This window comes from Leucopleurus acutus, assembly GCF_964270905.1.
Source record: "Leucopleurus acutus genome assembly, chromosome: 8".
Classification (NCBI taxonomy): Eukaryota; Metazoa; Chordata; class Mammalia; order Artiodactyla; family Delphinidae; genus Leucopleurus; species Leucopleurus acutus.
This window is the reverse complement of record NC_139151.1, coordinates 108,800,168-108,869,207: the sequence shown is the minus strand read 5'-3', so window position 1 is coordinate 108,869,207 and position 69,040 is coordinate 108,800,168. Positions and strand designations below refer to the sequence as shown.

General features: G+C 62.3%; 2 protein-coding genes across 2 annotated transcripts in view; both read left to right on the top strand.

Moving 5' to 3' along the window:
* LOC309965539 (mucin-5AC-like) overlaps window positions 1-13,082 on the top strand; it is a gene marked incomplete at both ends in the record, with an annotated part of 28,028 nt that extends 14,946 nt beyond the window's left edge. The window contains 30 exon segments of the mRNA XM_082845048.1: window positions 140-595; window positions 824-1,687; window positions 1,783-1,975; window positions 2,021-2,263; window positions 2,322-3,103; window positions 3,199-3,391; window positions 3,437-3,967; window positions 4,013-4,447; window positions 4,506-5,297; window positions 5,394-5,455; window positions 5,741-5,814; window positions 6,460-6,634; window positions 6,754-6,921; window positions 7,011-7,261; window positions 7,369-7,552; window positions 7,979-8,186; window positions 8,652-8,830; window positions 9,190-9,277; window positions 9,386-9,489; window positions 9,672-9,703; window positions 10,055-10,226; window positions 10,578-10,679; window positions 10,834-10,871; window positions 11,257-11,379; window positions 11,501-11,599; window positions 11,685-11,774; window positions 11,897-12,016; window positions 12,153-12,216; window positions 12,322-12,436; window positions 12,812-13,082. Of these exon segments, the coding sequence (XP_082701174.1) occupies window positions 140-595; window positions 824-1,687; window positions 1,783-1,975; window positions 2,021-2,263; window positions 2,322-3,103; window positions 3,199-3,391; window positions 3,437-3,967; window positions 4,013-4,447; window positions 4,506-5,297; window positions 5,394-5,455; window positions 5,741-5,814; window positions 6,460-6,634; window positions 6,754-6,921; window positions 7,011-7,261; window positions 7,369-7,552; window positions 7,979-8,186; window positions 8,652-8,830; window positions 9,190-9,277; window positions 9,386-9,489; window positions 9,672-9,703; window positions 10,055-10,226; window positions 10,578-10,679; window positions 10,834-10,871; window positions 11,257-11,379; window positions 11,501-11,599; window positions 11,685-11,774; window positions 11,897-12,016; window positions 12,153-12,216; window positions 12,322-12,436; window positions 12,812-13,082 (7,208 nt within the window).
* Window positions 13,083-33,181: 20,099 nt separating this feature from the next.
* MUC5B (mucin 5B, oligomeric mucus/gel-forming) lies at window positions 33,182-66,653 on the top strand (the record flags this gene model as incomplete). The annotated part of the gene is made up of 59 exons (XM_082845047.1): window positions 33,182-33,251; window positions 33,294-33,464; window positions 35,500-35,646; window positions 36,214-36,267; window positions 36,802-36,852; window positions 37,167-37,428; window positions 37,533-37,647; window positions 37,768-37,858; window positions 38,078-38,184; window positions 38,896-39,097; window positions 39,533-39,658; window positions 39,788-39,905; window positions 39,993-40,131; window positions 40,428-40,538; window positions 40,635-40,704; window positions 41,063-41,200; window positions 41,561-41,725; window positions 42,093-42,187; window positions 43,153-43,279; window positions 43,507-43,762; window positions 44,244-44,296; window positions 44,415-44,515; window positions 44,640-44,791; window positions 45,275-45,413; window positions 45,518-45,631; window positions 46,515-46,694; window positions 47,499-47,738; window positions 48,626-48,782; window positions 49,061-49,189; window positions 49,378-49,525; window positions 49,639-49,682; window positions 49,757-49,954; window positions 50,181-50,988; window positions 51,081-52,114; window positions 52,215-53,475; window positions 54,132-54,602; window positions 54,744-54,977; window positions 55,239-55,783; window positions 56,115-56,496; window positions 56,583-56,869; window positions 57,444-59,156; window positions 59,275-59,456; window positions 59,694-59,865; window positions 60,622-60,869; window positions 61,258-61,444; window positions 61,702-61,927; window positions 62,009-62,196; window positions 62,267-62,336; window positions 62,571-62,671; window positions 62,962-62,993; window positions 63,250-63,430; window positions 63,828-63,932; window positions 64,023-64,060; window positions 64,477-64,593; window positions 64,988-65,074; window positions 65,186-65,308; window positions 65,445-65,490; window positions 65,649-65,757; window positions 66,431-66,653. 59 exons carry the CDS (start codon window positions 33,182-33,184, stop codon window positions 66,651-66,653), a joined length of 13,440 nt encoding a protein of 4,479 aa, XP_082701173.1.
* Between the last annotated feature and the right edge of the window lie 2,387 nt (window positions 66,654-69,040).

Sequence of the window (69,040 nt, the reverse complement as noted above, 5' to 3'; positions counted from 1 at the left end):
GACTGCCCTGTCTCCCAAGTTCCCGTCATGGGTGGAGACAGACAGGCAGCTGACACTGACAGAGGGGGCGGGGGGGCTGTCCTTAAGGAGTGTGGGGAGCCCTGGCCCCTGACGCTCGCCCTTTCTCTCCTGCCCTCAGTCGTGAGCTCGATGCTTCCACCCAGCACACACCCCAGCCCGTCCGAAGAGACAGCACACGCTCTGAGCTCGGCCCCGGCCACCACCCCGGGCACATCCCCTGGACCAACCCCTCCCACAGCCTCCGCCCCGCCCTCGTCCCGGCCCCGCTGTGGGGAGGAATGCCAGTGGTCGCCATGGCTGGATGTCAGCCGCCCGGGATGGGGCACAGACAGCGGTGACTTCGACACGCTGGAGAACCTCCGCGCCTATGGGTACCGGGTTTGCCGAGCACCGAGGGCGGTGGAGTGCCGAGCCGAGAGTGCCCCCGAGGTGCCTCTGGAAGCCCTGGGGCAGCGCGTGGAGTGCAGCCCGACGGTGGGGCTGACCTGCTACAACAGGGCCCAGGCCTCTGGGCGCTGTGACAACTACCAGATCAGGATCCTGTGCTGCTTCTCCCGGGCCTGCCCCCCTAGCAGTACAGAGACCACCCTGCACGCAACCCTCAGCACAACTGAAACTGGGCCCACGCCAGGACCCAGCAGGGTTACATCTGTGCCGACAGGGAGCGCAGGTGCCTCAGCCCCTGTCACCACACTTGGCCCAACCACTGCCTCTACGACTAGCAAAACACCTGGCCCAGGTACATCAACAACTGGGAAAATAACCCCCTTGACTCCTAGCCCAAAGCCGGTTTCAACAACAGTTTCCACCACAACCTCTGTGTCAACCACAACACCCGGGCCCTCGAAGGGGACCTCATCTGAGCCAACCCAGGTCACCTGTTTACAAGAAACGTGCACCTGGACCAAGTGGATTGACGGCAGCTACCCTGGGGCAGGGAGGAACAGTGGAGATTTTGACAGTTTTCAGAATCTGAGATCCAAAGGTTATAAATTCTGTGCAAACCCCAAGAACGTGGAATGCCGGGCGGAAGTCTTCCCCAACACCTCGCTGCAGGCACTGGGGCAGAACCTGATCTGTGACAAAAACGTGGGGCTGATTTGCTGGAACAGAGACCAGCTGCCCCTCATCTGCTACAACTACCAAATCCGGATCCTGTGCTGTGAGATGGTGGACGTTTGCAGAACAAACGCCACACCCCCTACCACACCTGGGCCCACACAGACGACCACAGGTGAAACCAGCACTGCCTGGACCACCGCAACTTTCTCGTCTTCCACACAACACAGCACTGCCAGCTCGGCACATGTGCCCACAAGAACGAGGGTCACAACAAGAACAACTGAGCAGTCCCCTCCGGGGACCACCTCCTGCCAGCCACAGTGCACATGGACCAAGTGGTTCGATGAGGACTTCCCATCTCCTGGGCCCCACGGAGGAGACTTTGAAACCTACAGCAACATCGTCAGAAGAGGAGAGAAGATCTGCCGCCGACCCGAATACATCAGCGCCCTGGAGTGCCGAGCCGAGAACCACCCAGACGTCGGCATCCAGACGCTGGGCCAGGTGGTGCAGTGCAGCCCGGAAGTGGGCTTGGTGTGTCGGAACCGGAACCAGAAGGGCAAGTTCAGGATGTGCCTCAACTACGAGGTGCGCGTGCTGTGCTGTGAGCCAGAGAAAGGCTGCCCTGCCACACGTGTCACAGTTCCCAGCACCTCAAGTGTGAGTGTCAACAGCCAGACAGGGACCACCTCCCATGAGGCCACATCCAGTGCAACCACGGTGCAGACAACCAGTTCAACCGCAGTGCCTATAAGCAGCACCACCACTGTGGAGACAACTGGCCCAACCACAGCTCCTACAACCAGCACCAGCACTGTGGAGTCAACCGGCCCAACCACAGCTCCTACAACCAGCACCACCACTGTGGAGACAACGAGTCCAACCACAGCTCGTAGAACCAGCACCACCACTGTGGAGACAACCGGCCCCACCACAGCTTCTACAACCAGCACCACCACTGTGGAGACAACCAGCCCAACCACAGCTCCTACAACCAGCACCACCACTGTGGAGACAACCAGCCCAACCACAGCTCCTACAACCAGCACCACCACTGTGCAGACAACCGGCCCAACCACAGCTCCTACAAGCAGCACCACCACTGTGGAGACAACCAGCCCAACCACAGCTCCTACAACCAGCACCACCACTGTGGAGACAACCACTCCAACCACAGCTCGTAGAACCAGCACCACCACTGTGGAGACAACTGGCCCAACCACAGCTCCTACATCCAGCACCACCACTGTGGAGACAACCAGTCCAACCACAGCTCGTAGAACCAGCACCACCACTGTGGAGACAATCAGTCCAACCACAGCTCCTACAACCAGCACCACCACTGTGGAGACACCCAGCCCAACCACAGCTCCTACAACCAGCACCACCACAGTGGAGACAACCAGTCCTACCACAGCCCCTACAACCAGCACCACCACTGTGGAGACAACCAGTCCAACCACAGCTCGTAGAACCAGCACCACCACTGTGGAGAAAACCAGCCCAACCACAGCTCCTACAACCAGCACCACCACTGTGGAGACAACTAGTCCAACCACAGCTCCTACAACCAGCACCACCACTGTGGAGACAACCGGCCCAACCACAGCTCCTACAGCCAGCACCACCACTGTGGAGACAACCAGCCCAACCACCGCTCCTACAACCAGCACAACTTTTGTCTCTATACCTGAAACAACCCACTCCCAACCCTGGACCACCTCCTGCCAGCCACAGTGCACATGGACCAAGTGGTTCGATGAGGACTTCCCATCTCCTGAGCCCCACGGAGGAGACTTTGAAACCTACAGCAACATAGTCAGAAGGGGAGAGAAGATCTGCCGCCAACCTGAATACATCGGTGCCCTGGAGTGCCGAGCCGAGAACCACCCAGACGTCGGCATCCAGACGCTGGGCCAGGTGGTGCAGTGCAGCCCGGAAGTGGGCTTGGTGTGTCGGAACCGGAACCAGAAGGGCAAGTTCAGGATGTGCCTCAACTACGAGGTGCGCGTGCTGTGCTGTGAGCACCAGAAAGGCTGCCCTGTCACACGTGTCACAGTTCCCAGCACCTCAAGTGTGAGTGTCATCAGCCAGACAGGGACCACCTCCCATGAGGCCACATCCAGTGCAACCGCGGTGCAGACAACCAGTTCAACCGCAGTGCCTATAAGCAGCACCACCACTGTGGAGACAACTGGCCCAACCACAGCTCCTACAACCAGCACCACCACTGTGGAGACAACTGGCCCAACCACAGCTTCTACAACCAGCACCACCACTGTGGAGACAACGAGTCCAACCACAGCTCGTAGAACCAGCACCACCACTGTGGAGACAACCAGCCCAACCACAGCTCCTACAACCAGCACCACCACTGTGGAGACAACCAGTCCTACCACAGCTCCTACAACCAGCACCACCACTGTGGAGACAACCAGCCCAACCATAGCTCCTACAACCAGCACCACCACTGTGGAGACAACCAGTCCAACCACAGCTCCTACAACCAGCACCACCACTGTGCAGACAACCGGCCCAACCACAGCTCCTACAACCAGCACCACTACTGTGGAGACAACTGGCCCAACCACAGCTCCTACAACCAGCACCACCACTGTGGAGACAACTGGCCCAACCACAGCTCTTACAGCCAGCACCACCACTGTGGAGACAACTGGCCCAACCACAGCTCCTACAACCAGCACCACCACTGTGGAGACAACGGGCCCAACCACAGCTCCTACAACCAGCACCACCACTGTGGAGACAACCGGCCCAACCACAGCTCCTACAACCAGCACCACCACTGTGGAGTCAACCGGTCCAACCACAGCTCCTACAACCAGCACCACCACTGTGGAGACAACCAGTCCAACCACAGCTCGTAGAACCAGCACCACCACTGTGGAGACAATCAGTCCAACCACAGCTCCTACAACCAGCACCACCACTGTGGAGACACCCAGCCCAACCACAGCTCCTACAACCAGCACCACCACTGTGGAGACACCCAGCCCAACCACAGCTCCTACAACCAGCACCACCACTGTGGAGACACCCAGCCCAACCACAGCTCCTACAACCAGCACCACCACTGTGGAGACACCCAGCCCAACCACAGCTTCTACAACCAGCACCACCACTGTGGAGACAACCAGCCCAACCACAGCTCCTACAACCAGCACCGCCACTGTGGAGACAACCAGCCCAACCACAGCTCCTACAACCAGCACCACCACTGTGCAGACAACCGGCCCAACCACAGCTCCTACAAGCAGCACCACCACTGTGGAGACAACCAGCCCAACCACAGCTCCTACAACCAGCACCACCACTGTGGAGACAACCACTCCAACCACAGCTCGTAGAACCAGCACCACCACTGTGGAGACAACTGGCCCAACCACAGCTCCTACATCCAGCACCACCACTGTGGAGACAACCAGTCCAACCACAGCTCGTAGAACCAGCACCACCACTGTGGAGACAATCAGTCCAACCACAGCTCCTACAACCAGCACCACCACTGTGGAGACACCCAGCCCAACCACAGCTCCTACAACCAGCACCACCACAGTGGAGACAACCAGTCCTACCACAGCTCCTACAACCAGCACCACCACTGTGGAGACAACCAGTCCAACCACAGCTCGTAGAACCAGCACCACCACTGTGGAGAAAACCAGCCCAACCACAGCTCCTACAACCAGCACCACCACTGTGGAGACAACTAGTCCAACCACAGCTCCTACAACCAGCACCACCACTGTGGAGACAACCGGCCCAACCACAGCTCCTACAGCCAGCACCACCACTGTGGAGACAACCAGCCCAACCACCGCTCCTACAACCAGCACAACTTTTGTCTCTATACCTGAAACAACCCACTCCCAACCCTGGACCACCTCCTGCCAGCCACAGTGCACATGGACCAAGTGGTTTGATGAGGACTTCCCATCTCCTGAGCCCCACGGAGGAGACTTTGAAACCTACAGCAACATAGTCAGAAGGGGAGAGAAGATCTGCCGCCAACCTGAATACATCGGTGCCCTGGAGTGCCGAGCCGAGAACCACCCAGACGTCGGCATCCAGACGCTGGGCCAGGTGGTGCAGTGCAGCCCGGAAGTGGGCTTGGTGTGTCGGAACCGGGACCAGAAGGGCAAGTTCAGGATGTGCCTCAACTACGAGGTGCGCGTGCTGTGCTGTGAGCCCCAGTAAGGCTGCCCTGTCAGCTCTGTGACTCCAAGTCCCCAGCCCTCACTCCCTCCAGAGTCCACCACCCCCACGTTTTCCCTGGTGACCTCCCCTAGCTCCGCAGCGCCCTCCACATCCACGTGCTACTGCAGTGTGGCGTCCAGGTTATACCCCGCAGGTATGTGTACTCTACCTGGGTGTGTGGTGTGTGCTGACCCTGGTCACTGTTGTCCTGTTCACAAAACTACGGTGTTAAGGGGACGGAGGGGTGCCTTGTCTTTGCGAAAGGGCTAGATCTTGTGTATAGGAAGGCAGTAAGCCGTCTCTGAGCATATGCCATCTACACCTGGGAAGGAAGGCCTTTTGCCAGCGCAGCACCCAGGTGGACCACCAGCCTGGTTAGAGTCCCTCCTGGTGATCGCTTCTTGGCTCTCCTAGTGCCCTCCCATTCCTTTTCTTGCAGGATCCATCATTTACCAGCAGACGGACCTCTCCGGGCACTGCTATTATGCCCTTTGCAGCCTGCACTGCCACGTGGTCAGGCGGACCGACCACACCTGTCCCACCAGCACACCACCTCCCGCCCCAGCCACCTCCACGCCAGTGTCCTCCCCTTCTGCCTCTGTGTCCGTTACTCAGCGAGGATGCCCAAATGCAGTCCCCCCAAGAACGGTAACCTCACCTTTTCTGCCCTTCTCGGGGGCTCGGGGCGGCCAGGGCAGGGACCCTCCGCATAATTCAAAGTAGGCTGTGGCGTCAAGGGTGCATGAAGGTTGGCGGCCCCTCGGCTGACGTAGGCTGACCATGGCGAGCGGCCATTTCTGGTCCTCCAGAACTTCTGGGAGGGGGCGCCAGGAGTGTGGGGCCCGAGGTTGAGACTCTGTTGCCTATAAAGGGGGCTAGAGCAGGTGACTGATGCTCCGGACAGGGTCAAACGGCCAAGGAGTGGAAACGGTGGGTGGGTGGAAATGGGCAGAGGGGGAAGGGGGCAACCTCCAACACCCGGAGCCCCTCCCAGTCGGCCGGGTGCTCGGGGGGGGTGCTGGGGGAGGAGAGGCCTGGTGTGAGTATTGGTCCCAATCCTGGTGGCTCTTCTCTCCCCGGAGACCCAGGCGAGCCCTGAGCCCCGAGGGGTGGGTGCCACGTCAGGGCAAGGCCCTGCAGCAGTCTTTGCTTCCACAGAAAGGCGAAACCTGGGCCATGCCCAACTGCTCTGAGGCCACTTGTGAGGGCAACGGGGTCATCACCGTGAGGGCGCGCCAGTGTCCAAAGAGGCAGAAGCCCACCTGCGCCAACGGCTACCCCGCTGTGATAGTGGCCCACCCGGAGGACTGCTGCCCATCCTACGAGTGCAAGTGTGAGTGGGCGGGGCCGGGGGTGGCGGCCATGGCAGAGAAGGCGGGATGGAATCGGTGGGACCAAGGAAGGACTTCCCAAGGTCAGGGCAGCGGTGGTGGCGCCCGGCCTCCTCCCCAGGTGCCCGGCGGAACCCTGCCCAAGCCCAGAGCAGCCGGGCCACGCAGGCGCGAGGGGGCGTCCGGAGTCTGGTCCCACCTCTCGGCCTCTTTGGGCACCTACTGGACAGAGTTCTGTGTGCTGTTGGCGTGTGGGTCCCGACAACAGGGCAGTCGCCTGCTCCGCTTGGTGCGGGACACACCTGCCCCTGCGGGAGCCCCGGGGCGGTGGGAGGAGGCCCGTAGTGCGGCCAGGTAAGGCGGCTCGTCCTCCCGCAGGCGTGTGTAGCCACTGGGGCAAACCCCACTACATCACTTTTGATGGTACATGCTACATGTTTCTGGACAACTGCACGTATGTGCTGGTACAGCAGATCGTGCCCGTGTTCGGACACTTCCGGGTGCTGATCGACACCTACTTCTGTGATGCTGAGGATGGGCTGCCCTGCCTACAGTCCATCATCATCGAGTACCAGCAGGACCGCATCGTGCTGACCCGCAAGCCCGTCGGAGGGGTGATGACCAATGAGGTGGGGACGCCCTCCGGGCAGCCCCCATTTGTGCCGGGTGGACTCGGGGCGCCAGGCACTGGCTGATCACCACCCGGTTCTCTTTCCCTCGCTGGGTCCCCATCTAGATCATCTTCAACGGTGAGGTGGTCAGACCCGGCTTCCAGAAAGACGGCATTGTCGTCTCCCAAATCAGCATCAAGATGTACGTGACCATCCCCGCCCTTGGTGTCCAGGTCATGTTCAGTGGCCTCATCTTCTCTGTGGAGCTGCCCTTCAGCAAATTCGCCAACAACACGGAGGGGCAGTGCGGTGAGCGCCCGGCCCAGCCCCGCTCTGGCCCTCCGGACTCTGGGCCCTTTCTCTGGCCGGGAGTGTCTGGTGTGCGAAGGGTCGGCCTCGGGTGTGTCCCTCCAGGAACTGCATTCTTGGCTGGGGGTGAGGCCGCCCGTGTGGCGCGGAGCCTCCAGGTGATTCTGCTTTCCAGCTGCACCAAGAATGTGCGGCACACGGCCCAGGGGCCTGGCCATGTGGCCCATACGTGAGGCCTCTTTGGGAACTGCCCCAGGGTCTGGCTTCTTGGAGGCAAAAGAAAGCACAGGGAGGTCAGGGGACAGGTCCCACAGCAACCCATCGAGTGCTGCGCGGAGACGCTGGGGCCCGGCCCCCAGCGCCCCAAGGGAGGGCGAGGGTGCCTCTGCTTTCCCCGGCTGACTGACCGCTGCTTCCACGCCCCAGGCACCTGTACCAATGACCAGAAGGACGAGTGCCGCCTGCCCGGGGGGGCGGTGGTACCCTCCTGCTCCGACATGCCCGGCCACTGGAATGTGGCACACCCCGGCCAGCCATCCTGCAGCAGGCCTCCCCTGACACCCACCACAGTTGAGCCCAAGAAAACGTCCACCTCGTGCCTACCTTCGCCAATCTGCCAGCTAATTCTGAGCAAGTGAGATTCCCTGGCAGGGCTGGGGTGTGGGGGGTGTCGAGTAGCCCTGCTAATCCCACGCTGCCTGGGAGATAGGAAGAAGTGGGCGGGCCTGCAGGGGGCTCCAAGGGAGAGGGGTCACGGCTGCTGGAACGCCAGGCGCAGGGCCCAGCGGGGCTCGTGGCGGGTCGGCCTCTGAGGCGCTGAGGCAGCTCATGGTGGCTCCGGGCATAAGTCCTCAGCCGGCGGCAGCACCCGGGCGTGCAGGGCACGGGGGGAGCCCAGCGGAGAATTTGCAGAAAGAAAAGCTGTGTTGCAGCCAGACACCCTCCCCACCGCACACAGATGGCCCCAGAGGCTGGGGTCCCTCGGCACACAGGTCGGCCTAGTGACACCTCTCCCTCGGGGCCCTTCGTTAGGGAAAGCCTACAGCCTGGCAACCCCACCACGGAGCTGCCCCATGACCCGTGTGTCTCTGTGCTGCAGGGTCTTCAAGCCGTGTCACTCGGTGATCCCCCCGTGGCCATACTACCAAGCCTGCGCCTTTGACCAGTGCCATGCGCCCACGGTGGACACGAGGTGCTCCAGCCTGGAGCTGTACGCCGCCCTCTGCGCGTCCCTCAGCGTGTGCATTGACTGGCGGGGCCTGACCGCCAACGAGTGCCGTGAGTGCCCCCTCCCCCCTCTGCCCCAGAGTGCCCCGTCCCGCTGGGCGGTGGCAATCAGCATGTTCGAGGGGACAGACACACTGGGCAATCCATGGGTGGGCTTGGGCGGTCAGGGTGGGCTTCCGGGAGGAGGAGGGCTGAGCCCAGGATGGAGTGCATTTGTTTCCTGGAGGGACAAGAGGGGCATCCAGGTCAGAGCACCTGGGCCCAGGGTGCAGGGGTCCAGGGCTCGGACAGGCTGGGCGGTGCAGGGCACACAGCAGCTGCCTGGGCCAAGAGCTCCAGCCAGCGGGGCCCAGGCCAGGCCTCGCTTCTCGTGCCCTCCGGCCTCAGGTGTGGCCTCACCCTTCGCACAGCTTTCACCTGCCCTGCTGACAAGGTGTACCGGCCCTGCGGCCCGTCCAATCCTTCCTACTGTTACATGAACAACAGTGCCAATACCCTGTAAGCACCTGCCTTCTCCCTCTGGGACACGCCCACCCCGCCCTGTGTCCCCAGGCCGCCTCTCCCCACCCTGGAGGTCACGGCCCGCTCACCCTCCGCTCCCCACAGGGCCCTCCCGGAAGCCATTCCCATCACAGAAGGCTGCTTCTGCCCGGAGGACATGACGCTGTTCAGCTCGAGCTCAGAGGTCTGCGTGCCAGCCAACTGCAGCAGTACGTCCCTGGGGCTGGGCTTGGGGCTTCCATGCACTGGGCCCTCAGGCTCTGCACTTCTCAGCCAGACCCCAGGGCTTTCCACCACAGCCTAGGTTTCCCCCAGCCCCCGACACCGGGTCTGCCCATGACGGGCTGGGGGCCATGGAATCCCAGCGATGACGTCCTCTCTTTTCCTCCAGGTTGCGTGGGGCCCGACGGGGAGCCTGTGGAGGTGAGTGTGGCACCCTCGGGGGACTCAGAGGAGGGGAAGGGAGGGGCCAGGTTTTCCTGAGCAAAGACTCAGGAGGCCTCCTTGCACGGCCCTGGAGGAGGGTGGGTGCTGGCCCCAAGGCTGGCCGCATCCCGCCCTCCCTGGAGACAACCCCCCACCCTGTTCCCACACAGTGAAGGTGGGGACGGTGGGGAGGGAGGCCGGTCGCCTGCACAACCCCCTCCCACCCCACCTCCTGGCCCCCATGGGCCTCCCAGAGCCCCAGCAGCCCTCAGCCCCGCCCACACTTTGGAAGACCCCTTGCAGGCCCTCAGCCGTGGGCCCGGGTGTCCCATGTCCTTCCCCTAACAGCCTGGCCACACTGTCAGCGTGGGCTGCCAGGAGTGCACCTGCAAGGACGGCACCTGGACTCTGAGCTGCCAGACTCGGCCCTGCGCCCCGCCCCCCGCCTGCCCCGAGCCCGGCTTCGTGCCAGTGCCCGCGGCCCTGCAGACCGGCCAGTGCTGTCCCCAGTACACCTGCGGTGAGCCCCAGGCCGGGCGGGGGCGCACATGCACAGGCTCAGGGCTAGCCAGCTTTGCCCCTGAAGGGTCCCGAGGTGCTGGCACCTGGCGGCACACCCCAGGAGGGTGGTGGGCATACCCTCCCTGTATGTGGCTTCAGCTGCTGACCCCCAGCAGGAAGGCTCAAGGGTGAGGGGTACCATGGAGGTCAGCGCCGAGCAGAAGCCTCGTCCCCCGTGGCGTGGGCACCCCCTGGGGAGCCTAACACCTGTCCACTGGGTAGTCAGTACTCCTGGAGACCCCCAGGGAGAGGCGACACTCAGGCCTGGGAGGGAGGCAGGTGCCCTGACGCCCCCTTCCGTCTGCTGCAGTCTGCAACACCACACACTGCCCCGCGCCCGTGGACTGCCCGGAAGGCTCGCGCTCCATCCTGGCCTATAAGGAAGGGGCGTGCTGCCCGACCCAAAACTGCAGTGAGTGTCCTGGCTCAGCGGCGGCCAGGCTGGGGGAACATGCGCCGTCGCCCGGGACTGGGATGCTGTAGTGGTGGCGTGGGCAGCTGCCACTCGGGAGGCTGGCGGGACAAGGGGACGGTGGGTCTGCAGGTCTGCCTTCTCCCCCGAGCAGGCCGGACCGTCTGCAGCATCAACGGCACCTTGTACCAGGTAAGAACCAGCCGAAGGTCAGGCCCCCTGGTGCACAGGGACCAGAGTCCCCCCGTCCTGCCAGCTTCTCCCCGAGGCTGCGTCCCTGCGGGCCTGGGTGGCCTTTGGAGCAGCAGTGGGTTCTTCTGGGACCACAACCCCTGTCCTGAACTTGAGAAGGTCCCCAGCCTCTCTCTCCCCATGCCGGGTCCTCCAGAGCATGTGACCTCCCTGGAGGAGCAGCCTTGGGGCTCTGTCCCCAAGACCGGGACCCCAACCAGGAGGCACTACTGAGGGTCACCTCAGGGGAAGAGTCTGCCTGGCGGGGGCAGGCCTGGAGGGGATGTCCGGGAGGGCGGGGGCACCAGGCCCAGCTGGGAAGACACTGTCGCCTTGACTCCCCCAGCCTGGTACCATAGTCTCCTCGAACCTGTGCGAAAAGTGTTGGTGTGAGTTGCCCGGCGGCCCCCAGTCGGACACGGTCGTGATCAGCTGTGAGACCCAGATCTGCAGTACCCATTGCCCCGTGGTGAGTGCCCCCCCTCACTCCCACCCCCACGCAGCGCCCAGCCGGGGCTCAGGCCACACCCACACTCCCACCCCCACGCAGCGTCCAGCCGCTCAGGTCACACATCCTGCCCCCCTCCCAGGGCTTCGAGTACCAGACACAGAGCGGCCAGTGCTGTGGCGAGTGCGTGCAGGTGGCCTGTGTCATGAACACCAGCAACAGCTCTGCTCACCTCTTCTACGTGAGTAGCGGTCACGGGGCCTTGGGGTGAGTTCCGGGCGGGGCCGGCCACAGGCTCCAGGGGGGCCAGCCCCACCCCTGCACAGGGGGGCCGCCAGGAGCGCACAGCGACAGCGGGGGTGCTGGATGGATGGCTTCCTGGTGCACTGGGGCCCCTGGGGAGCCGTCAGTGCAAGGTGGGCGCAGGGCAGAGGCCGCGGGAGCCTCGGGGCTGACAGACAGATGGATGCGGCACCCTCCCCTGCTGGAAGGGGGGCCTTGGGGGGGCCACTCACTTGCTGGCTGGGCCTCCCTGCAGCCCGGCGAGTCCTGGTCAGACCCCGGGATCCGCTGCGTGACACACAAGTGTGAGAAGCAGCAGGACGGGCTCGTGGTGGTGACCACGAAGAAGGCGTGTGCCCCCCTTGGCTGTCCAGCGGTGAGTCCGGGGAGCCCGCCCGCCCTGCCCTGCCCAGGGGCGTCGACAGTGGCCATGGGAGGATGGGGCCCTGCATGGGAGTGGGCGCCACCGTCTTGCGTCCCTGCCCTCGCCAACGGCATCTCTGTCCTCACAGGACAAGGCTCGGCTGAGCGAGGACGGCTGCTGCCTCTCCTGCCCCCAGCCCCCAGCCCAGAACAGTGAGTGGGCGTGTCTGCCAGGGCCGGGGGACGCAGGAGGTGGCGGGGGGCAGGGGGCGCCTGGCCAGGGCTGACCTCTGCGCCGCCTCCCGTGTCCCTCCCCAGGGTCGACCTGCGCCGTGTACCACGAGCTTCGGGTCCTCCGGCAGCGAGGCTGCAGCTCCGTGGGGCCCGTGCGCCTCACCTATTGCCGGGGCAACTGTGGGGACACCACCTCCATGTACGTGAGTCCCTGACTCGCCCAGGGTAGACCTGCAACTCCCCCACCCCCGGCCCACAGAGGGCTCCTGCAGGGCAGGGCCTGGGGCGGGCAGACAGGGGCAGGATGGGGGGGCCGGGGGTCAGCAGGGGGCTGGGCCGGGGGCCAAGGATGGCTCGCGGCCTGTGTGGACTCACACTCTTCTATTTACTGAGACCCCAGACTCGGGGTCCCCATTGGTGACCTGCTGGTCAAGTGGTTGCTGAGAGGCTGCTGGGCCCCCCCAGCCTTTGGGGGCTCAGAAGGAACCACAGGCCCTCAGCTGCCATAACTGGCTCGCGGGAGCCACTGCTAAGCGCCCCCGCGACCTCTGGCTCAGGCGGCCCCTGCCCGCAGGTACTCCCTGGAGGCCCGCGCCGTGGAGCACAGGTGCAGGTGTTGCCGGGAGCTGCGGGCCTCCGTGCGCTACGTGACCCTGCGCTGTGGGGACGGCTCCAGCCAGGCCTTCAGCTACACCGAGGTGCAGGAGTGCGGCTGCGTGGGCCTGCGCTGCGACTCCCACGGGGGCTCCAGCCGCTCAGGGGAGGCGCGGGGTGCTGAGCACAGCCAGGAGGCGGGGCTCAGGCGCTGGAGCAGAGGCGCCCTGGCTCCCCGGCTTTTGCAGTAGACGGGCTGGAGCCCCGCCCTGTCCCTCCAGGACAGTCCCACAAGAACGGTTGTATTCGCTGCAGTCAGCCTCCAGGGCCAGTGGAACCTGAGCCCCGGTCCAGGTGACCCAAGCCTAGGACGCACGGTCCACCCCTCTTGTCCCCCTCCGAGTCCAGCGGCCCCGGGTGTGCAGTGGCCCTGACGGGCTTGCAGCCGCCTGCTCGGGACCAGCCCGGGGGGCAGGGGGTGGGGGAGGCTCCTCTGTGGGTCCAGCCTGCTGGTCCCAACCTTCAGCATCACATAAGGGCCTGATCCACAGCGGTCCCTCAGATGCAGCAACTGACTGCTCGGCCGGCCACTGGGCGGCAGAGCCTCACCCCTGCCTCGGCCCTGGGCCTCAGGAAAGGGCCGTCGGTTTCGGAAATACACTTGGAGCATTTGCAAGTCGTGGGCTCCGTGTGATTTTTAAGCTTGTCCATAAAAGCTGGGAGCAGGTCGGAGGGCAGACGTGGGCCCGGGGCGGGGCAGGCCAGCTGCCTGGTCTTCTGTGCACTTGGCTGGACGGAGGGCGGGAGTCCCGCGGGTCCACCCAGCTGAGCCGTCAGACTGGGAAGGCTCCATCTTCTCTCTACAAATCTCTGGACTCTCCCGTCACACCGAAGTCAAGCTCGGTGTGCGGTGCACCTGTGTCTGTGCATGTGTGTGCACATGTGTGTGTGCACGCAGGCCCAAGGGAGACCAGTCCCCCAGCAGTGCTGTTGCCCTCCCCTCTGGGACCCCTGCCCCCTGCCCTGAGAACCTCCGCGTTTCGAAAACCCCGCCCCCTCTTCCTCAGAGGCCCCAGGGGAGTCCCCGACACCCCCGGTGACACACTGGCCTCAGGCTGGACCCAGCCCCACAGCAGCACTGGGAGGGTGGGCAAGGGCCGTGCGGATGTCCCTCTCCAGGCATGGAGGGAGGCTGCTGCCCAGACAGGGCAGTGGAGGAGGGCAGGGGGCAGGGTCCAGCACAGGAATGCACAGGGTGTCCCGAGCTCCCCAAGCCTGAGTGCCAGGAAGGGGCACGCAGAGCAGACAAGCCCACGGGGCCAGGTGGCAGCCCGCTGACCCCGGCCATTGCTGGGAGGCCAGCCTGGCCTGGACCCCGACGGGGCGGGCGCTGCCAGGCTGGACCGTGCCGGCCACCAGGGTCGCCTGGGGCTAACAGTCCTGCCGAGCTTCCCACCGCTCCGGCATCTTGGGGCCCCTTTGCTGGGCCAGAGAAGGCCTCGGGGACCTGAGGACACGGGGCAGTGGGCTCGAGTGGCCAGGCGTGGATGCAGGGCAGGGGCGGATGCCTCACCACCTGTCCTCCACGACAACATGGCGGGTGGGAGCAGGCTCTCAGTCCTGCTGGAATCTAGGCCTGGGGAGGGCAGCTTGCTGGAGGTCAACTGTGGAAACACAGGAAGCTGGACTCATGTCCTCATGTCCCTGCTGCGGTTCCTGGAATTAGATATGCCCACTGCGTCCACCTCACGCTGCCTTGGTCACAAGAACCGGGGCCAGGCTGAGTTGGGTCTCGGGGCCGGGTGGGTCCGGGGCTGGTGACACCAAAAGTCCCACCTCCAGGACCGGGCTGCAGTCCCTGAACTGCCACAAGGTGGCAGCACAGTGGTCTTGGCGCCTCCGGCTGGGCCAGGGGCTCAGGAAGCAGAGTCAGGGGTCTCAGGGGTCCAGGGAGGTGGCTTACGTCCTCTGAGGCTGGGCCGCCCCTTGAGGTCCGCAGGGCCTCCAGGACCCTGGATGAGGGCGAGGACCGCCCTTTACAGTTTACACCCCTCTGGCCGGCGTTGCCCACTCCCACCCCTGTCTGCCCCGTCCTGAGCGCCAAGTGCCTGGTGCCCTGGTCCAGGCCCCCATGGCCCGCCTGACCCGGCTGTTTGCTCCGGCCGGCCGTGTGGGCAGTGGAGCTGACCTCACAGCCTGACCTCCCCTGTCAGAGACCAGGTAGGGGCCGAGGCGCTCCCACAGCCATGACCCCACGACCCCTTGGGCCCAGGAGACAGCCTGAGTGGGAGGTGGATGGACGTGGCAACGAGGTCCGGGCAGGGAAGTCACTGCCACCCCCGTGGGACGCCCTCCTTGGGAGCAGGAAGTTCCCGGCCCTCTGGCTCTGGGAGCTGCTGCCCCAGAGACCGGCTGGCCCTGTAGCCGCAGGTGGCACCCTAATCAGCGCCACTGCCCCCGGGGGGGATCGGGTGTCAGAGGGAGCCCCCTCTTCCTCTCTGGCTGGGATGGACGCCAACACAGTGGCTAACCCTCCACCCCCGCAGGAGTGCACAACCCCTCCCCTGCCTGGAACTGTGACCAGGCAGCAAGAGTAACCAGATAACGGGTCGCTGCTGCCACCCCAGACCCGCAGCCCTGGCCAGGTGGTGTCAGGAAGAGCAACAGAGCCGGGTTCGGCCCCCCGAGGCGTCCACGGCTCTGCCTGCAGGGCGGCTCCTCCAGGCTGTGCTTGGGGCCCCCACCTGCTGGGTGCTGGGGGGGAGGGGGGATGATTTGTCACCACGGGGTGGGGACACATGGCCAGAAGAGGTCCCGGGGCCAGGGCTGGCCTCTGCGGCTCACACCCCACCCCTTTGGCCCCCGTGGAGTCTGGCCTTGGCAGGGACACCCCTTCATTTCTGGGTCCTGCCCCAGGCAGATGGGGAAGGGGCGTCCACCCTCATGCTGGGGGGACCTGACTGGGGGCAGCTTCTGCCCAGATAAAGGGCGCTGGGGGCTCCTGGATATGGGGAAGGAGATGGACAGGGACACAGGACACTGGGGAGCCTGTGACCGTGGTGGGCAGGTTGGGTTGCAGCCCTCTCCTGACCTCTGCCCCCAGCAAGCCCACCCCATCCAGGGACACTTGGACTCCCACCCAGGCCCGAACCACTGGGGAGGGCTGCTTGGTCTGAGGCCAGAGCCGGGCGCCAGCGGCCGGCCTGGTCCTGGGCACATGCAGGTCACAGCTCTGACCTATTTGACCTGGGCCCTGGGCAGCGGATTGGCGATTCACAGCCAACCCCGTGGGGACACGTGGGGCCTGGGCCATCACACAGGCGTCTCCGTGAGTGTGGCCCAGACAGCCTCGTGGCCCGGTCTTCAGAGGAAGTCAGCAAACACTGCAGAATCTGCATGGACGTCAAAGGTCCTCAGATATCCGGATCAACTGACAAAGAGTGAGGGCGCTGCCGCCGGCGCGGGAAGTACCGCGGCGATCTCGGGGCCAGGGCTGCGCCAGGAGCTGTGCCACGTGACAGCCCGGGACCCAGGGCGAGCCGCGTTCAGGGACCGGGCCATGCGCGGAGCCACGCACAGCGGGAGCCTGGCGACGGCGGGCAGAGTGGACAGGTCACTGGGAATGAGGCCACGCGTTAGTGCCACGGGGGAGTAAAGCAGAGAACCCCTTTCTGCTGGTGGGGTCCCGCTCAGTGGCCGTCATGGGAGGGAGGGAGGAAGGGAAGGAGGGAGCCTGGGCATGTCTGGGGGAGGTGCCCCGGCAGGGCCTGGCGGGGTCGGAGAGCGGAGCTGCAGGCACACGGCTGTGCCCGAGGCGGGCGGGGCGAGGGGCCTCAGGGTGAGCCAGAACCGGGCCTTAGCCCTGAGTGAAGGGCCCCGGGGGACCGGGCAGAGGTTGTAGAGCCCTGCCTTGCCCTTCAGGCCCCACTGCAGGGTGAGGACGGACACACGGGCTGAGGGAAGCAGGAGACTGAGCTGGGGGGTAGGTCAGTGGTGAAGGTGACTGTTTGGCAATGGACCGGCTGTGGAGTGTGGGTGAATAGACAGCACCCCCATCGGGGGGCCGGGGAAGGATGGGGGGGGCCGGGGAAGGGCATTGGGGTGGGTAGGAGCTTGACCATTAGATGCCCGGTGGAGAGGTCAGGGCGGTGGGTGGACATGTGAGTCGGGGGGGCCAGGGCTGGAGCCTGCCCTCACCGGGAGGCAAAGATGGGAGAGGTCGGAGCTTCAGCTCTTCCGCTCGGGAGATTGTCAAGGGAGTGAGTGCAGATAGAAAAGAAAGGGAGGGGAGGTGGGGGGAGGGACGCGGGAGGTAGGTCTCCTCTCCTCTGGACTCCAGGAGGCTCGAGACCTCGCAGGTGAGGACCCTGCAGCCCCAGGGAAGCTGTGGGAGAGGGTTCTGTGACGGGAGGTGGGGAGGGAGCCCTTCCGCGAGATGCGAAACAGCAGATGCCGGCAACAGCCCTGGGCTTCGCTGACATAAGCTCTGTGGCTCCCCTTCGCCGCGGCCCGTGGACAGGGTGACACACCTGGGGTCGCTGTCTGCACCCGCGGCTTTCTCGTGGCTCATAGAACCCGCCTATAGAGAGGCACGCCAGGTTTTCTTTCTTTACAGAACAGAATAAAAATAAAACATCATCGTGTTACCACTGTAAAGCCCCTGTGTCCCGGCTCCCAGAAGAAAATGTGTTTGTGACTGACGTTCCAAAGAGCATGGCTCCTGCAGCCAAGCAGGGATGGACAGAGGGATGTGGAAGATGCTAGAGCTGCAGACAAAAACAAAGATGGAGAGCCAGCCCGGAACTCGACGATGGGCGCGATTCGGTGCGTTTCTGACAGCAGCGGGGGGCTCTGCACGGCCAGCCTGGGACTCAGGGCACCCCACAACCCAGCGCCCACCCCAGGGGTGTCCAGCTGCCGAGCAGGGCGCTGCCTGGGGGCTGGGCAGGCCAGAGCTGACGCAGCTGAATGGGAACCGCCCCTCCACCAAGACAAACAGCCTGGGCGCCCCCAGCCCCCGCAGGGCTCAGGGAACTTGGTGTCCTCACTCCCAGATTGACAGGCCCTGAGGGGACCCCAGCACCCATGCCAAGCTCAGGGCCACCCTGTCCTGTGAGTGCCACAGCCCCCCACACCCATGAAACGAAGGAGCAGGTAGGGTGCCCTCTGGGGACACAGCCTGTCAGCAGGTGCTGCCCACTTCAGGAGACCTTCCAGAGCAAGGCACCCAGCCCACTGGAGGACGTGAGGGGCACGAAATCCCCGGGGGCATGAGGTGGCCCCCTTCCCGCCCAGCCCCTCCCGGGGGCCCCTCCCCGCCCTGGGCCCCGGCCCTTCCTGCTTCCACCAGGGTAGCCAGCCCTGGGGGCACACAGCGTCCACAGAGCCATCGGCCCCATGGCAGCCTGGGTGTCTGGAGACCGTCCCCCAGGTGGGAAGGGCGGCCTGGCCTCGTGGACCCTAGACTCAATCTCAGGCCACAGGCTGAGCCCTCGGGTGGAGGGACTTCGCGCCCTGTCTCCAGACCCGTCCTTTCCTGGACACCCTCCCGGCCCTTAGCCTCCAGCCCCAGGAAGTGGGCCTGGAGCTCCGTCCCTGGGGTGGGGTCTCTGCCTCCTGCCGGCTGCTTCCATGCTGTGTCCTCAGCTGACGGCCGAGCCTCCACGCTTCCACGAGGGGGCGGTTCAGCGTGTGTGGAACCAGCAGGGACCCTGTCCTGCTGCTCCAGGCTAAGCCATGCTTGGTGGGGCCCAGCGAGCTCCCCCCGGCCCCCGTCTCCTCCCAGGGCCCCTGCAGAAGCTTCCCCTGGGGCGGCGGCCACACCCCTAACCCTAGGCATCAGGGAGACGGCGTCTCTCCAGCCACAGCACCTACGTCTCTGCTCACGTGGCACCCGGGTGTGCGTGTCACTCACACAGTCCCTGGCCAGACCTGCAGACGTGGACACCAGAGCCCTGGGGACGGAGGGCAGGGACTACATGCTGGCAGAAACCCCTCTTGCAGAGGCCAGGCAGCCTCCCGGGGAAGGGGGCTGGGGCAGGGGGCTGTGGGCAAGGCGCTCCGGCCACTGCTGTCCCCTGCGGGTCCCACCATCCTGCTGGCCAGCAAGGTCCATCCCGAGTGGTCCTGAGCTCTGAGGGGCCTGGCAGCAGCTCTGCTGGGCAGATGTGGGGGCAGACGTGGCGAGGCGGCTCTAGCTCCTCCTCCCCCGGCTGGTGCTTCCAAGAAGCCTCCATCCAACCCTCCCCACAGCCCGCTAGTCCAGCTCGTGCCTCGAGGACTTTCCTGGCCACCAGGATCGCGGCTGTTAGCCATCCTCCCCGCCCTCCTGTTACAGTCCGGAGTTCAAACTCACCCATCGCTGGGGTGTACCCCACTTGCTGCATCGCCCACATCCCAGACGTGGGGCCAGGCGGGGGCCCTGACAGAACACGAACAAGATACCCAGACACGAGGGAACCCCTTCAGTCTCCCCAAGAAAATGCAGCAGAGTGAAGTCGGGGCCTCCAGAGGTCAGAGATCAAGCCTGGGCCTGTGACCCCCAGGAGGGCCGGGCCTCCCCCACCCCGGGGCCTGAGCCCAGACGAGGGCGGCGTGGCCCAGGACGGTGGTGTGTCCCCCAGCCGCCCTCTCCGGTCACTGGTCACTGCTGGGGCCTTGAGGCCGGTGGAGAGGGCAGCAGGCGGGGCTCCAGCCTGCGTAGCCTCAGGGCCAGGCGCCCCTCAGCACTGGCTGGGGGGTGTGGCCCCGGGCTGTGTGGGGCTGCGTCGGGCCCCTCTGCCAGGCTCTGGTGCTGAGTCAACACTGGGGTTCCTGGAGGGAGGAGGGCACACTGCCCACTGACACCTGGTCACCTCTGCTGGCGGCCAGGACACCCCACCCGCTACTGTTTATTCTCCCTCACGCTGTCTTAATCCTGAGCAAACGTGGGCCCAGAGGCCCAACCTTCTCCTCTGTCCACATCTGCCTGTCCATGCCGGGCCATGCCTGCCCCCTCACCCAGGCTCTGCCCCCTCGGGGGGTCCTGTGACCCTCCCCAAGACCTTGGCCCTGTATGGGGGTGCTGCTTCTCCAGGAGATTCACAACAGGGCTGGGGAAGAGGAGGGGGGAGGGGTGGAGAGGGAGCGGGGAGAAGGGGACAGGGAGGCACCTCTTGCACCTGCCTGGGGACCTGCCACGTCACGGGGCCCCTGCTCAGGCTGGCTCTGCCCAGAAGATAGGGTGCCTGCCCCTCCTCCGCTCTCCCTTATTTCCTCCCCCTCCCCCTTCCCCCCTTTCCCTTTGGCCCTCCCCCACCTCACCACTGTGTCCCTGCCATGTACAGGTGCAGTGGTCCCCCAATGGCCTCCCTCTAGTCCATTCCCCAAATCACAGCCAGCACGGAGCTTTCTGGAGAACTTTTGGATACAGTTTCCAATTTATGGATAAGTTACAGAAATAGTATAAAGAGCTCCTGTCTGCCCTTAGCCCAGCTTCTCCAGGGTTTGTATTTTGCTCCCTTTGCTGTACTGTGTGCTCTTGGGCTGTGCTGTGCCTGCCCTCCCCTCTCTCTGTGTCTACATATTTTCTCTGTTTCACTGGAGTTTAAGAAGATTGCCCCTTCAACCTAAATAGATGGGGGTGCGTCTCCCAGAAGTAGGGCGGGGTCTGTGAAGATGCATTACCACCTGCCGTCCTCAGGCTGCTACACCCCTCGCTTGTCCTGCTGGTCTCCATTCCTCCCAGTCTGGGGTCTGACCCAGGACCGCATGTCACATGAGTGCAGCCTCCTTGGTCATCTTTAACCTGGAATCTGTCCCCAGCCTTTCTCTGGGCTTCTTGACCAGCATCCCCCCAATCTGGTGCAGCATCCCCCAATCTGGGTCTGTCTGTGGCTTCCTTGTGTCGAGGTTGGAGTACACACTCAGCAGGAGTGGAGCTGTGTCCTTCTCGGTTCCTTATACCTGGAGGCACGTGATGTCGGTTGGATCCACCACTGGGAGTTCACTTTGGCTCAGGGTGGGTCTGTCAGGTTTTCCACTGGAAAGTAGCCATTTCCCCCCTTGGAATTAATAAGGGTCTTGTGGGAGAGGCTTGGGACCATGTCAGGATCCCACTCCCTTTAGTGTTAGCACCCAATGATGCTTTTCTAATCACATCCACTCTTCTTACCTGCATTCTGCAGTAGGAAGAGATATCTCTTTTCTTCCATTTATTTATTTTTCATTTATTCATTTATATCCATTTAGCCTCACGAACTTGTATTTTCAGAATGACTCCGTGGTGGGCTGGGAAGCTCTAAGGTCTCGTTTTCCACAGAAACATTGAAAAGGACAAGGAGAAACTGTCTGGAATAACTGTCTTCAGAGCTCTAGAAGATAGTCAGAGGTTTACAGCAACCAAGCTAATGTCCAATCCAGAAAAGGCCATCTTCAGAAGGATAGGAAAGTTTTGTGGCATTTTCACTCACCCTTGCCCATCCCCAGTGCAGTGGCAGTTTTGGTCTTGAGTTGCCAGCCCAGTTCCATTCCCCTCCCCCACCCCAAGCCAGAAGGAGCAGAGAATACCATACTTGCAAATTACTGGGAACATCTGGTGGATTCATGAAGGAATGATGCAAGGCACGCATCTCTGTTTTGCTTAACCTGGAATTCAAGTGGCACAAGTGGCAGACACTGCTCATAAAAGCTGCGAAGTGACTACAGACCCACAGACTCCTGGGGCAAGAGATTACAGTTGGAGACATATAATGGACCATCTAAGGCCTGGAGGAGTTGAAGTGGGACCCTTTGAGAAATTCGGGCATTCAAAAGCAGCCATGCACATGCAGGAATTTAGAAAGACACACTCATGCCCAGGCAAGATTTCATCTTGGGCTGGTCCCCAGGCTCAGAGCAAGCCTGCCTAAGTGTTGAAGGACAGAGCTAGGCTGTGAAGACTGGGAAGGCTCCTGCTACTCAAGGAAACTCTGCCAAACACCAGCTGAACACAAGCTAAACCAGCAAAGATTCAGTGATCACACACAACAAGGAATAGTCTTTGTAAAAATTAAGACTTTGGAGAAGTCTCAAAACAAATGGACCGCTACATCCTTCAACAACAAAAAAAGAAAGAAAAGAAAAAGAAGAGCAAACACTGGGAAGGGGAGAATCTGATTTCCAGAGTTACCTCCCAATTTTCAACAAAAAATCACAAGGCTTACAAAGAACAAGAAAATATGGCCCATTCAAAGGAGCAAAATAAATTTATAGAAATCGTCCATAAGGAGGTCAAGACATCAGTCTCACTAGACAAAGACTTTAAAACTACTGCCTTAAGTGTGCTCAAAGAGCTAAAGTAAAACATGGACAAAACCCAAAGGAAATCAGAGAAATGATGCATGTACAAAATGAGAATATTAACACAAAGATAGAAATTATTTTTAAAAAATAGAAATTCTGGAATACAGTGACTGAAATGGAAAATTCACTAGAGGGGCTCAATAGCAGACTTGAGCAAGCAGAAGAAAGACTCAACGAACTTGAAGACAGAACAACTGAAATTATCAAAGTTGGGGAGCAGGAAAAAAAGAATGAAGAAAAGTGAATAGAGCCTAAAGGACTTGTCAGGCATCATCAGGTGGGCCAACATATGCATAATGAGAGTCCCTGCAGAGAAGAGAAGGGGCGAAGATATTATGTAAAGAAATAATGGCTGAAAACTTCTAAGAAGCTCAACAAACTCCAGGTAGAATAAACTCAAAGAGGTCCACATTGACATACATTATAACTAAATTGTTGAAAGTCAAAGAAGAAAATCTCAAAAGTACCAAGAGAATTCATTCTCAATAAGATTATCAGCTGATTTATCGTTGGAAACCTTGGAAGCCATTAAGGCACTGAATGATACATCTGAAAGGGTGAAAGAAAAAACAATCAGCCAAGAATTCCTTACCTGGCAAAGCTGCTCTTCGAAAGTGAGAGCAAAATGAAGACATTTCCAGATAAACAAAAACTAAACCTACCGTATAAGAAATGCTAAAAGAAGCCCTTCAGGTTGAAAGGAAAAGACACTAGACAGTAAATCAAAGCTCTATAAGAAAATAAAGATATCCAATAAAGCTAAATATGTGGGCAAATATAAAAGCCAGTATTACTGTAAGTTTTGTTTGTAACTCTACATTTTATTTTCTATGATTTAAAAGATAAATTCATGAAAATAATTGCAAATCTATGTTATTAGCACACAAGGCATAAAGATCTATGTTATTAGCACACAAGGCATAAAGATTTAATCTGTTACAACAATAACATTAGGAGGGGAAGGAACTATATGGGATTAGAATTTTGTATGCAGTTGAAACTAAATTGGTGTCAATTCAAATTAGACGGTTTTAACTTTATGGCGTTATATGTAATCCCATGATAACCACAAAGAAAATATCTACATAATATATACAAAAGGAAATGAGAAAGGAATCAAAATTTGTCACTACAAAAAATCAACTAAACACAAAAGAAGGCAGTAATGGAGGAAATGAGGAACAAAAGAGCTAGAAGACATACAGAAAACAAATAGCAAAATGGCAGAAGTAAGTCCATCCTTATCAGTAATCAATTTAAATGTAAATCGATTTAAACTTTCCATTCACAAGGCAGAATTGATTAAAAACAACAGGGCCTCCCTGGTGGCGCAGTGGTTGAGAGTCCGCCTGCCGATGCACGGGACGTGGGTTCGTGCCCCAGTCTGGGAGGATCCCACATGCCGCGGAGCGGCTTGGCCCGTGAGCCATGGCCCCTGAGCCTGCGCGTCTGGAGCCTGTGCTCCGCAACGGGAGAGGCCACGGCAGTGAGAGGCCCGCGTACCGCAAACAACAACAACAACAACAACAATCCAACTATATGCTGTCCACAAGAGATTCACTTTAGAACTAAAGACACAAATAGGTTGAAAGTGAGAGGATGGAAAAAGACATTTCACGCAAATAGCAACCAAAAGAGAGCTGGGGTGGCTACACTAATATCAGACAAAATAGACTTTAAGTTTTTTAAAATAAAGTTTATAAGAGACAAAGAAGGATATTATTTATTGATAAAAGAAAAAAATTCAACAATATATAACAATCATAAAGATATATGCACCAAACAGTATAGTCCCAAAATATATGATGCAAACATCGGCCGACTTGAAAGGAGAGCTAGATAATAAAACTACTAATAATAGTTGGATAATTCAGTACCACACTTTCAATAATGTATAGAACAACAAGACAGAAAATCAATAATGGAACAGAGGACTTGAACAAGACTATAAACCAAGTACAGGGGGCTTCCCTGGTGGCGCAGTGGTTGAGAGTCCACCTGCCGATGCAGGGGACACGGGTTCGTGCCCCGGTCCGGGAGGATCCCACATGCCGTGGAGCGGCTGGGCCCGTGACCCATGGCCACTGAGCTTGCGCGTCCAGAGCCTGTGCTCTGCAATGGGAGAGGCCACAACAGTGAGAGGCCCGTGTACTGCAAAAACAAAAACAAAAAACAAAAAAAAACCCAACTATGCCTAACATACATATACAGAACACTCCACCTATCAACTGCAGAATACACATTTTCTCAAGTGCACATGGGGTATTCTCCAGAATAAACTAAGTGTTATAAACAAGTGCTAAGTGTTATAAACTAAGTGCTCTAAAACAAGCTTTAGTAAATGTTAAAAGATTAATATCATATAAAGTATCTTTTCTAACCATAAAGGAATAAAGCTAAAAATCAATAATGGAAGGAAAGTTGTAAAATTCACAAATACATGGAACATAAACAACACACTCTTAAACAACTAATAGGTCAAAGAAGAAATGAGAAAATCCTTAGAGATGAATGAAAACAAAAACACAACATACCAAAACAGGAGATTCAGCAAAGGCAGTGCTAAGAAGAAAATTTATAGCTGTAAAACCTACATTAAAAAAGAAAAAAGATCTCAAACCAATAACTTAACTTTACACCTTAAAGAACTAGAAAAAGAAGAGAAAACTAAACTCAAATCTAGCAGAAGGAAGGAATAAATAAAGGTTAGAGCAGAGATAAATAAAATAGAGAATAGAAAAACAACAAAGAGAGCCAACAAAACCAAAAGGTGGTTCTTTGACAAGATCAACAAAATTGACAAACCTTTAACTAAATGCACTAAGAAAAAAAAGGAAGGAGAATCAAAATTTAAAATCAGAAATGAAAGGGGCATTACTGTCAATTTTATAGAGATAAATGTGATTAAAGGTTTGCAACAACATGGATGGACTTGGAGGGTATTATACTAAATGAAATAAGTCAAACAGAGACAGACAAATACTGGTGATATCACTTATATGTGGAATCAAAAAAATACAATAAACTAGTGAATACAACAACAGACTCATAGTTGTAGAGAAAAGACTGTGGTTACCAGTGGGTAGTAGGGAGGGGGGAGGGCAACATAGGGGTATGGGATTAAGAGGTACAAACTATTATGTATAAAACAAATAAGCTATGAGGATATATTGTACTACATGGGGAATATGGCCAATATTTTATAATAACTATAAATGAAGCATAACCTTTAAAAATTGTAAACCACTATTTGTACACCTGTAAATTGTATAATATTGTGTATCAACTATATTTAAATAAAAAATTAAAATAACAGAATGAAATAAAATATAATACCATGTATGGTCGCTCAAAACAGTTTAAAAAAAAGGCTTCAGGATCTTTTGTACCACAATAGTATTATTACTGGCATTAGTTTATATTGTTCTATGAATATGAAGGCATAATCTAACGAGGGCAATATAGTATATTAAAAACTAAAATCACAAAGAAATAAATATAATACAAATAATACTAAAAATATGATTAAAGGGAATAGTATGAATGATTGCATGTCAACAAATTTGATAACCTAGAAGAAATGGAAAAATGCCTAGAAACACAGAGTCTAACAAAACTTACTCATGAAGAAACAGACAAACTGAATAGACCTTTAACTAGGAAGGAGATCAAATCAGTAATCAAAAACCTCAAAAAAACAACAAAGAAACTATGTTTGGTCCAAATAAAGAAAACTACGTACCAATATCCCTCGTGAATAGTTATGCAAAAATCCTCAACAAAATACTAGCAAACAAATTCGGAGGTATATTAAAAGGTTTCTACACCATGATCCAGTGAGTTTTATTCCAGGAATGCAAGGATGTTCAACATACAAAAACCAACCAATCACCACATTAATAGGTTGAAAAGGGAAAATACCCACATCTCAATTAATGCAGAAAAAGAATTTGCCAAATTTCAATATCTTTTCATGATTAGGAACTCAACAAACTAAGACTAGAAGGACACTATCTCAATATAATAAAGGCCATATATGAAAAGCCCACAGCTAATGTCATACTTAATGGTGAAAGATAAAAGCTTTTCCTTTAAAATCAGGAACAAGACAATGATGCGTATGTTCATTGCTTCTATTCAACACAGTATTAGAAGTTCTAGCCAAAGCAATTAGGCAAGAAAAAGAAGTAAAAGGCACCCAAATTGGAAAATAAACTATCCCTGGTCACAAATGACATAATTTTATATGCAGAAATTTCTGAAAATTCTACCAAAAATGATTCAAGCTTGCTATGGTGTGTTTCCATCCAAAATCCATATGTTGATATTCTAACCCTCAAAGGTGACGGTATTAGGAGGTGGGGCATTTGGGAGGTGCTTAAGTCATGAGAGTGGAGCTCTCATGAATGGGATTAGTGCCTTATAAAAGCAGCTCCAGAGAGATCACTAGCCCCTGTTGACTTTGCAAGAAGTGGGTAGTCTGAAACCAGGAAGAGGGCTTTCACCAGAACCCAATCATGCTGGCTGAATTCCAGTCTCCAGAACTGTGAGAAATAAATTTCTGTTGTTCATAAACAACCTAGTCTGTGGCATTTTGTTATATCAGCCCAAATGGATTAAGACAGAGCTAATAAATGAATTCAGCAAGTTGCTATACACTAGCAAGGAACAACCCAAAGAGGAAATTAAGAAAATAATTCCATTCACAGTAGCATCAAAAATAATAAAATACTTAGGATTAAAGTTAAGCAAGGAGGCAAAAGACTTGTACAATGAAAATTACAAAACATTGGGACTTCCCTCATGGCGCAGTGGTTAAGAATCCTCCTGCTGATGCAGGGGACCCAGGTTCAGGCCCTGGTCTGGGCAGATCCCACATGCCGTGGAGCAATTAAGCCCGTGTGCCACAACTACTGAGCCTGCACTCTAGAACCCGAGAGCCACAACTACTGAAACCCGTGAGCCTAGAGCCTGTGTTCCACAGCAAGAGAAGCCACCACAATGAGAAGCCTGCACACTGCAATGAAGAGTAGCCCCTGCTCGCTGCAACTAGAGAAAGCCCATGTGCAGCAACAAAGACCCAATGCAGCCAAAAATAAATAAATTAAATAAATAAATTTATTTTAAAAATTACAAAACGTTGCTGAAGGAAATTAAGGAATACATAAATAAGTAGAAAAATATCTCATATCCATGGATTTGAAGACTTAATTCCGATAAGATAACAATATTACTCAAAGAGATATACAGATTTTATGTAATCCTTATCAAAATCCCAATGGTGTTTTTGCAGAAATAGAAAAATCCATACAGAAATTCATGTGGAATCTCAAGGGAATAGTCAAATTACTCTTGAAAAAGAAGAACAAAGTTGCAAGACTCATTCTTCCTGATTTCAAAACTTATTACAAAGCTGCAGTACTCAAAACACTGTGGTACTGCCATAAAGACAGACATGTAGACCAATGGAATAGAAGAGATAGTGCAGAAATAAGCCCTGGCACACACAGTCAATTGGTTTTTGACATTCAGTAGGGGAAAGGAGGCTTTTCAACAAATGGTGCTGGGAAAACTTGATATCCACAAGCAAAAGAGTGAAGTTGGACTCTTATCTGACACCATATATGAAAATTAGCTCGAAATAGATCGAAGACCTAAATGTAAGAGCTAAAACTATGAAAGTCTTAGAAGAAAATTAGGGAAAAATCCTTGTGATGCTGTATTTGGCAATGATTTTTGGATATGACCCTAAAAGCACAGGCAACAAAAGAAAATTGATAAATTGGACTACATCAAAACTAAAACCTTTCTGCATCAAAGGACATTATCAAGAGAGTGAGAAAACAAACACAGAATGGAGAAAATATTTGTAAATCATATATCTGATTAGGGATTAATATTCAGGATATTAAGAACTCCTTCTGCCTGCCAATGCAGGGGACAAGGGTTCGAGCCCTGGTCTGGGAGGATCCCACATGCCGCGGAGCAACTGGGCCCGTGAGCCACAACTACTGAGCCTGTGCGTCTGGAGCCTCTGCTCCACAACGGGAGAGGCCGCAACAGTGAGAGGCCCGCGCACCGCGATGAGGAGTGGCCCCCGTTCGCCGCAACTAGAGAAAGTCCTCGCACAGAAACAAAGCCAAATAAATAAATAAATTAATTAATTTTTAAAAAAAGAACTCCTAAAACTCAACAACAACAACAAAAAAACAAACAACCCAGCTCAAAAATGAGCAAAGGACTTGAATAGACATTTTTCCAAAGAAGATATGCAAACAGCTAATTAGCACGGGAACAGATGCTCAACATCAATAGCGATTAGAGAAATGCAAATCAGGACCATGGTGAGGTACCACTTCATACCTGTTAGGATGGCTATCATTAAAAAAGAGGGCATATAAGAAGCACTGGCAAGGATGTGGAAAAATTGGAAACTTTGTGCACTGCTGCTGGGAATGTAAAATGCTTCTGTTGTTTGGTGATTCCTCAAAAAGTTAAACATAGACTTATGATATGATCTAGCGATTCTACTCCTAGGTATGTACCCAAAAGAATTGAAAGCAGGGACTCAGATATTTACACCGTCATGTTGATGACGTCATGGCCTTATTCACTATAGCCAAAAGGTGAAAACAACCTAAATGTCCATCAAAGGATGAGTGGATAAACAAAACGTAGTCTATTCATACAATGGAGTATTATTCAGCCTTAAAAAAGGAAATTCTTGGGCTTCCCTGGTGGCGCAGTGGTTGAGAGTCCGCCTGCCGATGCGGGGGACACGGGTTCGTGCCCCGGTCCGGGAAGATCCCACATGCCGCGGAGCGGCTGGGCCCGTGAGCCATGGCCGCCGAGCCTGTGCGTCCGGAGCCTGTGCTCCGCGGCGGGAGAGGCCACAACAGTGAGAGGCCCGCGTACACCACCCCCCCCCAAAAAAAAGGAAATTCTGACACAGGCTACCATGTGGATGAACCTTACAGGCATTGTGCAGAGTGAATAATCCAGTCACAAGAGAACAAACACCGTACAATTCCACTTACACGAGGACCTAGAATAGTCAAATTCACAGAGAGAGAAAGTAGGAAGGAGCAGGCCAGGGCCAGGGCCTGGGGGAGGGGGAGGGGGAGTTGTTTAATGGGTAGAGTCTCTTTGGGATGATAAAAGAGTTCTAGAGAGGATAGTGGTGATGGTCGCACAGCACTGTGAATGTACTTAATGCCAGTTAATGTACACTTAAAATGGTAAATTTTAAGTTATATACATTTCTCTACACAGATAAAAAAAAAAATCCCCTATGGTTTCCCTGCTTTAAATGCTCCAGTAAACTGTACCCCCCAAATTCAGAGTAAACCCTGACTCCTCCCCTGGTCCAACCTTGCCCACGCCACAGCCAGCTCCCCTCTTGCAGGTGCCCCAGTACCAGCCACACCAGGTGCCTTCAGACCCTCCAAGGAGCCACGTTGGTCCCTGCCCCAGGCCCTTTGCACCTGCTGTTCCCTAATTTGCTAAAGGCTGCCTCTTCCCTTTCCTTCAGCTCAATGTCACCCTAGCCCCACAGAGAGCTCTGGTTCCTTCAAAGCTCCCACTGCTCCCTTATATGGCCAGTGAGCTGTGAGCTCCAAAGGGGCCCTCTCTTATCCTTGGCCACGTCAAATCCCCAGGGCTTGGGGCTCAGAATTTGCTAGAGGCAGAAAGGAAGGAGGGAAGGAGGGTGAGAGGGATGGAGAGATGAAACGGGCAAGAAAAGGGGTTGTGTGAAGACCAGGAAATAGAAGAAGATGCTGGGTGGGGGTGGGGGGTCTTGGTCTTCACACAGGGCAGGGGCTTCCTGGGGGAGGGTCTCCACATTCTTGCAGCCCTGGGGCAGGGTTAGGGGAGTGGGCACAGCCTTTCTCACCATGGTGGCCGCTCTGGGGACGAGGATGCCCCGGTGGAGCCTGATCCCACCCCCCTACACTACCCGGGTATGGACTAGGGCGGGGGGCACCCCATCGGGCAAGTGGAGGCTTCCACTCCCCGCAGAGGCAGCAGGTGCAGAAGGCCTGCATCCCTAGACGGCCCGGGGCCGGGCTCTGAGCAGGCCTAGAGCCAGCCAGGCCTTTGACGCCCCCAGGGCCATACCTTGTACTCCTGAACCCTCCATGGTGTCCGGTGTGGAGCTGGGCGAACAGCCAGCACTCGATAAATGCCTGAAGCTTGATGCACCCCAGTGCCCCTGGCCCTGACTCCGCACTGCTGTGGTGAAAGGCCGGTGGGCAGGGAGGGGTGAGCTGAGAAGGGCGCCCAGCGTTCTGTGATGACCCCTCCAGGGGCTTCCAACAGGGCCGAGGGACTGGCCGGGGCAGCCCAGCTCTGGGCTCTGTGTGTGTGGGGTCTTTTCTGGGGGGTGGGATCACGTCTGCCTGCGGGCTCTGCAGGCTGAGCGCGGGACAGGGTGCGCCCCAGGCGGGGCAGGTCCCTGGCAAGTCCCTGCGGCCTCCCCAAGCCCCGGGAGGCCTGGCCCGGGCTCTCCTTCCCAGCAGCCTCACGCTTCGCTTCCTTCTTCTTCTGTCCTCGGCTCTCTCAACTGTGAAGGGGTAAACTCGCTGGGCAAACAGGCTGGGCTTGGCGGTCCACATCCGGGATGTCTCAATCCTACAACCCTGGCGGCCCCCACGGCCAGCCCTGCCCGAGGGTGGTGCTCCGGGGGGGAAAGGGCAGCGTCGGGCCACGGCACAGCCGTCCGCCCCCTCAGTCTTCCGGTGCACTGACTGAGTGCCTACTGTGTGCCAGCTGTGAACAGATGGGCCAGGCCCCTGCCACATGGAGTGTTCCTTCCGGGGTGCTGGTGGTGGTGGGGGGCAGACAATAACCTTGAAGCTTGAAGAGATAACATCCTCGAGGGCCGAGGCGCCCAGGCTGCTCACACATGGTGCTGGCGGGTGCGGAGCGAGGGGCCGACCTTCGTGGGCACTGGGGCTGGCGGGGCCCCTCTGATGGCTGTGTGGTGCTGGCCACCCAGGGCGGGCGGAGGGATGTACCAGCCTTGAAGGCACCCAGCTCAGCTCTGGGCCAGTGGCACAGATTGAGAGCTGAGGCTTCGGGAGCGGGGAGAAGGTGGGCACGGGGGCTCAGTCTGGGAGGCCAGATTCCCTGCTTCCTTCCTTCCTTCAGGTGGATTCAGGGGTCCGGGCTGTGTGCACTCCCCACCCACATGAGGGACCAGGTGCCACGGCCTCGAGCACTGGCTGTTGGCCTGGAGCGAGGGCAGGAAGGCCAGGCCCAGCCACAGCCTGAGAGCTCGGGAGGGCGGGGTTAGGAGGGTGGAGGGAGGGGTCCAGCGCACCCTCCAGGCCTGTTCTGCAAGGGGTCCCACCCAGCCCTCCCCCAGAGGCCCCTCCAGCTGTGCCCTCTGCAGAGGGGACAACTGGGTTGGCCGTGAAAGAGAACTTTGGAGATCACGCACCCCAGGCCGGGAGGTGACAGTGAGGATGGGGGAGGGACAGCTGGAGGGCAGCCTGAGCGCCTGCCCTGGGGTCCCAGAAGCGGGCAGTGGGTGGGGTCTGAGCCTGAGCTGAGACCCAGGGCCTAGGTCTGCAGGAGCCCCCATGCTGCTGCCGGTGCCGGAAACGCCCCAAAGACACCAGGAACCAAAAGGAGACGCAGGACCTGTGGGGCCATTGGCCAAGCTGGGGGGATGACGTCGGTAAAAGACGTTTAGAGCTTTAAGATGGGGTTTCCCTTTTCCTCAGAAATTCCACTTCAGCTGACTTATCCGAAAGACAAAGGCGGAGGGCAGGGCGGAGAGTAGGGCGGGGGTGGGGGTGGGGGCCTGTGCACCCCGCCCCCCAGCCGTCCTGTGCTCAGACACAGCAGGTTTGGGGTGAGGACGCCCAGTGGCTGAGAGCCAGAGCCAGAGGAGGGAATGGACGGGGGGGAGGAGTGTGGCTGGGGGGCTGCACTGACCAGGGCCCCCCCAAAACCTGCCATACCAGTCGGGGGAGCAGGCCTTCGTGGCTCCCGCTTGGGGCAGGTACTGGGGTTTAGAGATCCCTGGTCCCCCAGTGCCCCCCGTCAGCCCTGCGGGGGGCCCCGGGGCCACATCACTGTGTACACGGGTCCCTGCTCAGCCTGCTGTTGGCCGGGGACCGCAGGTAGGTCTGGGATTCCTCTGTGCCCCTTCCCTGGGGTTAACCAGCCGGCCTTGGGCATGAGGCGAGGGTCAAACAGGACCCAGGCTGGGAGCCCCTGGCCCTGCCTTGGCCAGTCCCGGTGTGCGTGCCAGGGCGTCCATCCTCAGGGCCTCGGTTTCCCCTTGAGTTTGAACTTGGTGACAGACAGGAGCCCAGAGGCCTGGCAGGGTCCTGCTGGCACAGCTGGGAGCTCTGGGACCCCCGGGAGCCTGCAGACTGGTACCCCCCTCCATACATGGCATGCACACCCCGCAGCGAGCAGGACCCCCGCCGCCCCCGCCAGGCGGAGTGATGGCCTCGCAGCCCCTGCTCACCCCTCGGGGATGGGGTGGTGAGCTGCACCTCTGGGCAGCTCCCCCACGGCTGCCTCTTCCCCTCCAATCCCCCCTGACCGCCTCAGCCAGGCTCCCGGGAGGTGCTGCCCCGGGGTCTGAGCCCGCCTGCTGCCCACACACCGCACCCTCCCCATCCTATCGCGGGCACGGGGCTGCAGCAAGGCGGGACCCAGGCAGGCCGAGGCAGCCCTGCTTTGTGGGGGCTTTGCCAGCGCCACCCTCCGGCTCCGTCCACGCTTTCTCTCCTGATCTCAGAAGCGGTGGGCTGGGGCGTGGGGGAGGGGTCCTGCACCTCTGGGGCCCAGAGCCGCAGATCCTTCCTCCTCTAGGCTCTTGTGTGCCACGGCCCCTCCCCAAGAGCAAACACACGTGGCTGCCGTGGGGAGAGGACAGCACCCTGCGTGGCCCAGGAGCTGGGCACGGGGCCGAGGCTTCCCGCTATATAAGCCCCAGGGCCCCCAGGGGAGCGAGCGTCGTGCCCCACTCCCTCCTCGCCGCCTGCCCACCACCGTGCCGGCCCTCAGGATGGGTGCCCAGAGCGGGTGCCGGGCCCTGGCCTGGGCCCTGGTGGTCCTGCCCTTGGTGCAGAAAGCAGGTAAGGCCTAAGCCCCTCACTCCATCTCGTCGGCCCCCGCAGGCCACTCGCCTGTGTGTCTCCTGCCGACACTGCACAGCGTGTCCTCCGTGGGGCCCTGCACGCGCCAGACTCCCGGCCCCCCCGGAGCGCCCAGCCTGCGTTGGGAGAAGTTAGGTCCCCCTGGGGAAACTGAGGGTCTCAGCCTCCGGGATGGGGTTGAGGGGGCTCTGGGTGAGGAGACTGGGCTGGGGGTTCTCTCTGGTTCCCGTGAGGCCCCCAGAGCAGAGCGGGCAGGGGACGGCACAGCTGCCTGACGGCAGGGAGAGCAGCAGGGTTGCATCTCCCACACTCCACCCTCTGGGCTGGCCCGGGGTCACAGCCATCACGGCAGCCCCATCCCAGCGCCGGCTCTGCTCCTGGAGCTATAACTGCCCTGCTGCCTTTCTCGTCCTCACCTGACTGCCGCCTGTCTGGCCCTGTGGCACTCCAAGCCGGGGAAGCACCGTGAGCCCTAACGCTTACTGTCAACACGAAAGATGCTGCCTGGGGCGGCCGGTGACACCCAGCTGGGCTGGCCTGGAGCCCTGGCCACCGGGGGCCACCCCTCCGTCCCCGGGCCCCATGGACTGCTCCGGCAGCCCCTCTACAGCACCTCAGCCCGAGCTCGGGGGTCTGGGCAGGTGGGCACCAGCCCGAGGCTCTCTCCATCTGTGAAAGGGAGGTGCTGAAGGGGAGGGGGTTGTCTCCCAGAGCCCCTGCCCCAAGCCGCCTTTCTGGGAGGGCGAACTGGGCTGGGTGCGGGGTTGGGGGGGGCATTCCCATGGGAGCTCCCGGTGGGGGTCCCGCACGGTTTGGGTGGCCGGCCAGCCTGCCTCAGCTCCGGGGCAGCAGGCCTGCCGTCAGCCCACTCCCCTCCCTCTGGCTGGGGGCAAATCCCTGGGATGGGTCTGTGCTCCTGTCAGAAGGAGACGCGCGCCGTGGCGGGCAGGGGCTGGGAGACGGAGCAGTGAGCCGCGGCTTGAAGAAAGACCTAGTTCCCTGCTCAGGAAGTGGGCCTGGGCAGCCTGGATGAAAGCCAGGGATCCCAGCTGCTAGTCCCCCAGGGGCTCAGGGCCAGAAGCAACGTTCCCCTGGCCCTCGACCCCACTGGAAAATGCATTCCTCAGGGAGGCGAAAACTGTAAAAACAGGTGCAAAGTTTATTACTAGAGACACAGCACAACCTGTGGGAGAGCTCACAGAGAAACCGTTTGTTTAGTTAAGACGGAAGCAAGGCAGAGACGCCCTAATCCTAACCACTCACCTCCCCCAGAGAGAAAGGGTGTGGGCGCCCCCCCAAGGAGGAGGACCCCAGGAAAGAGGCGGTGAAGTCATTCATACAGGGCAGTTCTTCCGGGTCTCTGTTTACCTCTGGCCAATTATCCGGTTTCCCTTTCCACACCCTTAACTGCCCTAGGACCCTCCCCAACATGCGTGCCCAACCTTTAGCCAAGATGGATCCCAGCCCAGAGGCCTATGGGAGGCCTTGGCATCACCTATGAGGGGGTGGCGCCCCCTCCTTTTTGACCCCCAAGGAGCCTTTCTGCGCGTGTGCAGTGTCTCCCTTGCCCCAGGGATGGGAAATACGTGATCTCTTGATCTTTTCCTCAAACAAGGGTTAGCCCCTCTCTGCTCCTGCCATGACTGTTACCTTAAAGCATCCACCAGAAGAAAAGTCCAGATTTTTACCCTGTTCCTGTTATTTCCATCTCCAAGTGCAGACGGGAGGCTGGCTGTAAACATCTAGCCTGGAGCCCACCTGCCTCCTGCCTCGGGAAATGTAAACAGGAGGCTGGCTGTAAACATCTAGCCTGGAGCCCACCTGCCTCCTGCCTCAGATGGGTGTCCCCTGGGCTGAAGCCCCCTTAGGGGTGTGTGAGGTTGGGCCCTGCGTTGGGGGGCTTCCCATCAGGGCGATGTGCACTGGACTACAGCGTGATGGGGTGGTCAACAGCAGGCATTTCTCTGGCCAAGCGCTGGACCCAGGCTCACTGGGCCGTCACCTGGTCCAAGGAGGGTGTGCCACGTGAGCCTGTCCGTGTGAAGCCCCCTGATTTCCCGACCGTGGGGTGGGTACCACAGCGGACACACGCGGGAGGGGCCGCAGGTCGGGGGTCAGGGGCGGACGGGGGAGCAGTCATGCTTCTGGGAAACGCAGTCAACCAGGGCCCTTAGGAGGAGAGAGAAATCCCAGGCCAGTCCCTGTGGTTCCCATGTCGGTGTCCCAGACGGGAAAGTCGCACAGGGAGTGGAGGCTGGCATGGTAGCTGCGGAGCCGAGCCCCAGCGCCACCGGGGACCTGGGGACCCCTGGGGCTGCCCCTCCCACTCCCGAAGAGGCGCCGGCTTCGGCCGAGCATGGAGACCCCCACAGACGTGATGAAGGAATTCGGAGGCGCTAGCCCGAGAGCGGGGTGCCCCAGCCTGAGCCTGAGACAGAGGGGCCTGGAGGGGGGCACAGTCCTGTCCATCAAGATTGTGGGGGCACCTGTGCCTGGTGGTGGGGGACACACAGGTGACCTGGGGAGCCGTGCCGGCACTGGGCCCCCCAGGCCTCCCACCTGCCACGGCTGGTACTTCTACGGTGGAGCTGGCTCTGGTCTTGAGTTTCTGCTAAGTGACGCCCGGGAGCCTCCCCAGCCGTGTGTGTCCTTCTCCCCAACAAAGCCAGGCTCTGTCCTTCTCTGAGGGATGTGTGGATGGGGCCGAACGCTCTCCCTGGGGTGGCCTGGGGTCAGTGAGGCCAACAGCTTTTCCTGATTCCATTCTACCCTGAGCCACAGCGAGATGCGGTGCAGACGGGGAGGGCGGGTCAGCTCCCTGCCGAAGCTCCCATCCCGGCATCGGGTGCTGTTCACGTGGCCACCATCCTGCAGCCCTTGGAGACCAAGGGACAGGTGGCTGATGTCAGGCTTCTCATGGACTCCGGTTCCCTTTTCCCAGAGACCCAGGGCAGCGCGGAGCAGAGCTGGGCGAGTCAGGAGGCTACCATGAACGGTGAGAGGGTGGACAGTGGTAGAAAGGGCCCCACACGTAGCTGGCAGGGGATCTGGGCAGGGGTGGGGGGTGGACCCTTTGCCACATTAGCTACATGCCACATAGAGACCCTCCTGGATCCCATCTGCCCACAGGACGGGACAGCGGAGGGGGCCTAAGAAAACAAAGGCACGGAGCAGACGGGCTCAGACGCTCACATGCACTCACACACGTGTGCACACACATGTTCACACCCACACGTCTGTGCTTACATGAATGCCCACCCACTCACTCGCAGGTGTGGACACACTCACATGCTCACACACACACACAATCGGGGAAACACACAGACCTGGGCAGGAGCGTGTCCTGGGCAGATGGATAGGGTCCTGGAGGGGACAGCGTTAGTCCTGGGCTCCCTTGGCTGGGCCAGGGTTGGCCTGCGGCTCCCTGCTGCCCCGGGGTAGCCAGTGAGGAGGACGGCAGTCCTGGGAAGGGGTGTCCTGGCTGGTCCCTGCCCGGCCATGTTCGGGTGTGACCCGGTTCACTCTGCAGCCCGGCGTGTGACCTTCATCCCGCCCATCACTGGCTTCCCCACCATGAGCTGTAAGTGGTCGCCGCCCATTGCCCACAGGGGCAGGGGTGTTTGCCAGCCTCAGGGGGTGGTCACAGACCTGGGGATAAAGCCGGGACAGTGTGGGCAGCCGGGAAGCTGGAGCTTGGCTGGAGCTGGGCCTTGGGCGTGGCTGGGAGCCATCCCTGTAGATGGTTCTGCTGGGGGCTGACCCGGGTGCTGGTGTCGGAGGAATGGGAGAATCCGGAGAAGAGGGGAGTGAGGAAGGGGGCGGCGGCTCCCCACCCCGAAACCGGGGGCCTGGTCCCAGGGAAGGCTGCCCTCCCCCACCGCGCACTCCCCACAGCCCTGAACACGGCGCATGGCGGGCGGGTGTGCAGCACGTGGGGCGACTTCCACTACAAGACCTTCGACGGCGACGTCTTCCGCTTCCCCGGGCTGTGCAACTACGTCTTCTCCGCGCACTGCGGTGCTGCCTACGAGGACTTCAACCTCCAGCTCCGCCGCGGCCTGGTGGGCTCCAGGCCCACGGTCACCCACATCACCCTCAAGACGCAGGGGCTGGTACTGGAGGTCTCCAACGGGTCCATCCTGGTCAACGGGAGGCGGTGAGCCTGCCCGGGTGTGGAGGGGCCAGGCTCCAGGGTGGGCTGGGCTCAGAGCTGGTGGGGAGGGCGCTGGACCCGTGGGAGCACCGAACTTTCCGGCCCAGGGAGGAGCTGCCCTACAGCCGCGCCGGCCTCCTGGTGGAGGAGAGCAGTGCCTACGTCAAGGTCAACATCCGGCTGATGCTAACCTTCACGTGGAACGGAGAGGACAGCGCCCTGGTGAGGCTGCCCACCCCGACGCCCTCCCCACCCAGGGGCAGCCCTGCGGGAGCTGGATGGATGGGGCCTGGGGGCCCTGCGGGCCCGCAGAAGCTAGAGCCGCCCCTCCCCCGCCCCCAGCTGGAGCTGGACCCCAGGTATGCCAACCAGACCTGCGGCCTGTGCGGGGACCTCAACGGGCTCCCGGCCATCAACGAGTTCTATGCCCACAGTGAGTGCGCAGCAGGTGGCCGAGCCCAGGCTGGACGGTCCCAGGGAGGCTGGGGCGCAGGGTGGGGGCCTCGCCGGGACGCTGGGCAGGGAGCAAATCGGGGGGTGGCAACGCTTCCAGTGATGCCCCAGAGGGAAGTTTCGGGGGTCCTGAGCATGGGCGGGAGCTCTGCCCCCAGAGCCCCTCCAGGCCCCTGCATGGAGTGCCTCCTCTCTGCAGATGCAAGGCTGACCCCTCTACAGTTTGGGAACCTGCAGAAGCTGGATGGGCCCACGGAGCAGTGCCAAGACCCCCTGCCCTCCCCAGCTGACAACTGCACAGATGAAGTGAGTGCCTGCCCACAACCCCTGCAAATACGTGCCCCCCCAAACACAGTCTCACCAAGAGGGGGGCACTCAGGAAGCCCAGAGCAAAAGCCCTTCTGATGTGCTGGGAGGACCCCATCTTTGGAAGTGGCCTAGCAGCTCCAGGATCCCCAAAACCAGCAGAATCCACGAGGCTTAAATGGGGAACTGAAGCTAGTCAGGGGTGGGGGCTGAACAAGGGGGACGGTCAGCGACAGGTCGGCACTGGCCCTGCTGGGGCTGGCTGACCGTGGGCACTTCCGCCTCCCACTTCTCTGAGCCGCCTCCAGCATGGGCTCTGCACCCGTCCTGGGCACGCGCACCGTGGGCAGGTGTGTCCCGGAGCCCGGGGTGGGCGCAGGGAGTCCAGGGTCGTGGGTCACCAAGCAGAGCTCTGCACAGAGCAGTAGCAAGTTCTCAGTGGTTGAGCAGAAGGATGGGTGGCTGGCTGGAGGGAGGGATGGATGGATATGTGGATGGACAGATGGACAGAGGACTGGAAGGACAGATGGGTGGATGGAGGGAGGGAGGGATGAGAAGATGGATGCGTGACGGATGACGGGCAAGCAGGTGGCTGGCTGGCCGGCTGGAACCTCAGGGGAAAGGGGCTTCCTGGCCTGGGGAAAGGCTGCAGGGCTGGGGTCCCCACCGATACCGCACAGAGGACAGAGCCTCCAGCCTCTGTCTCACCAGGAGGGCATCTGTCGCCACACCCTGCTGGGCGCAGCCTTTGCTCAGTGCCACAGGCTGGTGGATGCCGAGGTGTACGTGGCCACCTGCACCCAGGACCTGTGCCGCTGCCCCACCTGCCCATGTGCCACCTTCGCGGAGTACTCTCGCCAGTGTGCCCACGCCGGGGGACAGCCGCAGAGCTGGAGGGGCCCTGACCTCTGCCGTGAGTGCCCCCATGCACTGGGGAGGAGCCCAAGGCCCTGCACCCACACTGGGTCCCTGGGGAGAGTGTGAGGGAGGCGACCCTCAGGCAGGACACCTGGTACCTGGCTGGGGATCCGGGCAGGTGGAGCCCCTCGGGGGGCCCACGGTGAGAGGATGGGCAGGAGATCAGAGGGAATATGAAAGGCCTGCGGGCCCCCGAGAGCCCAGAGGGAGGACCTGGCTTGGGCACACTGAGCTGGGCTCACCCCTGAACCCAGGTGGGGGCGGGGGGGCTGCCCCCGGAGGCTCGGGGCCCCACGCTCCTCTCCCCTTCTGCCTCACTCAGAAGATGGCTAGATGGGGCAAGAGGTGCCCCTTTGGGGACCCTTGGTGGCACATGGAAGGCGGGAGCAGGGTGGCTTCCTGGGGCCAAGCCCTGTCCTTCTCCCCACAGCCCAGACGTGCCCCCTGAACATGCAATACCAGGAGTGCGGCTCACCCTGCGCGGACACCTGCTCCAACCCTGAGCGCTCCCAGCTCTGCGAGGACCACTGCGTCGACGGCTGCTTCTGCCCCCAAGGCAGGTCCTCCGGGCCCTTGGGGACCGCCCCCTATCTGGGCCTTTGTCCCCATCCGGTCGCTGTGTTTCCAACGCCTGAGCCCAGCCTCCGCTGACCACTTGTGCCCCCCACCCCCCGCTCCTCCCCAGGCACGGTGATGGACGACGTCACCCACTCGGGCTGCCTGCCCCTGCGGCAGTGCCCCTGCATGCACGGCGGCCGCCCCTACGCCCCGGGGGCCTCCTTCACCACCATCTGCAGCTCCTGGTAGGTCCCCCGGCCGGCCCCGCCCCTGCCCCACGTGGGGCTCACCTCCCCCTCACCATGGCCCCTCTGTCACGGCTCCCCCCCCAGCACCTGCTCCGGGGGACTATGGCAGTGCCAGGACCTCCCGTGCCCGGGCATCTGCTCCGTCCAGGGCGGGTCCCACATCTCCACCTATGATGAGAAACTCTACGACGTGCACGGGGACTGCAACTATGTCCTAACCAAGGTGAGCCCCGCCTGCTGGGCCCTCCCGGGACCCTCCGTCCTCCTCCACCCCAGGAGGGGTTCCATGATGGCCATCCGAGCGGTGAAGTCCCCTGGGGTTCCATTCCGAGAGGAAGCTCACACTCATGGGGGCCAAGGGGCTCCCAAGTCTGGACAAGCTGCCCAGAGGTGACCAGGTGCCAGAGGCCCCCGACCCTGCAGGGGCTTCCTGGGCACAGGGCAGCACACACACACAGTCCCTCCCGCCCGGGGTGGGGGCTGGCCGACCCAGGACACGGGTGGGCTCTGTGCCGTCAGATATGTGCAGGCAGTGCCCTCACCGTGCTGGCCGAGCTGCGGAAATGCGGCCTGACGGACAACGAGAACTGCCTCAGAACGGTCATGCTGTGGTTGAGCGGAGGCGACACGGTGAGGACCCGGCTGGGGGCGGTGGCAGCGGCCCTCCGCGGGCGGGCCGGCCGGGCTCCGCCGCGCGCTGACCGCGGCCCCGCCTCCTCTCCCCAGACCATCCAGGTCCAGGCCAACGGCGAGGTGTTCGTGAACTCCATCTACACGCAGCTGCCCGCGGCAGTGGGTACGCGGCCCCCAGGGAACGGGCCCTGCGGTGGCCAGGCGGGACCTCTAGGTGGCGCCACCGAGCCAGCTCTCTGTGGCCTTGGGAGTCCCGGAAAGGCCCCGGGCTGGGTTCCCACCTGCAAGGTGGGGCTGTCACGGGCCTCATCTGTGACTCCGTGGGGACCCGTGTGGCGCATACTCGGTGCCCGGCCTCACAGCAGCGTCAGCGGTCACGGCCCGAGCACACATGCGAGCTCCTGCCCAGCTCCCGGGCCCTGGAGGGGCGGCCGGGGTTCCTGCCGGGCAGCCCCCCGAGCCCTCGGCCCAGGCCTGGCTGGTCAGCACGGCGGCCGCTGACTGTCCCCCCCAACCCGCAGCCAACGTCACCGTCTTCAGGCCGTCATCCTTCTTCATCCTGGTGCAGACGGGCCTCGGGCTGCAGCTGCAGGTGCAGCTGGTGCCCCTCATGCAGGTGTTCCTCAGGCTGGACCCCTCCTACCAGGGCCAGATGTGCGGTGAGGCCAGCGGTGGGCTTGGGGGGCTGAGGGCGGGGCGGTGGGGGGGGAGCGGGGGGTGGGCAGTCAGGCCAGAGGCGGGGACTGGGGAGTCAGCGGTTCCCCGGGCGCAGCAGGGGCCCCGGCCCCGGAAGGCGGGCCGGGAGGATGGAGAGCAGGACACGCTGCCCTCACAGCGGGTTTCATGTGGAGGCTGCCCGCCCCCCCACCAGGGCTCATCTGCAGATGGCTTTGGAACCAACATCCTGGGATGGGGCTCTCCGGCGGGGCCACGGTGTGGTGGTGCCTGTAGGACCCGCAGGCTCCCGGGAGCCTGGGCCGAGCTGGGCGGCCCGCTGATGCCCACCCCCCCGCCCCCAGGCCTGTGCGGGAACTTCAACCAGAACCAGGCCGATGACTTCCGGACCATCAGCGGTGTGGTGGAGGGCACGGCCGCCGCCTTCGCCAACAGCTGGAAGACCCAGGCCGCCTGCCCCAATGTCAAGAACAGCTTTGAGGACCCCTGCTCCCTCAGCGTGGAGAACGGTATCCCCAGCCTGGGGGTGGGGGGGCCTCGGGTTACCCTGCAGCCGGGCCTGGGAGCTGCCCATCTGTCTCACCCGGGCTCCAGGGTGGCCGGGGCTGGGGGGTGAGCGGGGCGGGGTGCGGGGTCACCGACAGGCTGCAGGCCCACCCCCGGGGGGGCGCCCGCTGCCCTGTGAGCTGGGTCCACGCGGCGCGGCTGGCGAGCCCCCAGTTCCGGTTCGGTTCCCCCAGCGGAGCGGCCCCCACAGGGCCTGCGTATGCCTAGTGGAGGCTGGGCGGGTGGGCAGGTGCAGGGGAGGAGGTGTGGGAGGAACGCCAGTGACCACTGAGCTGCGCCTGCGACGGTCCGCGTGCCTGCCCTCCCCAGAGAACTATGCCCGGCGCTGGTGCTCTGTGCTGACCGACCCTGCTGGGGCCTTCTCGTCCTGCCACTCTGTCATCAGCCCTGGGCCCTTCCACTCGGTGAGACCCCCGGCCAGCCCCTGGGTGGGGTGGGGTGCTGGGGGCAGGACATGCCCCACTCCCGGCTCCCTCTCTCAGCACCGCCCACACCTCCGTGGCCGAGGGGCATCCCACTCTAGGGACATGGCCACTGCTGGTGTGTTCGGTGCCTGGGGCGGCCATACCAAAGGGCCACAGACTGGGGGGCTGACAGCCGGAGGCATCTACCCACTGCCCAGGTCCTGGAGCCTGGAGGTTAAGATCATGGTGCTGGCAGAGGGTCCCCCGGGGGTCATTCCCGTCTCCTGCTTCTGGGGGCCACGACACTGCATCACCCCAGCCTCTGCCTCGTGGCCTCCTCCTATGTGTCTGGGTTCAAAGCTCTCCCATAAGGACACCAGGTGTGTGGGTCCAGGCCTACCCTAATGACCTCATCCTAACTTTGTCACATCTGCAAAGACCCCGTTTCCAACAGGGCCACGTTCACAGGCCCTGGGGTCCTGATGTGGACACACCCTTTGGGGGGACACAACTCGACCCGACAGTTGGCTCACAGGCCGCTTCTCTGGAAGCCAAAGCCCTAACGCTCAGTGACTCCAGCCCCCGGGAGTGTGTGTCCACAGCTGGAAGACCCAGGCCCACTTTGGGGGGCTGCACCCCCTGCCAGCACCCTCCCGGCCAACTCACCTCCAGACATCTCCGGCCTTCAGTCTCCCCCCACATGCAGCTCAGCCAATGACGGACCTAGAACTCAAGCTGAGCCCTGTTCTGGTCCCGCAGAGACCCCTCCCTTGGACCCTGTCCTCAGCCTGGCCTGGCCTCTCCCATCCCTCAGAGCAGCATGTTCCCACCCGCCTCCCCCACTGTGGCCTTACACCAAGCTCCCCGCGGGAGGCCCCGCTGCCCTCTGTCTCCTGGCCCAGACGGGGGTCCCAGGAAGGATGGACACGGAGAGAAGGGTCCCTGACGTCCCAATGCCCCCCCAGAACTGCGTGTTTGACACGTGCAACTGTGAGAAGAGTGAGGACTGCATGTGCGCGGCCCTGTCCTCCTACGTGCGGGCCTGCGCCACCCGGGGCGTGCTGCTCGGCGGCTGGCGGGACGGCGTGTGCAGTGAGTGTCTGCCAGCCGGCTTGATGGGGCACAGGGTGGGGATGCGGGGGGACCGGAGACCCTGGGGCGCACCCCACCACCTGTCCTCAGCGAGAGCCTTAGGCCTCCCCACCCCAGCCGGCGGGGAGGCCGAGTCTCGGGCTGCTCCAGCCCCAGCTTGGACGTGGTCAGGCGGGGCTGGACGGGCTGCCCAGCTACTGACCTGTATGTAACCTGCCGGCCCCCAGACAAGTACATGAGCAGCTGCCCCAAGACCCAGAGCTACGCCTATGTGGTGGACAGCTGCCAGCCCACCTGCCGCTCCCTAAGCCAGGCCGATGTCACCTGCGACGTGGCCTTCGTGCCCGTGGACGGCTGCACCTGCCCCTCGGGCACCTTCCTGGACGACACCGGCGGCTGCGTGCCTGCCGAGGCCTGCCCCTGCTACTCGCATGGCTCTGTGCTGGCTCCAGGGGAGGTCCTGCACGACAACGGCGTGGTGTGGTGAGGCCCCTCCCCGCTGTCACCCCCTCCCCGATGTCATGCCCCCCAACCCGCCTGCTCCACACACAAAGATCTCCGTGCCTCCCCCAGGGGACTTTAAAACACAGAGGACGCCCTGGGGAGGGAAGTTCAGCCCCGTGCACCCCATAGCCGTTCTGAGAGGGACCCCTCCTCTGGCCCGGGAAGGTGTTCCAAGGGTCTGAGGCCCGTGGGGGCACGGTGTGTGCCCTGGAGGGCCCACCTGGGTGCACCCCTGTCCTGGCCTCCCCCACCCCCTCCCGCCCGACTCCAGGTACCTTCCTGGCACCTCTGCTCATTCACTCAGTGTGTTCGCGGGGATCTGGGGCCCTCACCGTACCCCGGAGCAGGCGCCTCCCTCCCCTCATGACAAGGCCCGGGGGCCCAGCCGGCCGAGAGCTGGGTGAGGTCTGTGGGGCAGCGGGCGGCTGCCCAGACCGGCCATCGTTCTCATCTCTTGTAGTTCATGTGTGAGCGGGAAGCTGAGCTGCCTGGGAGCCGTGGAGCAGAGCACAGGTTCTACCCACCCCCGCCCCAGGCCTCCCCCCGTCAGGGTCCCGCACCACCCCCCGACGACCAAGGGGAGGGGCTGCTGCCGGGCCGGGCGGCCCACCCAGCGTGGTCTCCTCCTCAGGGTGCGTGGCCCCCATGCTGTTCCTGGACTGTAGCAACGCCTCCGCGGACACGCCCGGGGCCGAGTGTGTGCGGAGCTGCCACGCGCTGGATGTGGACTGTGTGAGTCAGCTGGGAGGGCACGGCAGTGCTGCCCGGGGCCAGGGGTGGGGGGCAGTGTCCCCTGCCCCTTGGTGTCCCCGAGCCGAGCCGGACGAGCCGCTGATGGGCGTCTGCCTGTCCACAGTTCAGCACGCGCTGCGTGTCGGGCTGCATCTGCCCCGCGGGGCTGTTGGCCGATGGGAGCGGGGGCTGTGTGGCCGAGGAGGACTGCCCCTGCCTGCACAACGAGGCCGCCTACAAGCCTGGGGAGACCATCAGGGTCGACTGTAACACCTGGTGTGTGGAGGGGCCGCGGAGGGGGTGGTGTGGGCAGAGGCCACGGGGGCAGCGGCCCGAGCGGGCCTCGGTCAGGATGTCCTTGGCAGGAGGCCGGAGAGGAGCTGAGGCCTGGAAGGCCCTGGGTGGCCCGTTCGTCCTCTGGAAGGTGCCCAGGGACTGGCCTTCTCTGCCCAGCAGACGGCAGGGCCGGTTGAAGCTGCCCCCAGGGCCGTGGGCCCTGCACCCCAGGCGCCAAGGGTTAGGGGAGCCTGCAGACAGGAGCCCAACTCGGGGGTGGGGTGTCAGATCCCGCGTGCCCCGAGCTCCCTGCTCCATTTAACCCCTCCAGCCTGGGGAGGGGCACACCGCACCCCTGTTTTATGGAAGAGGCACTGTGTCCTCGTCCTTGTCACAGTCGTGACGGGCTCGGCCGCGGCTGCCTGGTGAGGTGGTCTCCTGGCCCGGCCCCCTGAGCAGGGCATCACCTCCCCTCCCCTGCAGCACCTGCAGGGGCCGCAGGTGGGAGTGCAGCCGCCGGCCCTGCCTGGGCACCTGCGTGGCCTACGGGGACGGCCACTTCATCACCTTTGATGGCGAGCGCTACAGCTTTGAGGGGAGCTGTGAGTACACGCTGGCCCAGGTACGCGGCCCCCCTCCCTCGGCCAGCACATGCTGGCCCAGGTACACGGCCCCTCGCCCGCCCCCGGCCAGCGAGGGACCACGTCCCTCTCCTCCCCCTCCCAGGACTACTGTGCGGGCAACGACGCCAGCAACGGGAGCTTCCGCATCGTCACCGAGAACGTCCCCTGCGGGACCACAGGCGTCACCTGCTCCAAGGCCATCAAGATCTTCCTGGAGGTGGGGGCACCTGGGGACCATCTCCCTCCCTCTGCAGCCCCGTTGGAGCCCCAGCCGGGGCCCCTGGACCTCCAGCTGTGGCCTCGGGTCTCAGGGCCGCAGTAACAGCCACAGCCCGGGGACTTGCAACCTGAGAAATTAATTCTCTCATGGTTCTGAGGCCAGGCTCCCGCCACAGGCTCCAGGCGAGGGTCCTTCCTGCCTCATCCAGATTCTGGGGGCTCCTGGCTTGTGACCGTGTCCCCCCCGATCTCTGCTCTGTCGTCACACGGCCCCTTCTCTGTGTCCTTTTCCCCTGTCTGACCTGGATCTGGGCCCTCCCTAAATCCACGACGGTCTCACCTCCAGATCCTTCACTTCATCACATCTGCAAAGACCCTTTTTCCAAATCAGGGCACATTTGCGGATTCTGGCGGTTAGAACTCGACGTGTCTTTTTGGGGGGCCTTCATTCAGCCCCCCACACCTGGGGTGACCAGTTCTAGCAGAGGGTGGTCAGAGTTCACAGTGCAGAGAGCAGAGCTGCTGACTGGGGGCTGCTTCCCACCCACCCCAAAGGTGGGGAGAGGCGTGAGGAAGGCAGCAGAAGCATGGGCGGCAGGCCCGAGATGGGGCCGGCTGGCCTCCTGCAGCTCCTGTGCCCTCCGCCCCACTCTGCTTGCCCACAGCTCCCAACTTCCCACACACCTCTGCGGGCTCCCAGGCTCTCACCTCAAGTTCGCAGACAGTGTCAGGAGTCCGGCTCATTCCTAACGCCAGCCCCATGCATTGGGACCCTGAGTACCCACAGAGCCCCTGTCCTGGGCCACAGGGGGAGGGGGCTCCGGCCCCAAAGCTGGCCCCTCAGCTCCCTGCAGCCGCCGCCTCCCCGTGCCCCTCTGCAGAACTATGAGCTGATCCTCCACGAGGGTTCCTACAAGGTGGTGCAGAGGGGGCCAGGCGGAGACCTGCCCTACAAGATACGTTACATGGGCATCTACCTGGCCGTCGAGACCCGCAGTGGCGTGGTCGTGTCCTGGGACCGGAAGACCAGCGTGTTTATTCGGCTGCACCAGGAGTACAAGGTTGGGGTGGCAGGCTGCGGGACCCCCTAGGGGAGGGACAGAGCTCTTGCTCCTAGACCTGGCCCAGCAGTGCAGTCTGGCAGCTGACGGACTGCTGAGGGCTGGAGAGGCCATGCACAATGTCCGCTTCCCAAAGGGGCATGTTGAGACCAAACCGACCAGTGGGCGTGTCAGTCCTGGTTGGAAAGCGCTCGTGGCTCCCTGGTCTCTGCACCCAGCTGTTCCATGCCCGCTGGGCTAAGGTTCTATAGGGGAGCAGGTGCCTGCCTGCCTGTCTGCCTGCCTTTCTGTCCACCTGCTTACCTGTCTACCTGCCCACCTGCCTGCCCACCTGTCCGCCTGCCCACCTGTCCACCGGCCTGCCTGCCTGTCCATCTGCCCCACTGTCTACCTGCCCACCTGCCTACCTGTCCACCTACCTACCTGTCCACTTGCTTACCTGTCTACCTGCCCACCTGCCTATCCACCTGCCCACCTGTCTACCTACCCACCTGCCTATCCACCTGCCCACCTGCCTGCCCACCTGTTTACCTGTCCACCTGCCCACCTGCCTGTCCACTTGCCTACCTTTCTACCTGTCTACCTGCCCACCTATCCGCCTGTCCACCTGCCTATCCACCTGCCCACCTGCCTTCCTGCCCACTGCAGGACTCCTCGTGCACCCCGCCTTCCTGAAAGTTCACTGGGTGCTGCCTGGGGGAATAGGGTGGCCTGCAGTCACGCCTCCCAGGCCAGGCTCTGTGCTGCTCCCTCACGCCACCCCATGCAGCCCCACCCTGTGCCCATCTCTGCGTCCATCTGCAGGGGAGGGTCTGCGGGCTGTGCGGGAACTTTGACGACAACGCCCTCAACGACTTCACCACGCGGAGCCAGTCCGTGGTGGGCGACGTGCTGGAGTTCGGCAACAGCTGGAAATTCTCCCCGTCCTGCCCGGATGCCCAGGCCCCCAGGGACCCCTGCACTGCCAACCCGTACCGCAAGTCCTGGGCCCAGAAGCAGTGCAGCATCATCAACAGCGCCACCTTCAGCGCCTGCCATTCTCAGGTGGGCCAAGCGGGTGCTGGAGCTGCCTCCTTCCCTCCTGGAGGGACCTGGGTCTGGCCCAGGCCTGTCCTCCGAAGACGGCCTTGACCCTGACCATTGTACACGGCACACTGTGTGGACCTCCCACCAGGCAGGTGCCCACGTCCCCAGTCCTGCTCTGCTTTCCCTGATGGCACTCAGCCTCATCCCCTGGAAACGGGGCTGCGAGCCACCCAGGGAGGATCTCAATGTCACCTCTCGGTCCTCCCCCACATTCCCTGAGCCGCCAGCCCCCAGCACGTACAGAAACCTCAGGGGGCCTCAGCCCAGCCGGGCCCCATGGAAGCAGAGCATTGCCACGGCCTGAGAGTCTTCCCCGAAGCCCTTCCTGCTACTTAACAAGGACCGCAGAGCCCACTCACCGACTCGGTCTCGTGATCCGGGACTCGCGGGTGCCGAGCAGGCGGCGTAGTGGGACTGGTCCGCGGCTGACGCTGGCCAGCCTGCGTGAGGCCTCGCGTCCCGCCGGGCTCGCAGCCCCCGCCCGCACCCCGGGTGCCCTGCCCGCTGGCTCAGAAAGTCCTTTGTGCACCTGACACAGCAGTCTCCACCTCAGACGGTGCTGCCCGTGGTGGCAGATGCGAGACATGGTGGCCCTGGTCTCTGCCACCCGGGAGGGAGGAGCGGGGGGCACCCCCTCACCCTGAGGAGACAGCACCCCGTTTGCCAGGACAGGTCACAGCACGGTCACAGGGAGGGCTGGCCTACAGCTGAGTGAGTGGCGGAGCAGAGGCGAGGGAGGAGGGGTGGGTGCCCAGGTGGGCGCGCCGCAGACGGCAGGTGGGGGGTTGCCGGCTGCCCAGGGGCCGGGGACTGGCTCTTCTCACTGAGCAGACTCCACCCCCCAGGTCGACTCCACCAGGTACTACGAGGCCTGCGTGAGCGACGCGTGCGCCTGCGACTCGGGGGGCGACTGCGAGTGTTTCTGCACGGCCGTGGCCGCCTACGCCCAGGCCTGCCGCGACGCGGGCGTGTGCGTGTCCTGGCGGACCCCGGACATCTGCCGTGAGTCGGGCTCTGTCCATGGTGGCGGCATGAGGTGCAGCTGCACCAGCTCTGGGGCCTGACGGGCACGCATGCACACACAAGGACACGTGACACGTGTGTACTACACGCATGTGCTCACGTTTGTGTGTGTATAAACCAGACAGAGAGGTTCCCCAAATGGGATGGCTCAGCGGGGGACAGGAATTTGGGGGGCAGGCCCTGAGACCCCTCGGACCTGGGAGGAGTGAGGTGATGGGGCCCGGCGGGCACCCACAGCCTCTCTCCCCCTCGCTCAGCCCTGTTCTGCGACTACTACAACCCCCAAGGGGAGTGCGAGTGGCACTACCAGCCCTGCGGGGCCCCCTGCCTGAGGACCTGCCGGAATCCCCGCGGGCACTGCCTGATGGACCTGCCAGGCCTGGAAGGTGAGGGCAGGCTGTTCCGGGGAGGCCATGCCTCGTCACCCCAGCACAGCGTGCAGGCAGCGGGGCAAGGGGCTCCTGCCTCCCCATGCCCACCCTCGGGACGGGGGGACAGAGATGGGTGGCGGCCGGGGCAGCCCCACCGCCTGGCCTGAGAGGGGAGTGTTCTCCCTGCCCTGTGCCCGCCCCAGGTTGCTACCCAAAGTGCCCACCCAGCAAGCCGTTCTTCAATGAGGACCAGATGAAGTGCGTGGCCCAGTGTGAGGGCTGCTACGACGAGGATGGAAACTACTATGATGCCGGCACCAGGGTCCCCACGGCGGAGAACTGCCGGAGCTGGTGAGCCAGTGGCGGAGCAGGGGTGGGGTCTGGGAGGACAGGAAGCAGGCCCGGGCGCACACAGTAAGGCCTGCGCCCTGCTGGCCCTCAGCGCTTCTCTCTCTCCCTCCCAGCGACTGCACCTCCAGAGGCCTCCAGTGCACGTACAGCCCCACAGGTAAGCGGGGGCCTGTTGGTTTGAGGGATGGGGGCTGGGGGCTCTGAACGAGCCCCGTACCTGTCCGTCTCCAGCCTGTACGTGCACCTACGAGGGCAGAACCTATGCCTACGGAGACGTCATCTACAACACGACCGATGGGCTGGGCGCCTGTCTGATTGCCATCTGCAGAGACAATGGAACCATCGTCCGAAAGGCCGAGGAGTGTCCCGGAACCACGCCCACAACGCCCTTCACCTTCACCAGCACTGCGGCTCCGCCCTCCACCACGGGTAAGCCTGGCAGACACACCACTGGTCCTGCCTCACTCACCAGAGCCCCTGACCCCGGTGATGGTCTGGGTGCCAAGGGAGAACCCAGTGGGCACCTGGTACAGGTGTCCTGGGTGCAAAGGATGGCCCGGGGCCAACGCTGGGGCAAGGGGACATGAGTCACCTCTCCTCTGGGCTGGCGAGGACGCAGAGGAGGCTGATGGGGACCCTGGCACCCCACCCACAGGCTCGGTCCCCACACCCTCCACCGTGTGCGTGCGGGAGCATTGCCGCTGGTCCGACTGGTACGACAGTGGACGTCCAGAGCCGGGCATGGAAGGGGGCGACTTCGAGACATTCGAGAACCTGAGGCAGAGGGGCTACCAGTTCTGCCCGGCCCCAGCGCATGTCGAGTGCCGGGCCCAGCAGTTCCCGGATATGCCTTTGGAGAAGCTGGGTCAGAAGGTGGAGTGTGGCCAGGCCCGGGGGCTGACCTGCCTCAACAGTGACCAGAACCCCCCGCTCTGCCACAACTATGAGCTGAGGGTCCTCTGCTGCGACTACGTGCCCTGCAGCACCAGCCTGGCCCCGGGCACCAGCCAGCGGCCATCCTCCCAGCCCCTGCCCACCTCCACCCAGACCACACCCACCAGAGGAACCTCCCTCCTGTCCACGGTGGCCTCCACCTCACAGACCCCAACCACCAAGTCCGCCTCAACCGTGACCCAAGTGGGCAGCAACTCTGTGGTCCTGGCCACCACCACCTGTGAGCCCCGCTGCCAGTGGACAGAGTGGTTTGATGAGGACTACCCCAAGTCCGAAGAGGCCGGAGGGGACATCGAGTCCTACGACAAGATCAGGCGTGCGGGAAGGGCCGTGTGCGAGCAGCCCCAGGGCATAGAGTGCCAGGCCGAAAACTTCCCCAACGTGAGGCTGGAGGAGCTGAAGCAGCACGTGCACTGTGACGTCAGCTTTGGCCTGGTCTGCAGGAACGAGGAGCAGGTGGGCCTGTTCAAGCTGTGCTACAACTACAAAATCCGCGTGCTGTGCTGTGGGTACAGCCACTGCGGGAAGCCCACGTCCCCCACCCCCACTGCCACCGCATCCACTGCCACAGCCCCCATGGCCACCACCTCCACTGCCACAGCCACCACTGCCGCCACCTCTACAGCCCCCACTGCCATGGCCACCACTGTGGCCACCTCTACAGCTCCCACTGCCACCACGTCCACTGCCACAGCTCCCACTGCCACCACCTCTACAGCCCCCACTGCCGCCACCTCCACTGCCACAGCCCCCACTGCCACCACCTCTACAGCCCCCACTGCCGCTACCTCCACTGCCACAGCCCCCACTGCCACCACCTCTACAGCCCCCACTGCCGCCACCTCTACAGCCACCACTGCCGCCACCTCCACTGCCACAGCCTCCACTGCCACCGCATCCACTGCTACAGCCACCACTGTGGTCACCTCTACAGCTCCCACTGCCACCACATCCACTGCCACAGCCCCCACTGCCACAGCCACCACTGTGGCCACCTCTACAGCTCCCACTGCCACCGCAACCACTGCCACAGCCTCCACTGCCACAGCCACCACTGCTACAGTCACCACTGTGACCACCTCTACAGCTCCCACTGCCACCACCTCCACTGCCACAGGCCCCACTCCCACCTCTACAGCTCCCACTGCCACAGCCCCCACAGCCACCATCTCCACTGCCACAGCCCTCACTGCCACCGCATCCACTGCTACAGTCACCACTGTGGCCACCTCTACAGCTCCCACTGCCACCATATCCACTGCCACAGCCACCACTGCCACCGCATCCACTGCCACAGCCCCCAGTGCCACCACCTCCACTGCCATAGCCCCCAGTGCCACCTCTACAGCTCCCACTGCCACCACCTCCACTGCCACAGCCCCCACTGCCACAGCCACCACTGTGGCCACCTCTACAGCTCCCACTGCCACCGCAACCACTGCCACAGCCCCCACTGCCACAGCCACCACTGCTACAGTCACCACTGTGACCACCTCTACAGCTCCCACTGCCACCACCTCCACTGCCACAGGCCCCACTCCCACCTCTACAGCTCCCACTGCCACAGCCCCCACAGCCACCATCTCCACTGCCACAGCCCCCACTGCCACCGCATCCACTGCTACAGTCACCACTGTGGCCACCTCTACAGCTCCCTCTGCCACCGCAACCACTGTCACAGCCCCCACTGCCACCACATCCACTGCCACCACCTCCACTGTGGCCACCTCTACAGCCCCCACTGCCACCATCTCCACTGCCACAGCCCCCACGACCACCACCTCCGCGGGCCCGCTGTCCACCTCACACCCTGAGACCAGCACGTCGGGAATCCCGGTGCCGACAGCCACCACCACCTGTGAGCCCCGCTGCCAGTGGACAGAGTGGTTTGACGAGGACTACCCCAAGTCCGAAGAGGCCGGAGGGGACGTCGAGTCCTACGACAAGATCAGGCGTGCGGGAGGGGCCGTGTGCGAGCAGCCCCAGGGCATAGAGTGCCAGGCCGAAAACTTCCCCAACGTGAGGCTGGAGGAGCTGAAGCAGCGCGTGCACTGTGACGTCAGCTTTGGCCTGGTCTGCAGGAACGAGGAGCAGGTGGGCCTGTTCAAGCTGTGCTACAACTACAAAATCCGCGTGCTGTGCTGTGGGTACAGCCACTGCAGGGAGCCCACGTCCCCCACCACCACTGCCACCACATCCACTGCCACAGCCACCACTGCGGCCACCTCTACAGCCACCACTGCCACTGCATCCACTGCCACAGCCTCCACTGCCACCGCATCCACTGCCACAGCCCCCACGGCCACCACCTCCACTGCCACAGCCACCACTGCCACCACCTCTACAGCCCCCACTGCCATAGCCACCACTGTGGCCACCTCTACAGCTCCCACTGCCGCCACCTCCACTGCCACAGCCCCCACTGCCACCACATCCACTGCCACAGCCCCCACTGCCACCGCATCCACTGCTACAGTCACCACTGTGGCCACCTCTACAGCTCCCTCTGCCACCGCAACCACTGTCACAGCCCCCACTGCCACCACATCCACTGCCACCACCTCCACTGTGGCCACCTCTACAGCCCCCACTGCCACCATCTCCACTGCCACAGCCCCCACGACCACCACCTCCGCGGGCCCGCTGTCCACCTCACACCCTGAGACCAGCACGTCGGGAATCCCGGTGCCGACAGCCACCACCACCTGTGAGCCCCGCTGCCAGTGGACAGAGTGGTTTGACGAGGACTACCCCAAGTCCGAAGAGGCCGGAGGGGACGTCGAGTCCTACGACAAGATCAGGCGTGCGGGAGGGGCCGTGTGCGAGCAGCCCCAGGGCATAGAGTGCCAGGCCGAAAACTTCCCCAACGTGAGGCTGGAGGAGCTGAAGCAGCGCGTGCACTGTGACGTCAGCTTTGGCCTGGTCTGCAGGAACGAGGAGCAGGTGGGCCTGTTCAAGATGTGCTACAACTACAAAATCCGCGTGCTGTGCTGTGGGTACAGCCACTGCGGGGAGCCCACGTCCCCCACCACCACTGCCACCGCATCCACTGCCACAGCCACCACTGCGGCCACCTCTACAGCCACCACTGCCACCGCATCCACTGCCACGGCCCCCACGGCCACCACCTCCACTGCCACAGCCACCACTGTGGCCACCTCTACAGCTCTCACTGCCACAGCCCCCACGGCCACCACCTCCACTGCCACAGCCACCACTGTGGCCACCTCTACAGCCACCACTGCTGCCACCTCCACTGCCACGGCCTCCACTGCCACCGCATCCACTTCCACAGCCCCCACTGTGGCCACCTCTACAGCTCCCACTGCCACCACATCCACTGCCACAGCCCCCACGGCCACCACCTCCACTGCCACAGCCACCACTGTGTCCACCGCTACAGTCACCACTGCAGCCACCGCCACTGCTGCTACTGCCAGAGTGGCCACCTCTGCTGCCACAGCCCCCACGGCCACCACCTCCACTGCCACAGCCACCACTGTGGCCACTTCTACAGCCACCAATGCCACCACCTCCACTGCCACAGCCCCCACTGCCACCGCATCCACTGCCACAGCCGCCACTGCCACCACATCCACTGCCACCACCTCCACTGCCACAGCCCCCACGACCACCACCTCCACTGCCACAGCCCCCACTGCCACCACATCCACTGCCACCACTGTGGCCACCTCTACAGCTCCCACTGCCACCACAACCACTGCCACAGCCCCCACTGCCACCACATCCACTGCCACCACCTCCACAGCCCCCACGACCACCACCTACACTGCCACAACTCCCACTGCCACCACCTCCACTGCCACAGGCCCCACTGCCATCACATCCACTGCCACAGCCCCCACTCCCACCTCTACAGCTCCCACTGCCACAGCCACCATCTCCACTGCCACAGCCCCCACTGCCACTGCATCCACTGCTACAGTCACCACTGTGACCACCTCTACAGCACCCACTGCCACCACATCCACTGCCACGGCCCCCATTGGCACGACCTCCACTGCCACAGCCCCCACTGTGGCCACCTCTACAGCCCCCACTGCCACCACCTCCACTGCCACAGGCCCCACGACCACCACATCCACTGCCACAGCCCCCATTGGCACCACCTCCACTGCCACAGCCCCCACTGCCACCTCTACAGCTCCCACTGCCACAGCCCCTACGGCCATCACCTCCACTGCCACAGCCACCACTGTGGCCACCTCTACAGCTCTCACTGCCACCACCTCCACTGCCACAGGCCCCACTGCCACCACATCCACTGCCACAGCCCCCACTGTGACCACCTCTACAGCTCCCACTGCCACGACCTCCACTGCCACAGGCCCCACTGCCATCACATCCACTGCCACTGCCCCCACTCCCACCTCTACAGCTCCCACTGCCACAGCCCCCACTGCCACCGCAACCACTGCTACAGTCACCACTGTGACCACCTCTACAGCTCCCACTGCCACCACCTCCACTGCCCCAGGCCCCACTGCCATCACATCCACTGCCATAGCCCCCACTCCCACCTCTACAGCCCCCACTGCCACCACATCCACTGCTACAGCCCCTACTGCCACCACATCCACTACCACTACCTCCACTGCCACAGCCCCCACGACCACCACCTCCACTGCCACAGCTCCCACTGCCACCACCTCCACTGCCACAGGCCCCACTGCCACCACATCCACTGCTACCACCTCCACTGCCACAGCCCCCACGGCCACCACCTCCACTGCCACAGCCACCACTGCCGCCACCTCTACAGCCACCACTGCCACCACCTCCACTGCCACAGCCTCCACTGCCACCGCATCCACTGCTACAGCCACCACTGTGGTCACCTCTACAGCTCCCACTGCCACCACATCCACTGCCACAGCCCCCACTGCCACAGCCACCACTGTGGCCACCTCTACAGCTCCCACTGCCACTGCATCCACTGCTACAGTCACCACTGTGGCCACCTCTACAGATCCCACTGCCACAGCCCCCACGGTCACCACCCCCACTGCCACAGCCACCACTCCCACCTCTACAGCTCCCACTGCCACCATATCCACTGCCACAGCCACCACTGCCACCGCATCCACTGCCACAGCCCCCAGTGCCACCACCTCCACTGCCATAGCCCCCAGTGCCACCTCTACAGCTCCCACTGCCACCACCTCCACTGCCACAGCCCCCACTGCCACAGCCACCACTGTGGCCACCTCTACAGCTCCCACTGCCACCGCAACCACTGCCACAGCCCCCACTGCCACAGCCACCACTGCTACAGTCACCACTGTGACCACCTCTACAGCTCCCACTGCCACCACCTCCACTGCCACAGGCCCCACTCCCACCTCTACAGCTCCCACTGCCACAGCCCCCACAGCCACCACCTCCACTGCCACAGCCCCCACTGCCACCGCATCCACTGCTACAGTCACCACTGTGGCCACCTCTACAGCTCCCTCTGCCACCGCAACCACTGTCACAGCCCCCACTGCCACCACATCCACTGCCACCACCTCCACTGCCACAGCCCCCACAACCACCACCTCCACCTCCACTGCCACAGCCTCCACTGTGGCCACCTCTACAGCCCCCACTGCCACCACCTCCACTGCCACAGCCCCCACGACCACCACCTCCGCGGGCCCGCTGTCCACCTCACACCCTGAGACCAGCACGTCGGGAATCCCGGTGCCGACAGCCACCACCACCTGTGAGCCCCGCTGCCAGTGGACAGAGTGGTTTGACGAGGACTACCCCAAGTCCGAAGAGGCCGGAGGGGACGTCGAGTCCTACGACAAGATCAGGCGTGCGGGAGGGGCCGTGTGCGAGCAGCCCCAGGGCATAGAGTGCCAGGCCGAAAACTTCCCCAACGTGAGGCTGGAGGAGCTGAAGCAGCGCGTGCACTGTGACGTCAGCTTTGGCCTGGTCTGCAGGAACGAGGAGCAGGTGGGCCTGTTCAAGATGTGCTACAACTACAAAATCCGCGTGCTGTGCTGTGGGTACAGCCACTGCGGGGAGCCCACGTCCCCCACCACCACTGCCACCACATCCACTGCCACAGCCACCACTGCGGCCACCTCTACAGCCACCACTGCCACTGCATCCACTGCCACAGCCTCCACTGCCACCGCATCCACTGCCACAGCCCCCACGGCCACCACCTCCACTGCCACAGCCACCACTGCCACCACCTCTACAGCCCCCACTGCCATAGCCACCACTGTGGCCACCTCTACAGCTCCCACTGCCGCCACCTCCACTGCCACAGCTCCCACTGCCACCACATCCACTGCTACAGCCCCCACTGCCACCACATTCACTGCTACAGTCACCACTGCCACCTCTACAGCTCCCACTGCCACAGCCCCCACGGTCACCACCCCCACTGCCACAGCCACCACTTCCACCTCTACAGCTCCCACTGCCACCACCTCCACTGCCACAGCCCCCAGTGCCACCACCTCCACTGCCACAGCCCCCATTGGCACCACCTCCACTGCCACAGCCCCCACTGCCACAGCCACCACTGTGGCCACCTCTACAGCTCCCACTGCCACCGCAACCACTGCCACAGCCCCCACTGCCACAGCCACCACTGTGGCCACCTCTACAGCCCCCACTGCCGCCACCTCCACTGCCACAGCCCCCACTGCCACCACATCCACTGCTACGGTCACCACTGTGGCCACCTCTACAGCTCCCACTGCCACAGCCCCCATGACCACCACCTCCACTGCCACAGCCACCATTGTGGCCACCTCTATAGCTCTCACTGTCACCGCATCCACTGCCACAGCCCCCACGGCCACTGCATCCACTGCTACAGTCACCACTGCCACCTCTACAGCTCCCACTGCCACAGCCCCCATGGCCACCACCACCACTGCCACAGCCACCACTGTGGCCACCTCTACAGCCACCACTGCTGCCACCTCCACTGCCACAGCCCCCACTGCCACCACATCCACTGCCACAGCCCCCACTGTGGCCACCGCTACAGTCACCACTGCAGCCACCTCCACTGCTGCTACTGCCACAGTGGCCACCTCTGCTGCCACAGCCACCACGGCCCCCACGGCCGCCAGCACCACCACCACTGTGACACCAGCCACGCCGCACACAACATGGCTGGGGAGCACAGGGGTGACCACGTCCCCCGCCAGCAGTGCCACACAAGCACCTTCCCTTTCCACGGGGCTGACAGTCCAAGTGACATCCTCGAGGCCCAGCCACACAGGCACGCTCCCAGTGTCTGCCACGTCGGTCCTCCCGACTCACACAGCCTCAAGGGGGCCCACCCTGATGTCGGTGACGACACAGACCTCCACGTCTCAGCTGCCGATGGGAACAGCAACGGGCACAATGGGCACCACCTCCACGGGCCCGCTGTCCACCTCACACCCTAAGACCAGCATGCTGAAAACCCTGGTGTCGACGGGCACCACTGGGGCCACCACCAGCACAACCAGTTGTCAACCCAAGTGCCAATGGACAGAGTGGTTTGATGTGGACTCCCCCACCTCGGGGGTCAGGGGCGGAGACATGGAGACCTACGACAACATCCGGGCTGCGGGCGGCAAGGTGTGCCAGCAGCCGCAGAAGATCGAGTGCCGGGCAGAGAGCTACCCCGAGGTGAGCATTGAGCAGATCGGGCAGGAGCTCAGCTGCAGCCTGGAGGTCGGGCTGGTCTGCAGGAACGACGACCAGAGGGGGAAGTTCACCATGTGCTTCAACTACAACATCCGTGTGTACTGCTGCGATGACGTCCGGCACTGCCCCACCACGGCTACCCCCCACCTCACCTCCACCACACTGCCCGCCACCAGCAGCTCCACAGCCACGGTGCCATGGCCCTCGACCTCTGCCGTGACCCAGACGGGGGCCCCCACCACGGCCCCTCCAGCTACACACGTGAACAAGACCACCTTCGGGACTACCTTGCTGCCCACCCCCGTGACGCCCAACACTAGGGCTACCACCTACACCCGCTCCCTGCACCCCACGGCCTCCCCTCAGGTCACAGAGCTCCCCACCAGGCCCTCCGAGACCACACCCGGACCCCCCATCACCACACCCAGCACAGGCCAGGCCACCTCCACCAGTGTGACAGGTCCCTCCTCCACGGGGACCACGCAGAGTGTCTCCACCCCCACCCGTGTGACAGGTCCCTCCTCCATGGGGACCACCGAGGGGGTGTCCACCCCAACCCGTGTGACAGGTCCCTCCTCCACGGGGACCACCGAGGGGGTCTCCACCCCCACCACTCTGACAGGTCCCTCCTCCACGGGGACCACCCAGGGGGTCTCCACCTCAACCCGTGTGACAGGTCCTTCCTACTCTGGAACCACCCAGGGGGTCTCCACCCCCACCCGTGTGACAGGTCCCTTCTCCCCTGGGACCACCGAGAGCGTCTCCACCCCTAGTCCCTCTGCCTTCCCGGGGTCCCCACCCACGACCACCAAGCCAGGCTTGCCCAGTGTCTCTCCTACAGGTCCCCTTTTGACTTCGCCCATATCGACCGCCCCCGGGTCCCCACCCACCACCCCTTCCTGGTCTGGGGTGACCTCTGGCAGCCTGGGGACCTTCTCCATCTCCACTGCCTCTCCCAACCCCACCACAGCCTGCCTTTGCCACGCCTTCGGAAAGCTCTTCCTACCAGGTAAGTGGAGCCCTGCAGCCTGGACGCTGGGTCCTGCGGGCCGTGTTCATGTGCCTGCCTGTCCGGGGATGCCCTCCTGTCCCCCTCCCTGGCTGACCCAGTGTCTCTGTGTTCGTAGGGGACGTCATCTACAACAAGACCGACGGAGCAGGCTGCCTCTTCTTAGCCATCTGCAACCAGCGCTGCGACATCGACCGCTTCCAGGGCCCCTGCCCCACCTTCTCACCCTCGGGGACCTCGGCCTCTGTTCCCCCAACCACCCCAGTTCCCGGCTGCAATCACACCATCCCTCCCCGACAGGTGTGCCTCCCGCCTCCTCCCTGTAGCGCCAGGCCCTTCTGTGTGCACAGGGTCTCGGGCGAACCCCCAGCCCCTCGGTGACCGCTCCACAGCTAGCTTGGCTGGAGGGAGGCGCGCGGGGTCTGGGTTAGCACCGGCCGGCCAGGAGGCGGGGCAGCCCTGCCCAGGCCGAGGGGGTCCTGAGGCTGCGGCGGCGGCGGTGAGTCCACCTGGTGAGCGCTCTGCGCTTCTCTCCAGGTGAATGAGTCCTGGACCCTGGAGGACTGCACGGTGGCTCGGTGTGAGGGTGACAACCGTATCGTCCTGCTGGGGCCAAAGCCGATGGGCAACGTCGTCTGCGTGAACGGGCACCTGCCCGTGCGAGTGCAGAGCGGGGATGGGCCCTGTGACTACAGCTACGAGTGCGAGTGTGAGAGCCCGCCGCTGGGGGTGGGGGGGGAGGGGATGCGCCGCCAGGCATTTGGGACACGCACATGTCCCCTGTGCCTGATGCCCGGGATCGCTGAGCCCACCCCCCGTCAGGCTTGGCGGTTTGAAGGGAAGCCGGGGGTTTCTGAGGTCAGGGAGAGGAGGGGATCATAACCTGAGGGGTCCTGAGCAGATTTCCCCATGGAGCAGCACGTGGGAGGGGGTGATCTTACAACCCCCGGGGTTCCTGGGGCAGCTAAAATGAAGGACCACAAACTGGGTGGTTCAAAACAACAGAAAGTGACTCTCTCCCAGTCCTGGAGACGAAATCCAAGATCCAGGTGTCTGCAGGACCGAGCTACCCCCAGAACTTTAAAGGAGGGTCCTGTCTGGCCCTTCCAGACTTGGGGCCTCAGGCGCCCCGGGCTGTGGCCGCGTCCCTCCCACCTCTGCCCCAGTCATCACGCGGCTTCCTCTCTCCGTCTCTTCTGTCTCTTAGAAAGCCACCTGTCGTTGGATTTAGGGCCACTCTGGTAACTCAGGATGACCTCACTCCATGATCCTTAATCACAGTTGCAAAGACCCTTTTCCCAAAGGAGGTCACGTTCTTAGGCTCTGGGTGGACGCGTCTTCGGGGCCCCCATCCAACCTGCTATACCCACGTCATAAACGAGAGGACTGGGGCCCTGGGGGCTGAGTGACTCCCCAAGGTGGCAGCTCTGGGTGGCACTGCGTGAGGCCTGTCCACACCCCCCAGGCTCCTGCAGCGGCTGGGGGGACACCCACTACGAGACCTTCGACGGCACCTCCTACTCCTTCCTGGACGATTGCACCCACGTCCTCATGCGGGAGATCCAGCCGCGCCACGGGAACCTCAGCATCCTCCTACACAACCACTACTGTGAGGCCGCCGCCAGCTGCCCCCGCGCCCTCAGCGTCCACTATGAGTCCATGGACATCGTCCTCACCACCACCCCTGGCGCCGACGGGCAGGAGGAAAGCCTGGTGAGTGCAGGCAGCAGAGCGGCACTGGCCTGTCCCAACCTGGTTAGGGAAGGCAGGGGCCAGCAGAGGCCCGGGAGCCCTGGTGCACATAGAGCGCATTTCCCCCGCGCGGAGGGCAGCTCCCATGGGGCCTCGGGGGAGGCAAAGGGCACGCTGCGACCTGGGGCCCCAAGCACAGTGACTCCTGAGCAGGGAAGCAGCGTGGGAGGGGCCCGCGGCCAAGAGCACCCTGGGACCCAAATGCGCCGACTGTGACCCCAGGCCCGAGGCGGCATCTGCGCTTCGGGGTGCAGGTGCCGAGGAGGGGGCCCAGCGTCCGGCAGGCAAAGCCCCAAAGGCCAGGCCGCTGCCCCCGGCCCAAGTCATGGGCTCCCGGTCACGTCCCCAGATCCTGTTTGGCCAAATGCCGGTGAGGCCGAGCTTCAGCAGGAACGGCCTGACCGCGACGGCGACGGGGGCCACCGAGATGAGCATTGAGATTCCCGCCGTCGGCGTGAGCGTCATCTTCAACGGGCGGGTCTTCCAGGCCCGGCTGTCCTACAGCCGCTTCGGCCACAACACCGAGGGCCAGTGCGGTGAGCAGGGCCCCGCAGGACGCCTGCTGGGGGAGCGAGGGGCCGGGCACCACCGCTGCGGGCACGCGCCCCCAGGCGGCCCTGGCTCTTGACCGCCTGCCCCCGCCACAGGTTCCCACCTGCTCTCCCTGCCACCTGCCCCGGCAGGAAGCAGTGTTTCATAGCTGACTGGCTGCCAGGGAAGTTGGGTGATGGAAGGGGAGAACAGGATGGTCCAGTGCCCCCCTAGAGTGATGCGCCTGCCCCGCCCTCCCCAGGCACCTGCACCAACAGCCGCAGGGATGACTGTCGCCGGCCCGACGGCACCATGGCCCCCACCTGCCAGGACATGGCCCGGTCCTGGCTGGTCGCCAACAGCAGCGGGGAGGGCTGCTGGGCACCGACTGGGCTGCCCCCGACCACCAGCCCCCCCTTGCCGGCACCCAGCACACCCACCTCCACTCCGTGTCCCCCGGAACCCCTCTGCGAGCTGATGCTGAGCCCGTGAGTCCTCTGCATGGGCTGGCGGTCGGGGGCAGCCACCCCCGGGGCATCGCCTTGGCCTCTGACCGGCCCTACCCACAGGGTGTTCGCTGGGTGCCACGGCCTCATCCCGCCCGGCCCGTTCTTCAGCACCTGTGTCAGCGACAGCTGCAGGCCCGGCCGCCCTGACCGCCCTGAAGCGCTCTGCCAGAGCCTGGAGGCCTACTCTGCGCTCTGCCGCGCCCGGGGCGTGTGCCCCGACTGGCGCAACGCCACCAGCGGGCTGTGCGGTGAGTCGGCTGTGGCCGCCGGGGGCCCTGGCCTCCTTGGCCCACCTGACACCCGTCCGTGTGTCCGCAGACCTCACCTGCCCGCCCACCAAGGTGTATAAGCCGTGTGGCCCCGTGCAGCCCAAGTCCTGTGACTCCAGGTGAGCCCAGCAGATGGGGACGGGATAGGACGGTGGGGACAGCAGGCCTCCCAGGCCTGCCTGAAGGGTCTGGGGGGACCCAGGAGGAGACCCACAGAGGGTCCGGGACCCCAAGCCCCAGATCTCAGGGTGCCCTTCCCCCACCCTGACCTCCGACCCTGGACTTCCGGAGTGACCCCAGCCCCCCACCATGCCCACTGCACTCCTCCTCGGACTGCCCTGGTCGCCTTGCAGGAGCCAGAGCCCGGCGAGCAGGGGGCTGGCGGAGGGTTGCTTCTGTCCCGAAGGCCACATCCTCTTCAACTCCCACACGGACGTCTGCGTGCCCGAGTGCCGTAAGCAGCCCCACACCTGGGCCCTCCCCAGCCCCGCAGAGAGGGATGCGGAGGGCCACGGGGCGGGTACGCCCCGGCCTGGCCCCGCCCACCCAGTTCTGCCAGCGGCGCAGGGTGGCCTTGAGCCTTCCTGAGCCCCCTCCTAAGTGACCACCCGCCTCGGGTTCTCGGGGGGCTTCTGTCCCCAGCAGGAAGAAGAGGCCTCTGTTGGGGGGAGGGGTGGCCAGGCCTGCTGGGCCCCAACCCCGGCACTCCCAGTGACCCCCTTTCTCTCCGTTCTTCCCTCCCAGCCTGCGTGGGACCAGATGGGTTTCCCAAATTCGTGAGTGTTCTGCCCACAGCTGTCTGACTCCTTGCTTGAGCAGAAGGAGGGAGGGCGTCCCCATCTCAGGGCGGCAGCTCTACCCGGGCCAGGGAGGGGCTGGTGTGGGCACCCCAGCGTGAGCTGCATCACCGTCACACGCCTGCTCCAGAGACGGGGAGGCTGAGGGCTGGGGCCTGACCCGCTGCTGGATGCAGCCCCAGAGGCCGGGGCACCACCCAGGAGCCCTGGGGGACCCTGAGCTGGTCTGTTCCAGCCCGGAGAGCGGTGGGTCAGCAACTGTCAGTCCTGCGTGTGTGATGAAGACTCCGTGTCGGTGCAGTGCGCCCCCGTGCAGTGCGAGGCCCGGGGCCAGCCACAGGAATGCGGCCGGGCCGGCTTCGTGGCCCAGACCAGGCCCCTGGCCGACAACCCTTGCTGCATGGAAACTCTGTGTGGTGAGGCCTGCACCCCAGGGGACCGGGTGGAGCGGAGAGACAGCAGAGGATGGCGTTGGGCACAGGCCGCCTGGCCGGCAGGCCTGCAGGGCGAAGGAGGGTTGCAGGGTCCTAGCTGGACTTGGCTGGACCACGAGGTGGGGAGGCCTCTTGGGCCTTCATTTTTCCACCTAAAAATGAAGCTGATGACCTCTGGTGTGCCCTGGTACCACCCAGGGTCTTGGGGAAGACCGGGGAGGTGACAAAGCGTGGGGACCCTGCAGGGCAGCAGAGAGCCGTCAGCTCCCATGGAAGGGGCGCTCTTTGGTCCAGCGAGGGTAGGTGTTACCCTGGGAACCAGAGTAGCCAGAGGCCAGAGGGCAGGGACACCCCAGGCAGCCCCCCAACTCTCCCACAGTCTGCAACAGAAGCACGTGCCCCCAGAGCCCACCCAAGTGTAGGCCGGGAGAGGAGCTGGCCTGCACCCAGGCGGAGGACAGCTGCTGCCCCACCTTCAGCTGCCGTGAGTCTCTGGGGTGGGGGTGGGGCCGGGGGCGTCTGAACACTTCCTTCCGCTGCCTGGGCAGGTCCTCAGCCCTCTCGTCCCTTCCAGGGCCTCAGCTGTGCACCTACAACGGCACCGTCTACGGGGTAAGGGCTCAGCTAGGTGGTCGGGGTAGGGCGGAGAGCGGGTCCGGGGTGGGCACATCCGCCGAGGGATGCCCCGTGTCCACTCCTCGTCTCCCCACGCCCAGCCCTATTCAGCCCCTCCCGCCATGACAGCAAGTGAGTCGAGGCTCCGGGCCCTATACAGGCACCTTCTGTAGAGAGCCTCTGGGAGCTTAGCTCTCCCAGCAAGAGCTTCGGGGCAGGACTGAACCCTCCCACCCCTCCTGCCTGCCCGGGGCCCCTGCCTGCCCTGGTCTGTGCTTAGCCAGCGGGCACATCCGTAATCCCATGTGAAGAGGAGAGACTGCTCTGTGGGCCTCACCGACACGGGGAGAGGCCCTGGCCCTGGTGCCCCTCCGGGCCCTCAGTGTCACCTCCCCTCACCCTGTCCACTGCAGGTCGGTGCAACCTTCCCAGCGGTCATTCCCTGCCACACGTGCACCTGTCTGTCCGTGGACACCCACGACCCGACCGTGCTGTGTGAGGAGGATGCCTGCGACACCACTTGTCCCCAGGTGAGACCAGCCTCCTGGGCAGACCCGGGCCCCTGGGGCAGCCCCCAGCCACCACACCCTAGGGTCCAGGAAGGGTCTCCAGCTCAGGCTTCACTGGGGTTTTTTTCTTCCCAAAGGGAGAGAGTGAAGCAGGAGGATGGTGGAAGGGGGGGTCTTGGGCGAGGGGCAGGACCTGCAGGGCTGGGATCAGGTTCCTGGAGGGCACAAGTGCAGAAGGTGCTGGAAGCAGGGGTGAGGCTAAGAGGGGACACTGGGGCAGGGTAGGGACACTGCCTCACAGAGGAAAGGCGCTGCTAGGGAGGCCCTGGGCCCCTGGGATATGGGCAGGAGAGCAGGAGGCTGACGAGCCAGGCTGGGGCTGAGGGACGTGACCCCTCCCCCCCTCTGTCCGCAGGGCTTCCAGTACTCGAGGGTGGCCGGGCAGTGCTGCGGGGAGTGCGTGCAGACGGCTTGCCTCACGTCCGACGGCCGGCTGGTCCAGGTAAGGGGGGCTCAGTCTCAAACCCCGCGCCCCAGAGACCCTCCCCGCCAGCTCTTCTCTGCCCACCAGATAATCCTCAACCCGGCCCCCACTCTCCCCCTTTTATTTCAGCCCAATGAGACCTGGGTCAACAGCCTCGTGGACAACTGCACGTTGTACCACTGCCAGGCTGAGAACGGGCCCCCTATGCTGACCCCGACGCCCGTCGCGTGCCCGGACGTGTCCAGCTGCAGGGTGTGTGTCTGGGGCTCAGGCCCGCCCCGGAGGCCCCGCCCATGCCCAGAGCCACACCCACCCGGGAGCCCCACCCACACCCACCCCAGGAGGCCCCGCCTGCCCCAGCTCGCTCTCTGTCCCCCTTCCCCCGCAGGGCATCCTCAGGAAAATCGGCTGCTGCTACTCCTGTGAGGAAGTGGGTAAGTCGAGGCCCGCCTTCCCGCCCCCAGCCCCGCCCACTGACTCCTCCCGAAGCCAACCCCGCCGCCGGAACCCGACCCTGAGCGGGAGGTGACGTGGGGGTGCGGCGCGGGCGGGGACCTCAGAGATCCGCCTCCACCGCCTTTCGTCTGCCCAGACTCCTGCCAGGTTCGCGCCAGCATGACGGTCCTGCGACACCAGGGCTGCGCCACCCAGGCCGCCGTCAGCGTCCCCTTCTGCGAGGGCTTCTGCCCAGGAGCGGCCCGGTGAGCGGCCCGCGCCTCCCCCCACCCCCGGGACACACGGGGACACCACCCGGTGCCCCACGTGTCTGTGTCCGTCCCTGGCCGGACACCTGGCGCTGGGCTGGGGCTGGAGGGCCCAGCTCGCTACAGGAAGGGAAGAAGGGCCGCCCCAACAGGGCTGCACCAGCCCTGGGGCCTTCCCTGACCCCCAGAGCCCAGCCTGGGAGAGCTTGGCTGGGCCACGTGGGGCAGGGCACCAGGGCTACCACCCAAAGGTCAGAGTCCACGTGCAGGACGGGCAGAATCCGGGGGGACCAGACTGTCTGGGCAGAGCTGCTGGCAGCGCCCCACCCCACCCCCGATGCCCGGGCTGCAGCCAGCTGTGAGCAGACGGGCTGGAAGAGGCAGGAGGATGGGTCCAGGCCTGGCTGGAGGGCTCCGGGCAGGTTCCTGGAGGAGGGGTCTGACAGGGTCAGCAAGTCAGAGGAGCTGTTGTGGGAAAGAAAGGGGGCCTGGCTGGGGAAGGTCGGGGTTCAAAGTGACCGAGAGCGCTGCCCGGGCCAGTACAGAGAAGCCCTGAGCGCTCAGGGAACAGGCACGGGGCCGCTGTCTCCCGACCCCCGAGAAACCAGGAGCCGGGCAGTCTGGGCGGTTGTGGCTGGGTGAGCAGGTCCTGAGGGCCGTACGTCTGCAGGTACTCCATGGGGGCCCGGGCCACACAGTGCCCGTGCATCTGCTGCAAGAAGACCAGGGCCCACCAGGAGGTGGTAACCATGCAGTGTCCCAACGGGACGGCCTTCCAGCACACCTACACCCACGTGGACGAGTGCAGCTGTGGCCCATCTTGCGTCTCCTCGGCCCAGGCTCCCGAGGACAGCACCCCCAACTTCCCGACCTATGGGTCCACCATTGTCTGACGCATTCTGCCCCCCTCCGCCCGCCCCACCTGCCGCACCTGGAGCCAGAACACGCACCACCCAACCACGGAAACCGCGGGAGCCCACGCACACCTTCCGTGGATACCACTGCCCCCGCCCACTTTACACCTGCCCCAGGTGAAACCCAGGCCCTGGCGGGTGACAGCGTAGTGAGGGTCGGCTTGAGGAGGACCCCAGGCTGGGGGGACCTGCCCTCAGAGCCCCTCCTGCCTGCTTTGGCCACCTGCCTGGCCTTCGGGCCCTGACCTTCATCTGAAACACAAGCACCCGCTCCACCCAGGCTCACCCCCCGCCCTGGTGTCAGAGGGATGCCCCGGAGAAAACTGCACACCCACTGCCGTGCTGCTCCCACGGCGGGCCTGTGTGCCCCCCACTGCCCCTCGAAGCCCCGCGGTGCACAGGTGCCCACTGGCTACACCTCTTGCAGCTGAGCGCAGACTGAGGCCTGTCCGGGCAAGGCCGGCTACCTGCCCACGTCCGGACCCCGGCCTGAGGCTCCGAGGGCCAAGGGACGGGCCCCGGCGGGGTCAGCACCCCACAGCTCCCGCTCTGCTCACCCAGCTCCCGTCTCTGAAAATAAACACCGAGCATCACATACATTTCCTGGTCCTGGCGGATGTCCCCTCCACGTGTGGGCCGGGCTGTCCAGAGGCACACCCCTGCTGGACCTCCGGGAGGGACAGGCGGGGCAGGAGGCAAGAGGCCCCCAGGGTCAGTCTTGGGCTGCGGGAGTACTGGCCAGAGTCAGGGGTCATCCGAAGGTTCAAACACGCGGGTTTTATAAGGAGGTTGGTTCACAGCTGCACAAAGACCAGACGAGCCAATGGGGGAGGCCCACGGGGGATGCAGAGGGCATCTGTGGGAAGCGCTCCCTGCGCCTCTGCGGGGCATCTCCTTCAGGCACTTGTCACACGTCAACTTGCTGTGTATCTGACCTTCGCTTCTCTCTCCACCGAGGGCAGGGATTGCTGCCTTTCTCTTCTGCTGCCCCATCCAGAGTGGAGAACACTGCCAGCACAGGAATGGGATGGGACGAGCTGGGGGCAAGGCTGGGGTGGTGCCCCGGCTTGAGTGTCCACATGGGCAGGGGCAGCTACGAGAGGGTGAGGCTTCCACCGGGGAGGCAAGGAAGCCTGGCGAGCGTGTGCGGGGCGGGGGGCTTCTGGGGCCTCCTGCATCTCGTGACCTGCCTCTGCGCTCTGTGTGCGCCTGCCCACCCAGGGAACGGCAGCCACAGTGATTTACATTGTCCCCCATGGGCTGCGGTCCTCAGCTCCTGGGGAAGGCGGGGCCTGTGGTCTCTTTAGTGGCCTTTCCTGCTCACGTCACCGAGGTCTGGTCAGGGCAGGCCACCCTGGGACTGGGCCGGAGCTGGTCCAGGAGGGCTGACAAGGTTACAGTTGCCCCCCTCGGTCACCACTGGAGTCAACTGTAAGCTTGCCGTCTCACAGTCTGATTTCCTGGGGCGGCGGCGGGGGCGGGGGGGGGTGGCTGTGGCCGAGTCATGCCCCAGCCGTGTCTTCGTTAACCCACGTGTAAAACAGCACTTCCTAAACGTCAGTCATTCTCAGGGCACGACTGCTTCCTTAAACCCACGCACCTCTTACAAAACTAAGCGTTTCCAAGGCACCTGTGAAATGAGTGTCCGTCTCCACAGACCAGAGCTCACGTGTGTGAAGTGTTTTCACCCGTCACAGACTAGAGCTCACTTTGGAGACCAGTGTCCAGATGTGCTCTCTGCAGGCTCGCTCTCTGCCTGGTGTGGAATTAATTAGGGAAACTGAGCTAAAGTTGGAGTCGGGACAGGCCTGCAGGGGAAGCTCTCATGCCCTCAGCGCATCATCAACTACCCCAAACAGGAAGAGACATCCCCCTGCACGCCCCTGACAGGAAGGCATCTCTACGGATCACCCAGCCGTCCGGAGGAAGGAAGGAAACTTCTCTCCTCCCACGGCAGCCCAGCCAATCAGAGACCGCAGCGGCCCAGCCCATGGGAAGCCTCCTTACTCCGGACCCCCAGCTCCTCCAATAGGCTCTGGATATCACAGCCCCTCCCAGCTCCCCCTTCTCCCCGTAAAAGCAAGAACCCCTTCCTTGTTCTCTGGATGTGCCTGTGGGCCACCACGGTTCACAGATACTGAGCTGCAATTCCTCTGCTATTCCCGAATAAACTCACTTTTGCTGGTGAAACAACTGGCTATGTTATTATTGAAGTCGACGCTGGACAAGCTGCACGCCACCTCCTTCCAGAGGCCACAACCCCACGGTCACTGAGGGCGGCTGAGACATGGGACCCTGGGAGCACCAGGCGCTGCCTCTCAGCCCCGGGCGGCTCTGTGCTCTCGTCTTGCTCCAGGCAAGGCTCA